At 43.7% G+C, this 71,596-nt stretch overlaps 3 protein-coding genes across 5 annotated transcripts in view; 2 read left to right on the forward strand and 1 right to left on the reverse strand.

Moving 5' to 3' along the window:
• Positions 1-6,239, reverse strand: part of MYOF (myoferlin) — a 160,004-nt gene extending 153,765 nt beyond the window's left edge. For both annotated transcript variants that reach the window (XM_032432325.1, XM_032432326.1), the window contains exon 1: positions 6,102-6,239. In XM_032432325.1, coding sequence (XP_032288216.1) covers positions 6,102-6,189 — 88 coding nt within the window. In that variant the 5' untranslated portion in view covers positions 6,190-6,239. The remainder of the gene's footprint in view (positions 1-6,101) is intronic.
• Positions 6,240-15,771: 9,532 nt separating this feature from the next.
• CEP55 (centrosomal protein 55) lies at positions 15,772-34,015 on the forward strand. Its single transcript, XM_032432571.1, has 9 exons — positions 15,772-15,832; positions 18,451-18,641; positions 20,670-20,945; positions 22,037-22,105; positions 28,348-28,498; positions 29,779-30,092; positions 31,408-31,479; positions 32,389-32,514; positions 33,795-34,015. The coding sequence occupies exons 2-9, from the start codon at positions 18,459-18,461 to the stop codon at positions 33,993-33,995; spliced, it is 1,392 nt and encodes a 463-aa protein (XP_032288462.1). The 5' UTR covers positions 15,772-15,832; positions 18,451-18,458; the 3' UTR covers positions 33,996-34,015.
• Positions 34,016-65,487: 31,472 nt separating this feature from the next.
• FFAR4 (free fatty acid receptor 4) overlaps positions 65,488-71,596 on the forward strand; it is a 20,436-nt gene continuing 14,327 nt past the window's right edge. For both annotated transcript variants that reach the window (XM_032432585.1, XM_032432584.1), the window contains exon 1: positions 65,488-66,130. In XM_032432585.1, the coding sequence (XP_032288476.1) occupies positions 65,564-66,130 (567 nt within the window). In that variant the 5' untranslated portion in view covers positions 65,488-65,563. The remainder of the gene's footprint in view (positions 66,131-71,596) is intronic.

Here is a 71,596-nt window from a genome sequence, read left to right on the forward strand (position 1 = left end):
TTCAGTCAGATTGCTTTCTCAGTATCTTTTATGTTCATTCCTTCCTTCTCATTCTAGCCCTGGGATAAACTCCCTCTGCCCTGCAAAGCATTTGCCTCAACCAGTAAACCTTCTCTTTAGTCACACTCACTAGTACTAATAACCTGTCCACAATGCTGCCTAATGTCTCCCCACTGGTTTATGAGTAAAGCACCATCCCTAACCACACTGGATTACCCTCTGTCAACCTCATCACACAAGCCCATGGCTCCCTGGCGTTTCTGTGCTGTTTCAAAGCCTGGCATGTCTTCCTTCTCATCATTTCTGTCAAATTTCCTCATCCTTTAAGACCGAATCAAGTGATACTTCCCCACAGAGATTATTCTGCTTCCGTCTGCTCTTACATTGTAATTCCATATATCTGTTCTGGTTTGTTTCTCATTCTTGTGTTCTGACTAGTTGATTTCCTAGGCCTAGAAGACCAAACCACGCTATGTATATTTTTCTAGATTTATTCCTCACATACTGTCTGGTGCTTGTAGATCTCCATAAAAGCAAATGTTATCAAATGGGGAAAGAAGTTTAGGGGTTCCCATGTGCAATTTCACATGTATATTCATTGAATCCTCAAACAACCCTGTAAGGTAGATGTTATTAAGAACACCAAAGCTGAAAATTTTAATTCATTTGCCCATGAACACATAGGAAGTAAAGGATGGGAAATGGGATTTTTATTCAGGCCTCCCTGGCTCCAAAGCCCAGGGCCTTTGCACCCTAATGCCCAATAGCTTTGCCACCAAACACCTAATGCTAAGTTAGCTGATAAAGCTTAAGGTGCCAGTTGTCCAAGCAGCTGTTTCTGCATGTTTGGAGCCACTCACAGCACAGCCCTACTCAACAGGACAGTTGTTCTATAGATATTACACCAAGGAGAGGTGACCATTGCCATGTCATGGCACATGCATTATGCATTATAGGCCACTGAACAGTTCATGTATGAATTTTCACCATAAAATCTTAACAGCTTCACATTTTCCTTGCAGCATCAAGAATGCAAAAAGTAGGGGCGCCTGGGTGGCTCAGTCGTTGGGTATCTGCCTTCGGCTCAGGTCATGGTCCCAGGGTCCTGGGATCGAGCCCCTCATCGGGCTCCCTGCTCGGCGGGAAGCCTGTTTCTCCCTCTCCCACTCCCCCTGCTTGTGTTCCCTCTCTCACTGTATCTCTCTCTGTCAAATAAATAAATAAAATCGTTAAAAAAAAAAAAAAGAATGCAAAAAGTACTACAACACCGATTTGTCCCTGGGTAACAGGTGCTAGGAATTGATTATGCTCAGTGTTCAGGAATGTGCAGGGCTGCCTGGTGGGCTCAGTTGGAAGAGCATGTGACTCTTGATCTCAGGGTCATGAGTTCGAGCCCCATGCTGGGTGTAGAGCTTACTTAAATAAATAAACTTAAAAAAAAAAAAAAAAAAGGAGTGTGTGAAGTGACCCTTTGCCAAGCTTCATCCACAAAGCACCTTCGGGAATATTAAGTTTAATTCTTCCTGAAAGAAGGGAGATTGGCAGACTTCTGATGGTCCCCTTCAGGACCAAGAATCAATGACTTTATTGCACTAAGCTGTCTCAAATCTCCTGCCAGCTCTGCTTCCATGGTCAACATCTAAAATGTATGCTCAACATCGACAATATGCTAGGGGTTGGAGAGGATATAAAAATCTCATTCCTTTTTGGCAGGGCCAAATCCCATGGGGATGGAGAAACTCACCAGTAAACCCAAACCAGCAAATACCAGCAACTTTGGGTATGCCTTGAGGGCATGCATGTATGTAAGAGATGTTGTAGAAGAGGGGAAGAAAAACAAACCACATTAATTCATTTTTAAAAGGCACCTGTGGTTTTGTAAATGACTGAGAGCCTGTAAAATGTGCCTTTGGGAAGTATACCTCTGAGAGTTCCCATGCTTCATTCAATAGAGTGGGGCCACTTTCCTTAGGTGGTGATTCTCCAAGCTCTGTACTCCCAGAAGTGAGGGAAACGACTCAGTAGATTAAACACTTCTGCTTTCTTGAGTGTTTAGTAAATGCAGGACAGTGGTTCTATGGGAGTATCAACATGGCATGATTGTTAGTTGAGCCTGTGGGAATCTTGTTGACTAGTCCAATGGTGTATCTGGATAAACCAAGTCACCATGTGGGCTGCTCCCCAGATGCCTTCACAGATGACAGTGAATGAGACCCATTGGATCTTTCCCCCATCATGCTTCATCCTTCTTAAATGGAATTCCATAGCTTTTCTGCTTATTTAAAAGGTTATTTTAAAAAATCTAACTGTAAATTTTCAAATAGCAAACTGCTTTTTTGCTTAAAATAGTCAGAAAATTCTCTATTGCATAAATCCCAGCCTTGGGATATCTCTACAGATCTACTCCCTTTCAGATAAGCCATTAAAACTCCATTTTTCAAAAGAAGAAAAAGAAAGCATTCTCAGAGAGGTCAAGTGGCTTCCTTAAGACTACAAAGTTGATAAGCTCTTTAAAAGGAGGTCCTAGAAATATCTAGGATTTCACTCCAAAAACATGCCCAAATGAAATTACAGGTATCTGGAAAAATAGGTAATAATGTGACAATTATTTGGTGACCATCTGAATAATAGCCCTTTCGCAAGTCAATGATCTACACAAGACCAGAACAGAAAATTCTGGCTAATGAAATGGACAATATCATAAGGATGGAATGAGAAAAATACTATCGTTGCAACAACTATGCACCCTAGGAGCTGGATGTTTCATATGAATGCAATGTTGTCACATTGTAAAAGCATAGCAATATTAAGGACTGCAAGAAAATTTCCTCTCCATCAATCTAATGCTAAAAGATTTGACACCAAAGCAAGAGTTGAGCCAAAGGGAAAATGGAAATCCATAGCAATAACCAGCAAAACCATCTTTAAGAGAAAAAAGAAAAAAGCCAAAAACCAAAAAACAACACAACACAAAAAGGCAACAACAACAAAAAGAATCTGTCCTTCAGAAATGCACACACTCACAAAGATATGCACTGCGAGAGCAAGTCCACTGCAGCAGGAACACGGCTAACGAGGAGCTGTTGTAACAACTTACATGTCGGAAGCAAAAAGTCAAGAAGAATCCAAATCAAACCTTTCTGACTAGTTACTCCTAGGTAGTAAGAGTGGCTTGAAAGAAAGAATAGGAGGAATGTGGTGAGGATTTTTACTTTTGAGTTGTATAATCCCTTCTGGATTGTTTGTTTTGTTCTTACATTGCATTATTTTTTTATTTAAAAATGTCTTAAATATTACTTTTAAACAAATTTTAAGCCTGATGTGTTGGAGGCATCATGACGTCTTGGACTTGAGAGAAGCTGCAGGCATCTCAGCCAGATTCAGCTTCACAGCCTGGCTGTCTGCATGGAACGCAAGAGAGAATGGCCACCTCTAGCTTGCAAGTGCTCTGGCCTTAGGAGCTCGCTTCCAGAAGCTGGTGCACCCCAGTGATGTGAAAAATCAAATAAGATTCATGGTTTTCATAATCTACTCCTGCACTGCGAAACATCCATGACGTTGTCTCAATAGGGACTCCAGTAACTCCCAAATCCTCCTGGGTCCTACCAGGTCCTAAGTTCGGTAGTCAACCTCAGGAGAGCCTGGAACACAAAAGACTGAGCTGAACTCTAAACCAGTTGGTTGGCAGTGCAGCACATTCTCTACTACAGTGTAACTACAGTCTCACGGGGCCTCGGGGTCTATATAGTCATCACCCCCAACACCCGTCACTGGGACATTCTTCCTACCATCTTGGAGTTGGAGGAGAATTGGTTTTTGCCCTGACCTTGCCATTTTATGTACTCAAAGGTTAGTATTTTACACATTTCAGTAAACATGGGGGCTTTCTTTGATCTTCTCTTAGGGCCTTTTACCTCTTACTCTCCACACTTCACCCCTCCACATCATACCGTGAAGCGCATCCAGCTCTACTCCCTGCTCCCTCGGATAGACATATCATTGTAATAAGCATCCTTAGTTCTGTCAGCACTTAATGTTACTTAATTATACACAGTGTCAAAACTGGGAGGCACACCTGGAAAGGGTCTGCCGGCACCAGTGTTTAAAACTATGAAAGAGATTGAGAGCAAGAAATAGGCCATTTCTGTTCCAGTATCTGCTCCAGTACCTGAGGCTCTGCCTTCCACATCTTGGTGAGAGCAATACATGGAACTATAAAATGATAAAATTTTGTAGCCAGAAGGAACCTCGAGGAGATCAGTTTCCTTCATTCCACAGCTCAGAAATTGGAGGCCTGGGTGGTAAATCTGGGTCATTTAGGAAATATCAGCCAGAGTCTGCGCTTTCCTACTCTGAGCTCAGAGTTGTTTCTGCTGTCAGGTTGCTTGTCAGACGAATGACTGCCTGACTTTACCACCCAGTTTGCACAACCAAAGGAGACTGGAAGAGAGACTCAAGTTTAAATGATCTAGTAAATATAATTATTTGGAGAGACTACATTTGCCCAATTTAACTGAAGTTTTCCACTTTCCACTGAGTTTTTATGTTGATAGCCTCAGGCATATTTTTAGTCATTTGAAAGTTTTGACCAATGTTGAATATACACTGAAGACAAAATATAAGTCAGATTTCAATCCAGTATTAAGTTCTAATTCCTCTATAATCTGTATGACTTGCCTCAAATAATGACATCACCAGGTTGAACCCAATATATTTTTACATGTCTTTACATGTCAATGGTGAAGGTACAAACTTTTCATGTTATGTCCCTATTATGCAATCACTTCAAGGATAAACAAAAGACTTAAAAGCAACTAATGCGTGCAAGTGAACATTGTCATAACATGACTACATGATATTCACCAACCAGATTCTCAAATCACATTGTCTTTTAAGAATTGAACTTTTGCCCTCTAATCTTTTTTCTTTTTTTAACTAAACAACCATCTGACAGCTTTGGGTTTCATTTCTTTCATTTTCTTGCTCATCCTTATAGAGAAAGTTTTGATAAGAGAAATAGATAAAATAGACAAAAGAAAGGAGAAAGGCATAGATATACCAGAAACTGGAAGGGAGTAGTTGGTTCCTGGAGGAAGAGAGAAACGTTGGAGGTGTGGTCAGAGGCGTGGTCAGGAACCCCTTGCCCATCAAGGCTCCTACTTTCTCTGTCTTCCCCTCTGGCTCTCATCCCTCCTGCCAGAAGTGAGCTGGCCATCTCCCAGTGACCTTGAACAAACAGAAAATGATAAAGCTCCTAAACTCAGATTTAGACACATCTCCCAGGCCCAAACTGGGATCACTTACAATGCCTGGGAGTAAGCCGTCACAACTAGCCACTCCTGTCCTCCACTGCAATCCAGTGTCATAAAAGAATACACTTTTGGGAATTACAGTAGGCCTTGTAAAGATGATCTAATCTAAACCCTCCTCACTGTTTTTACAGAAAAGAGAACTGACATCCGGAGAAATGAGGTCACTTGCCCAAGGTTATTCAGCAAGACCAAAGTAGATGCCCAAACCACAGACTTGCTTTGTTCGGAGCTCTTTCCTCTATGAGCAATTTAAAAGCTATGGAACACACACTCTCCAAGTTGGAGAGATGAAGAACAATTACAAAACGGCACAAAACAACATGAAAACAAACTAATCCGAAATAATAACCTCACCCCAGCTCCCAGAAATCCGATGAGGAAGCGGCAATGAGTGGGTTGTTTTATGGAGTAATGGTACCTGGAACAACGCAACTGCACTTTTCCCTCTGTCACCCATTTCTTGGAAAAGACAGACAATAAAAATGCATACAAGACTGCCGAAACTTACTTTGAACCAACACAGGCCTTTTTGAGACTTAAAACTTGGGGATCAACAAATTTTTCCCTACACGGGCTTACAGAAATCACATTATTAAAGTTAAAACTTCCGGTCATTCAATGCGTCTCAAAACCCTGGGGGAAAATGAAATGCCTTCCACGGAAATGGGTCCTCTCCCCTCACCTGCACAGGTAAAAGCCAGAGAGGCTTCGCTTTAGTGTCAAAGGTGTGACCCACGAGGCTTCACATTCCACAACAGGACCTGAGAAAAGGAAGAAAACTTTCCTTACCCTTAAAAACCACAGAAACGATGGGATCCGGTTTCCCAAATTTCGTTTTAGGGATATTGCTGGCAGATTCCACTATCACCCGAAGCATGGCTCTTCCTGGGCAGAAAACAAGTTCCAGCAAACGGAGTTGAGCCGGGTCTGCGCTGGGGCTCCGCGCGCGCCGCACCGCAGGGGGAGGGCGTGGTGGTTGCGGGGGGGGGGGGGGGGGGGGGGCGGTGAAGAAGGCAGATTTCTCCAGTCCCGAGCGCAGGGGGAAAGGCAAATGGGTGGATCTCTGACGGATCCTGTACTGAAGGCTACGTGTAAACTGACACCCCAACTCCCGAGGCCCCCGCCTGCCGCACCCGCTTATGAATTGAGAAGTGTGGAAGCGAAAAGGACCAAACCTCAACTAAAAATCATTATGTGCAACAAACGAAACCGAAGTGGGTTGGCGCTAATAAATGCGGCCAGGTCAGGAGACCACCAGGACACTGCTGCCTTTTAGCCAAAAATCGTGAAGCCGAATTGATTGGTTTTCAGCCTCCCCTTTTCATTCTTTTCTGAGCTTCATGGAGTTTTAAAACTTTAATTAGGTTTTTTTTTTTTTTTTTTTTACTTTTGCTGTTTCTTCTCTCATGCTGTTGAACACACCTACTCAGCAACCACTTATGTTTAAAAAAAAAGAAAATCAGTTCAAGGGTGCCCCCTGTTGGATGGCAGAGGAATAACTGAGTTTATTGCAAGTAAACCCAATCCAGAGGGTTTGCAAAATTGGGTGGATTGAGGGCTGATCTTTTGCCTTACAAAAGGATTCAGCATAGGATTTCTTCAAAAATCCTTAAGAGATGACAGCTGGGCACTTAGGTTTTCCTGCTCCATCAAAAGCTGCTAACAATCTTCAATGGAAATGGAGAAATGGCTCTCCACTTTTTCAGAGCTAACCCCCAGCAGTGTCTTCCCTTCCTAAGGCTTTATTCAAGGGAAGGGGACCATCGCAATAGATATAGGGACCACTGCAATGAATTTTGTAGTGGAGGAGAGAGATTGGGCTCAACTCGGAGTAGAGCATGGGCAAGTGTGAATTTATAGTCAGTGAGGGGGCCAGTGGATGCAAAGTTACTAGGAAGAAACATCAGGGGGAAAGGCGGTTTTGGTTAAACAGACCTAACAGGATTTTTGCTGAAGGTAGATCAGGATGACCAGACATCAGTTGGGTGATCGGGGAGGATGAGAAACCCCATCAGGTATCAAGAGTGATCAGATACGGAGGGTGGGGGGTTTTGGTTAAACAGACTTTTACTAGGAAGTGCACAGATGGGCCCAGGGGGAATGTTCAGAGGAGCCTGACTACAGAATCTCTGTGACCCTGAGGGTGTGTTAGGTGGTGTAGCCTGATGAGTAAGATCCCTAGAAGATGCCTGGGGTTAGTAGCCAGCCAGACCTGAGGATGGGTCCCTGCTTCACCATTTCTGAGCTATGTCACCTTACAAGTTTCTAACCACCACCCCCCCTTCTGTAGTTATCTAATCTGCAAGGTAAAGTTGTCATAAGATGAAGGTCTTAGTGTGGGGCCTACGCACAGAGCATGCACTGAGGCACACACGTACACAGCCGGACGCTCATGCTGGTATGTGATTTTGTAGCATTTCCTGTAATGCAAGTTGGCTTTAAATCAGGATCTTACTGTGTTCAGAAGAAAAGGCTAAAAACTTAGGGCAAAGGAGCACAGGGTTTCTTTCTACTTTTGAACACACACCCGAAAAGACCATTTGTAAGCAAACACTTCAAGTGCATTGAAAAAGCATGGAATTCTGTCTCCGCGAGCGCCTCAACTGCTTATATAAACAACCAGTGAACAATGCTATATACATTATTGACTGAAGAGACTATATTAGACTAAATAGTCTATATTTTGGTGGAATATAAGCAAAATTATGTTTATTTTGTTTAGCTGATTTTTATTTCTCCTTTTTTTTCTTTTTCCTTCCCCCCATTTCTCCTTTTCATTGTGAAACATATTACAGAAAAATTCATAGAACATAAATGTGACCATTTAACAAACTAACATCTAGGTCAGGATAGAGAACATTGCCAGCACTCCAGAAGCCCCTTGTTTATCCCATATGTCACATTGACCTTCTTCCCCCCGCCCCCCAGAGGTAACCACTCTCTTGATTTTTATGGTAATAATTTCTGTTCTTTATAATGTTTACCCCCTTGATTAGGACCTTTATATGATAATATGAATTATTTTATATATTACAAATTTTGTATACAAACATATACAAACCTATGTATATAATACACACATATATATATTCATACAGAATGAATTCTTTGCTATATTATGACCTTTGTAGAAATGGAATCATATAGTATGAATTGTTTTGTGTTTTGGCTTCTTTCCTACAACATTACATTTTGAGATCCATCCGTGTAACTACTTTGTTTACTCTTTGCTATCTAGCATTTCATTGTGTGAGTGTACCGCATTTTATTAATCCACTCTACTTTTGATGGACATTGGATTATCCAGAGTTAGGGGCTATTACAAAGGGCTACTGTGAACATGCTTGCGCATATTTCCTGCTACACATGTGCATGAACACATTAAGGATCTAACCTATGAGTGGAATTGTTGTATCAAAGGGAGTATGCATTTCTACAGAATTAGTGGGTAATTTAAAAATTGTTTTCCCAGGGTGCCTGGGTGGCTCAGATGGTTAAGCGTCTGCCTTCGGCTCAGGTCCTGATCCCAGGGTCCTGGGATCGAGTCCCGCATCAGGCTCCTTGCTCCTTGGGAGCCTGCTTCTCCCTCTGCCTCTCTCTCTGTCTCTCATGAATAAATAAATAAAACCTTTAAAAAAAAAAAAAATTGTTTTCCCCAGTGGTTGTACTATTTAAAGTTTCATCAGCAGTGTGTGAGAACTCCTGCTCATATAGGTGGCAGTATTAGATTTTCCCATGTTTGCCCGCCCAGTGAGCTTATAAATAGTATTCCACTGGAGTTTTAATTTGTGTTTTTCAGGTTACTCATGAGGTTGAATACCTTTTCATATTTACCTGTCCTAATTTGCGAAGTGCATGTTCAAATCTTTTGCCAATTTTCCTTTTTGAGTTCTCTGTGTTTTTCTCACAAATTTGCAGGAGTTGTTTATGTACTTAATACTACTCCTTTGTGGGTTGTAGTTTAAATAAATTGAATTTATCAATATTTCCTTTATGATTAATATATTTTTCATATTAAGAAATCCTTTCCTACCCTGGGATCATGAAGCTATTCTTCAATATTACCTGCTGGAAGCATTTTGTTTCACCTTGCACATCTATTATTTTTTTAAGATTTATTTATTTATTTTGAGATAGAGATGGGGGAAGAGGAGGGGCAGAGGGAGAGAGAGAGACTCCTTAAGCAGACTCCGCCATGAGCGCAGAGCCCAATTTCATGACCCTGAGATCACGACCTGAGCCGAAACCAAGAGTCAGACACTTAACTGACTGCACCACCCAGGCGCCCCTCATCGTGCACATTTAGATTTATATTCCACTTGTAATTGATTATGTGTCATGTTCAAGGTCAGAGGTCACATTTCATTTTTTTCAAATATGGATATTCAATTGCTCCGTACCATTTATTGAAAAGTTTGTCCTTTCTCCAAACGTGGGTCATATATGAGATGTGTAGATGTGTGTGGGTCTGTTTCTATGTTTCTGGGGGGTTGGGGGGGGTCTGTGCTGGGGCTTCAGTGGAGAATAAGCCCAAGTTCTGACCTGGTGGAGCTCTACATCTAGTGGGGACCACAAGCCAGGTCTCACGTGTCTATCATTTACTGCTTTTGGCAGAGAAAAAGAAATAGAAGAGAGGAGAGTCTTAGCGAAAAATCTAGATGTGAGGAGCAAAGTAATAGGATTGGAAAGAGGGGTTAGTGGAAGAGAAATGAAGATAAATTCATAATATCTTATTCCAATTTCAGTTTTGCAGAATCTTAGGTATTACCTAACAGCAATTTTCAAACTGGCATGCACAGAGGGTCCATTGTTAAGATCTCTTTCCTGAAATACTTCTTTAAGAAGTATTTCAGTTGATAACTAAAAGGATTTTTAGAACAAAAATACTATTTTTTGGTAGTTTAATTATAGGGTTTTGCATAGCAGTAGATGTTACTTTTAAATAACTTAATATATAGTATATTTAAATTTTGTTTCTTTAAAAAAAGCACCTGTTAGTGACTAAGTCTACATGGGGGGCAGGAGGGGACAAGGTATTTTATAACACTTGCCACCATTATATTGTCATTACAAGGCAATTGAGGAGCTAAACACAAAATAGGAATGAATCCGAACTTCTCCAACTCACTATGAACATATTCTAAAATAAACCTAGAAAAAAAAAAAAAAAGAAAGACCAGGGAAAAGTGGAATCATGTTAAGCCTTGTGCTCACTTTTATGTAAAACAACAATTTCTCATCAAAATGTTTGATAGACGAATGCTCCCAATTATCCTTCTGTAAGAGTCTTCATTCATTTATGGACATGGGCCTGTATTCAGCTAACAGCTAGTGGAAGTCTATTTGATGCCAAGCACAATGCTAACTACAAAGATGAATAAGACACATGTCCTCTCTGCAAGAAGCTCACAGTTAATTATAGCCCATTCAGGTGCATGCAGTGATAGAGGGAGACAGAGAAGACAGGTGTCTAACAGGGCAGGCGAGGGCAAGCAGGGTAGGCTCCTGGAGGAGGTGGATTGAGTGCAGAATTCCTTAACTTACAGTGAGGTTACATCTCAATAAACCCATCCTAAGTTGAAAATATTGTAAGTTGATATTTATATTTAATGCATTAAATATCATAAATGCATTTAATATACCTAACCTACCAGACATCACAGCTTACTTAGCCTAGCCCACCTTAAACATGCTTAGAACACTTACATGAGCCTATAGTTGGGCAAAATCATTTAACACAAAATGTTGGCTCTCTCATGAAATGTATTGGGTATAGTACTGGAAGTGAAAAATAGAATGGTTATATGGGAGCAGAATGGTTGTAAGTTGTATGGGTTGCTGACCCTGGTGATGGTGTGGCTGACTGGGAGCTGTGGCTTGCTACGCCTGCCCAGCATCGTGAAAGAGGATAGTACCAGACAGCACCAGCCTGGGAAAGGATCACAATTTAAAATATGGTCTTTACTGAATGTATATCGCTTTTGTACCACCGTAAGATCAAAAAATTATTAAGTTGCGGATGTGTGTATTAATGGTTGAACTGACATATGTATGATCTGAAATAGAATTAAACAAGTACACGTGGTGAGCATTAGAAACTTCAAGCCATTCAATGTTGGCGGAACATCACGTGTGAGGTGAAACGGTGGAGCAGCCAGCCTAAGCAGGCAGGCGGGCACTGCTCAGAGAGACTAGTTTGCTCTGTTAATAACAACTAACATCTAATGATTGCTCACTATGTGCCAGACGCTACCCTCAGCATTTTATTTTGTCTCATTCAATCCTTCCACTGCCCTATCCTATGGGGTAAGGACTATTTTATCATCCCCATTTTACAGATGAAGAAACTGAGGCCTAGTTTGGTTAAGCAGTGCCCAGGTTCTCACAGTGAGTGGAGCCAGGGTGTGAACACAGGCAGTCTGCCTCTGGACTCCATGTTCTTACCTCCTTATACCATGCCTCAGTGGCAGTGGGGACTTTACTAGAGATGCATTCTTCAGCAGGGAAACAAAATGATTGAATTACATACCAATACTCTGGATATAAATGAAACATTTTAATAACCCCACAGACTGAAAATTAATTTAAAAGGATCTAAAACAGGCTGAGCAGTCAGTGCCCAAGGAGCTGCTCTCTTCAAACAGAATGCACCATGAACTGAGAACCAACTCTTCTAAATGAAATTAGTCAGCAGGACAATCTGCCCAACCTGGCCCGGAAATGGCTTTCAAACGTGTTACTTACTGATAGGGCTGCTTTGATCTCAGCTAAATGCTAAGGGTGTCTCCCTATTTACTGATTTAGAATGCAGCCCTTCCTGGCTGACCATGCATGAACTCTTCTAACCCAGGAAAGAGCAGTGGGTTGACCCTGAGAAGGTGCTGGGCTCTAAAATGATGCTTTTTGTGCCTGTTAATAAATATTGATTACAAAAAGGAGGAGAGTAAAGAATTTGTCTATTTCTCCACAGTAGTGTAGGGCAGAGGACGTCCAGATCAGTTTGTTCATTTGTTCATTGGGCAAATACTTATTAACTTCCTAATTTGTTCAAGCACTGTGATGTTAAGTGCTGAGGACATACTGGTGAGCAAAATCAGACAAATTCCTCAAGGAGTTGCAGTCTAGTGAAGGAAAAGGACACTAATCAAAGAATCACTAACAGGGGCGCCTGGGTGGCTCAGTTGGTTAAGCAGCTGCCTTCAGCTCAGGACATGATCCCAGAGTCCTGGGATCAAGCCCCACATCTGGCCCTCTGCTCAGTGGGGAGCCTGCTTCTCCCTCCCTCTGCCTGCTTGTGCTCTCTCTCTCTCTGTCAAATAAATAAATAAAATCTTTAATAAAAATAAATAAAAATTCCTTAAAGAAAAAGAATCACTAAGAACGTGCAATTATAACTATAGTGAATGCTTTGAAGAAGCAGGCTGTAAAGAGAGGAAATCCCCTTCTCTAGGAGGCAGGAAAGCCTTCCCTGAGGCAGTGAGGATTGAGCAGAGATCTGAAAGGGAAAAGAGATAATAGTGGGAGCATAAAGATTGGGGGACAGCCTGTGAAAAGGCCCTGAGGCAGGAAGAAGGCTGCTAGGTCAAGGAATCAAAGGTGTCCAGTGTGGCTGGTTTGAGACCAGGCAGGGGAGGTCAGTCTAGCTCTGCTAAGCCTGAAAGAACAAATTGGGGATTTGCTGTTTTATGCCAAGAACAAAGGTGGGTCAATAAAATGTTGTCAGTGTTTGTGTTGGGGAATGTGTGACATGATTAGATCTGCATTATTCCAAAAAAAATCCCTACTGAAGGGAAATTGGATTGGAAGGAGGCAAGAGTTTACTTGGTCCTTCTCTTCCTGCATTTAAAGAACATTTATTGTGTGCATACTGACGCTGTCCAATAGGAATGTAACAGAAGCCACATTTATCATTTTGAATTTTCTAAAAGTCATAGTAAAGAAAGTAAAAAAAGTCATAGTGAGATTAATTTTAATATATTTTATTTTTCCCAATATATCTATAATATTACCATCTCAGCATGTAATAATATAAAAAAAGTACTAGTGAAGTATTTTGAGTTCTTTTTTTCATACTTAGTCTTTGAAATCTGCTATGTATTTCACACAGCTCAATTTAGAAACAAAATTTTCATTAGAAATACATCTGTATTTAGATTTCATAAAACTTACACTTGAAAAAATAGGTTTGTGAAGCCAAGTTGTTCCAAACATATTTAAAGGTTTTCCAATAACTGAATCCATGACCAGTTTTTAAATTAAAATTAAGCAATATGAAACATTCAGTTCCTCGGTCAGAGTCGTCACATTTCAAGCACTCGACAGCCGTATGTGGCTACATATTGGACAGAGCGGAAGGAGCTTTTCCATCACTGCAGAAAGTTGTATTGGAAAACAGAGATGTCTCTGCTGGTGAGGCCCTGGGCATTCATCAGCATCCTTTTGGAAGACCTAATCTTTCAAAGTTGTTGATCATATTCATCTAGAACAGCCCCACTATTTCCTTTTATGAAGGCAGCCTTTTGGTACTGTTTTGGTTTCTCAAGAAGATTTTCCTACTGGGAGGACAATGAGCTAACCTGCTGAAATAAAGATCCAGTCGGCTTGGCTGTTACATTTTTGTTTGAACCCTTGCCCTAGGATCCCTCAGAGTAAGCTGTCAACATCAAAGTACTAGCACTTTTGTGAGGCCTTATGCAAACTACAACCCCTCACACTTCATGCCTGGCAGCACATATCTGCGAAGAGCAAACATTGATTTTTCAGGTCTAATAATGACAATTACAAAATTCAACAAGCCACAGGACCAATGAGCCTCCTGCCGGCTCTTCTTCCTCAGGGGTCCCCAGTCACAGAGGGAGTTCCCACCAGAAAAGAGGGACCTGGGAGCAGATGTGTAATCAAGGTGTCGGGGCCCAGGAGGCCCAGGCACCAGGCCCTCAGCTGCCAGTATGGTCTGCTGGGTACCAGTCCTCTTCACAGAGTCCCCTCCAGCTCCCTCCCTTCTTTACTCCCCATTTGGCTCAAAACTAAGCAGGGTGATTTCTTTCTCTGTCACTAAGAATTTTTGCAAATTTCTACGGAAACTAATTTTGCCCTTGCTCTCAACTGTGGGCAATGCATAACATTCACACCCTCCCTTGTCTTTTGCCATGACTTCCTCCCACCCCAATCCCATCTGATACTTTAACGTAACAGATGTGAAAGAGACCAGTTCTATTCACTTTTCCATCAGAAATGTGAGCCCCTTGGAAGGAGGGACCAAACGTTATCTTCCTGTGTTTTAAAAAAAAATTCTTTAAAATTCTCTACACAGCTTCTCATCCATTTTATGCAGTTAGTGGGTGTTTGTTGCTTCTTACGTAATAATGGCTAATGTCAGCTGAGCATTTACTAAATGGCAAGCACTTTACACAGATTCTCCCATTTAATTCTTATATCCATTCTATAGGGTAGATATTATTTGCACTGTTTTAACATATTAGGAAGCCCAGGCTCAGGGAGGTTAAATAACTTATTTAAGATCACACATCCAGTAAGAGGCAGTCAGGAGCTAAAAGCAGTCCTAATCTAGAGTTAACTGCTATGTGACACTGCTTTCCTCGGATGTTTTGCAACTGTATCCTTTTATTAAGTCTCTGGTGAGTTTACACTTGGTCTAAGAGAGAAAGTTTAGGCTGTCAAACACTCTTTGTGCCTCTTCGTTTTAGCAATAAAGCCCCTAAAGTGGCTAAGCATGACCCAGACTTGACCTATAGACATCAAGCCAGAGGGCAGCAATCTGGAGCAAACGCCTGCCTAGTCTCCTCTAGGGCTCATAATCTACGGGTTCAGTCTTGGCGTGCCTATCAATTCCCCCACCTGCTACACTCCCCAGTACTCCACCCCTGACTTTTGGCAAGAGAAGGTTCAGCCCAGTCGGAAGACAGGCTGTCCTCCCTTAGGGAATGCAGTTCTCCCATCCTATAACGCGCAAATCTGCTACCTAGAAGGGCAAATTATACTCAAGGATACAGAACGAGTTAGTCCCAGTTCAGTTACTGGGTTTAGCTCACTGAACACAGTAATGTGCTTCAGCCCCAAAGCAGACAAACACAAATCAGCTCCTTACAGGGAAACACCGAGCCTGAGGTCTGAGTCTTCAGAAAAGCCCAGGGAAAGCCCCAGAATAGGACTAAGGACCCAGACACAAGAGTTCCGTCCTGGGTCGCGCCTCTGCCCCCGCCCCCTCAGACGCACCTCCGTCTCGCCTCGCGTCCAGGTTCTAGGCCCCGCCCCCTTGGGGGCCGCAGCCAATCGGGGAGCCGCGAACCCGCCGCACGTACCGCGCCCCCCTTCCTACCGGCCGCGCCCCCGCCGGCAGTGACGTGCCCCGCCCCGCAGCCGCGGGATTCAAACTCCCGGAAGCGGCGCCCGTGCCGCAGGGTGTGCCTGGGCCGACGCGTACGCCGGGCTTCGCCTCAGGTGCCGGCTGGTGGTGGCAAGGGCGGCCAGGGCCCGCAGCCCCGAGGCCAGATCGGAAGGTGAGGGAGGCGGGATCGGCGGGCCGACAAAGTCGGCTTGGACTCAATCTCTGCCCGCCCTGATATATGTCCCTTTTCCCTGGCGCTTACTTCGTGCCTGGCACCGGGTTGGGAGCCTCACGATCGTCGGCGTGTCGATCCTTCCTTTCAGCTTTGCGGTGGGTATTATCATCCTCCTCCTTCCCTTTTTTTTGGCGCGGAGAGGCCAAGTGACTTGGCCAGGGTCTTTCGTGAGAACATCATTTTGCCCAAGCACGTTCATGTCTATTCTACAAACATCTTCATTTTAGAGGTGGGGAAAAAAAAGTGTCTCATTTTGCAGATTTTCTTTGCCTCCCTGTTTGCCCACACAGCTCCTATGTCAGGGTTTTTGTAAGATTTTTTAAAAAGATTTATTTATTTTGAGAGAAAGAGCCTACGCACAAGAGGGCGAAAGAGAGAGACTCTTAAGCAGCCGTGCCAGCATGGAGCGGACTTGGGGCTCCGTCTCAGGACCCTGAAATCACCACCTGAGCTGAAACCACCCACTGTGCCACCCAGGCGCCCGTTTTTGTAAGATTTGCGTCCACTTGGGAACGATGTGGCCTGTAATCCATGCCTTGTGCGGGTTGTTGGATCGCAGTTTGTTTGGTCACCCCTTGTCCAGCATGTCTAAGATCACTTCAGCCAATCAGTAAATACATATTGAGCAGCCGCTGTTAGGTGCTGTGAGGGATAAAAATAATTCAAGTTTCGGCCCCTGAAACAACTGTTGAACAGATTTAAAAAGCGGATGTAGGGTGGGGTAAACAGTTGTGTCCTATGGCATATTAGCTTATACAGAGGGAAGGCTTCCTGAAGAAGATGCAGTGGGTCAAAGTTTGAACAGTGTGAACCCTGTGAGAATCAGCCTGACTGGAATAGAAAAAACAGGGAAAGGTGGTTGCTGGGACTAAGTGGTGGGGAGCTGGAAGATCCCAGCAGGGTCTAGTCCAGAAGCTAGAAACAAAAGAGTCATTCATTGCAAGAGTTCTGTCCAGAGGCCAGGAAGAAATGTCCATGGGTTCCTTTCAGTTCTACTGACCTATATAGTTCCACCATTCTGAGTTTCAGTGATTTGGTTGAAAAGCCGTTTTCTGTCTTATCAACCCATTATACCAAGTCAATAATGTGTTAGTAACAGAACCATATAGAGAAGAACTTCTGTGGCAGCAGGTTCTCAAGATACCATAACCTTGCATTAGCCTTAATTGATTGACTAGTTATCTTAGTCCGTCACCTTGAATAGGCGGAAATCCAGGACTAACCTTTTGCTAGATGGTCTGTTCAACTCAGTTTACACAGCTCTAGTGTTTTCAGGCTCTCTGATTTCATACAGGATGATCCTAAAAGTTACTTTTACAGGAGGCCTAGGTCTCCTCAATTTTTACTGGAATCACTTCTCACTACTTTTCATTTTCTATATAGTGTTAACTTTACAACTTGAGAACCTTTACAACTTAAGAATTTGTGTCTTTGTTATTTCTTGCCTCCTTTACTAGACTGGAAGTTCCATTATGTAAGGGAACATTTCTCTTTCTTTTGTTTCTTTCTCTCTCTCTCTCTTTCTTTCTTTTTTTTTTTTTTTTTGCCCGTTTATACCCAGCATCTGTTATTCTGCCTGGTAAATTAGATTTTCCAATATTTTTTGAATGCATGAATGGTCTCATATTCCTCTAAATTTCTCAGTCACCACCATTATTTTATCTTGGGATCCATAAGGTGGAAAAATGCTTTTTAATCTCCCTAATTAAAGCTACTTTTATTATATACGCAGTATGTTTCACTACAGATTTTGCTCCTGGAGTTAATATACATTTCTTCTAAACTGTTAACTAATACTGTTAGCAGGTTCTAAGCTTCTTGTTACTTAATTTGGCCTCTTATTCTTAATTCTTGAGTATTGTGCCTCTTTTTCCTGATCTTGGATTCTCCTCACTTTTGCTTACTGTACTCTCAGCTGACTATTTACATAGATTTGAACTAGATCTATCTTCTAATACAGGACATATCATTATGTCAGGTAATGACATTTCAGTGCCTATGTTCTCAGAATTATATATCATTTACCACTAGCTTTTTATTCCTGGGTAAAATATGTCTTTGTGATCTTTCATTCAGCCTCCATTTAATGATTTAATCATTGATCCCTCTTTTTAAATGAAACTTTTTCATTGAAGTGTGATACACATACAGAATCCTGCACAAAACATAAGCATCCCAGTTGACATATTTTAAAAAATTTTTATTTTAGTACCAGGATGGTTAACATATGGTGTTATATTAGTTTCAGGTGTATAATATAGTGATTCAACAATTCTGTACATTACTCAGTGTGCGTCAAGATAAGTTGACATATTTTTAAAAGGTGAATTCTCCCCATGTATCTATCACCCAGATTAAAAAATAGATATTGATACCAGCAAGCCAGAAGCCTTTCCCAGTCCCTCTCCCATATCCCACTGGTTTGGCTATATCACTTCTATTGAGAGAGAAATGTTCTTCTATTTAGCAAATAGGTTATTAGACCTTTTCAAGCCTGAGACTTGACCTTTTAAACTTAGACTAATTAAGTATAATTGTATTTTTATTTTTTACAGTTTCAGAGATGTCTTCCAGAAGTCCCAAAGGTTTAATTAAAGGTAAATGGGGATCAAAGCCTAGTAACTCCAAATCAGAAACTGCATTAGAAAAATTTAGGGGTGAAATTGAAGCCTTAAAAACATCAGTGGATGAAATCACAAGCGGAAAAGGAAAGTTGACTGATAAAGACAGACACAGGCTTTTGGAGGTGAGTGACCTTAAAAACCTTTTTAAATTGTAATAAGCTGTACTGTAGGAGATGAGAAAGTATTTTCCCAATAGTAATATAATTTAGTTTTTCTGCTCATTCACTAAATTTAAAAAATCAAAATTAATTTCAAAGTGTTCAGTAGAGTTCAGATTTTAATGTGAGTGCTTAAAAATGCATTTTATCATATATATTGGCTGCTTTCCAAGTAATCTTTGTTTTCAGATTTTTTGAGGTAAAATCATTACATATATTGGCATTTTGCATTCTATTAAACTATATTTCAGATTCTCTGATTTACAATTTGTTATGGCATAGTCAATAAAGCAGTTAGGAACTTATTAGATTTAAAAATTTAATCATTAGGGGCGCCTGGGTGGCTCAGTCATTAAGCGTCTGCCTTCAGCTCAGGTCATGATCCCAGGGTCCTGGGATCGAGCCCTGCATCGGGCTCCCTGCTCAGCGGGGAGCCTGCTTCTCCCTTGCCGCTCCCCCTGCTTGTGCTTTCTCTTTCTTTCTCTCTGTCAAATAAATAAATTAAATCTTCAAAAAAAAAGTAATCATTAATTTAATTTAATTTATTTTGTAAAAGTTCTTTTATTGCTCATAGTTGGAAAATAAATGACATGTATTGAATAGTATCAATGGATTCCTTTAAATTTTATTTTATAAGCACACTATAAAACTGAAAGATTTATTATTTTTTTAACAACACATATTGAGTTAAATACTTATTCAAGCATTGAGAAATGATCTATCACCAATTCTTAGACATAAAGATTATTTTGCAATCTGGTGATGGAATCTAATAGTTTCCCTGAGAGACCGCTTTCCAGTTCTTTCCACTTTTGACAAGCACTGGTTGTCAAAACTTTGTCTGCTTATAATCAATTAAAATTAAATTCCTCTAACTTCTACCCATCTGTTCTAACTGTACCTATTACAGCTGCATAGAATAAGTCTATTTTTTATCCATATGACAACTTTTCAGATATTTGAGGAAATCTTGCTTTCTCTTACTTTTCTGTAGACCAACCCCATACTCTTCAGCGTTTCTAGCTTCTTATCATCCTGGTTACTTTCCCAAACGCTTTGTGATGGGTTCATATTCCTTCTGAATTATGCACCCAATATTGTGCACAGTGGCAAACACGGGTTGAAATGGCACTATTATTTCCAGTAATCTGGATGCTGTACTTTCCAAAAGCCTAAAATTATATGGGCCTTTTTTTTTTTTAACTGTATCATACTACCACCTTATCTTAGGCTTGAGGCAACTAAAATCCCCTCATCATTTTCACAGGGTCATCTAACTCAGTCTCCCCATTTTATGTTTGAACAACTGCTTCTCCCTTCCACCCCCAAGCAAGTTTGTAGTTTTATGTTGTTTTTACCAGGTTAGCATGTAAAGTCATTCTGTTAACTTTTTATTGGCTCTCCAGAGGTGCTTTCTCCTTTATGTCAGCAGCAGCTTAACAAGCATGCCTTCTTTATGTTTTAAATCCTTGAAAATGTGAACACTCCTTTGAAGATCATCTTTTACATTTGATACCAAATCATTTATTAACAAAACAAGTTAATGAAGGCATTTTTATCCAGCTGTAACGTTCTGTAATTTTTAAGTTCTATTGCTTCAAGTTCATTAATGAGCATGTATCTCTTGTATGACTACTTTTAGCCTTTAAGATGATTAAAACTGGTATGATGGAAGGATGATTATCAGATACTCGTGTGAGAGCCAGCTTTTCTTTAGCTTTCTCTTACCACTCCTGACAGAGTTGGTTTCTCCTTTCTGTGTCTGTCTCCCATTCATTTCAGATATCCCTTACCATATTGCGTTAATGTATTGGTTTACCTCTCAATGAGGTCTCTGAGCATAGGACCTTGGCTTCATTTTCTTTTTGGCCCTGGTGTTTAGTATAATGCTGACTTGATATATAATAGACCCTTCATAAATACTTGTTGTATGTTGTTTATTTTCATGTTTGACCTGGCTTTGTTCTAAGATTTTTCTTAGTTTATATCTAGAAAATTCGAGTCCTGGAAGCTGAGAGGGAAAAGAATGCTTATCACCTCACAGAGAAAGACAAAGAAATACAGCGACTCCGAGAGCAGCTGAAAGCCAAGTACAGCAATACTGCATTGCTTGAACAGCTGGAGGAGAAAACAAAGGAAGGCGAAAGGAGGGAACAGCTGTTGAAATCCTTGTCTGAAGAGACAGATGTATTGAGAAAACAGTTGTCTGCTACAACTGCAAGACTTGCTGAACTTGAAAGCAAAGCCAGTACACTTCGCTTATCACAGGTACTCATCATTTTTTTAAACCCAGATTTTTTTCCTTTTGCTGTAACAAACAACCTCCGAATCTCATGGTCTTACACAACAGATGTTCATTTTTCCCTCATGTCACAGTCTAGTGCACGTGGGAGGCTTTGCTCTGCAGAGTCACTCAGATCCAGGTTCCTCCCTTTTAGTGGCTCCCTTGTCCTGGCACCAGATCCTCTGTGTACAGCTGTAAGCTAGAAGGGAGTGTGTGGAGCATGAGGGGAGGGTCTGGGGGCCAGGCCTGGCATTGGCATATTTCACTTCTACCCATATTCCATTGGACAGAATTCAGTCTCATGGTCTCACTAACCTTAGCAGGGAAGGCTGGGAAATACTATCCACAGCGTGCCCAGGGGAAATGGAAGGGGAAGTTTGGTGAACTGCCTCTGTCCTAGTTTTTACCAAGAGGACTAAATCAAGAGGGAGAAAGGGCTATGAGGTGAGCATCTAGAGTACCTTTGGAGAAAAATATTTTGTGATTTGTTGCCAGTGTTCACACAAGTCTGTTTCCTTAAAGCTGTTAGAAGACCGAAATATAGCTTGTTGTGAGTTTTGTTGATTAGTCTGGATACCTAACCATCCAACCATCCAACCTCTCTTTCTTTCCTCTATGTGAAAATCAAAAAAAAAAAGAGAGAGAGAAATTATGTTTTGAGTTCTATATAATCTGTATGAACTAATACTAATTAATACTCTTAATACAAATATAATTCTAGAAAACAACTTTTATCTTTTGTTTGACAATTTAATATTTTCCAGATTTCACTTAAATGGCCCGACTGTTTTGTTTTGTCTCATTTTGGTGAAAACCACTGGGCAATTCTTATGCACTGAGGTATTCTAATGATCCAGAGAACCTCAAATTAGGTATGAAATCTCAGGGCTTCCAATCTGCTGAGGGAGTTTCCAGGAGATCTTCATTCTCCTCTGGTACCCATCACCTGGCATGATGGGTCATCAGCATCTACAAGATTTCTTTGTGAAGTATACTCTGTTATTATAGAACTAGATATAATGAGGAAACTTCTCTTGTTAAATTTATGATATTAACTAATATTGGTTTATTTTAGACAGTGGCTACAAGCTGCTTCAACTCATCAATGAGTAATATTCATGAAATGGAAATACAGCTGAAAGATGTAAGTTCATTTTCTTTTTATTTTTTTAAAGATTTTATTTATTTGAGAGAGAGTGAGAGTACGAGGAGGAACAGAGGGAGAGGGACAAGCAGACTCCACACTCAGCGTGGAGCTCGATGTGGGGCTTGATTTCATGACCCTGCGATCATTACCTGAGCCACCCAGGTGCCCCTCATTTTCCTTTTATTATGTTATGGGAAGAGAGGATTAATTCATTCATTCTTAAATTTCATGGAAATTGATAGAGTTGATGCTGTGACTTGAAAACAGTCTGTTGAGGAGATGGAGAACTGAATGGTTTGAGATCATCTCCCTAGGTTACTACCTATAAGTCTCTTTCTAGACATTCAAGAGGGCCAGTTCCTCTAGTCCTGGTCTCATTAGGTGAGAAAGCCGTAGAAATCATCCAAATAGCTCAGTAACGTTCCTTCTTCACCTAAATCTAATTTGCCCAATTATTATATTATTATGGTGTAATTTATAATTTCTTCTCTTTTTGTTTATCCATGCAAGATGTACTCATTCATTTGAAATTCTTCCCTTGGAACCAGGATATGCTTTCATAGTTTGAAAAGGAAATACATTCTTTGTATACTCAGTACTTCTTTTCTATAGAATCTGTTATGAGGCTATTCTAGATATTTGGTAAGGCTATATTATTTCAAACTTATGTCTTAAATAGATTGATGTGTTTCATTGAGAATTGAATAAATTGAGGACATAGGACTATTATTCACGGTGTATTTTTTCAAGTTTTAATATCAGGTACACAAAGTATAAAATTCTTGAGTTAATTATTAGGCCAGTAGATAGGTATTTTGATTCCAGAAATATTACTGGCAAGTCTACCCTGCTCTAAGTTGCTCTTAAGATTCCTGTTTTATTTCATCTAGCCAGTGTACCTAGAGGTCTATTTGATCTTCAAAAGAACTTAAATCCGTTGAGTGTCTGTATCGTGATGTACCGCAGTAGGCTTTTCACCTATAGGTAACTAAGATAAAGAAGAAACATAATTTTTAAAGATCTTTCAAAATGAGTTCTTTGTGTTGTATGTTACACTGACCTTTATCATTCTGTATCAGTACCTACCAGATGCACGTAGCTATGAATAATTTATCTACACACCTGCTTTCCCCCTTATTTACTCCAGCCGTGCTGGCTTTCTAGCTATTCCTTCAATACACTGCCTTTTCTTTCTGTTCCCTCTGCTGGTTCCCTGTCCCCCCAGATATCTTCATGACCCGCTTCCTTACTTCATCATATAATATTCAGTTGTCACTCTCTTGGGTGGGAGGGGTGGGGGTAGTGGGGCCAGGGCCAGAGTGTTACCTAGCCACCTTTTCTAAAATTATAGCTCCCAGACAATTCCTATTACCTTTTCCTGCTTTTGTAACTTTTCCCCTCATCACATATTACTGTTAAACTTACAATATATTTTGCTCATTTACTTTGTTACATGAGTCTTACATTGGTATATGTTTAATGAGGGAAGGATTTCTGTGTTTTTTTTTCACTGCTATATGCCCAGTGTCTAGAACATTTGAATTTTATTAGTACCTGAAAATATATGCTCTATATATAATTTTTAGGCTTCTCAGCATCCACTGCCTCAAATATCAGCTAAAGTTATTTTTAGATAATGACAATTCTTTGTATGAAGGTCACTTGGAAATGTTATCCATGTGTACCCAATCTTTTTGTTCTGTTTTATCTGCCAGGCTTACTTAAGGATCACATTGTGCTCCTCTGCTCTGCTTACTTTAGAAAGGCTTTTAGATAAGTGGAGTAAAATTTAACCCAACTCACCTTCACATGGTCTAGACTGAACAAGGCCTCCCTGACTCTCACATGCATATGAGCCTAGGGGATCTTCATCAAATGCAGATTCTGATTTCATTGGTTGGGATAGGGCCTGAGATTCTGCATTTCCAATAAGCTCCCTGCTGCTGCTGCATTCACTTACATGTTTGAGGAGCAGGGGATGGTTTAGCTCTGGTTGTCTGTGAGCCCGGGAGGAGACTAGGGAGCAGGGAAAGCAACCTGTCACTCCTCTGAGCACAGGCGCTGCTGCATTATCCTGCTTTGAGAGCTTAGCAGTTCCAGTCCCCCACCCTTCCTCCAAGCTCCCACAAAGCTTCCTGGAGCACTTTGCCCACCTATTTTAAGAATCAGTATTTACTCTGCTAAAATAATCCCTAAAAACCCATGTTTACCTTTCTTAAGGCCTAGCTGTATCATTCCTTAGCTACCATTTAGGTCGGGCTGACATTTTGAAATAATTACATGGAGTTCGTACTGTAAACACTGTACAGTGTCATTAACTTGCAAACCAGATAGGCTAAGAGGCAGTTGAAATAGGCATTTCCTGCTCTTAATTTTAAAAATCTAATTTTTAAAACAGAATTTAGGGAAGATAAATAATTATTAATTTTTTATTTGGAAAAAAATCAAATTTACAGAAAAGTTATAAGAATGAAAATGGTGCATAGAGCACCCATATACTCTTTACTAAAATTCAAACATCGTTAACATTTTGCTCCATTTCACACCTCTCTTTCAGTCCCTACCCTGCCCCTCACACACACATAATATTTTTTTTTCTGAACCGTTTGAGAGTGAGTTGCATATATTACGACCCTTTAAACCCATATGCTTCAGTATATATTCCTCAGAATGAGATGTTCTCTTACATGACTACAGTACAGATAGCAACTTTATTTTTTTTTAAGACTTTATTTAATTATTTGAGAGAGAGGGGGAGAGAGAGAGCATGATTGGGGGTAGGAGCAGAGGGAGAAGCACAGGGGAGGGAGCCTGACAGGGGGCTTGATCCTGAGATCGCGACCTGAGCCGAAGGCAGACGCTTAACCGACTGAGCCACCCGGGTGCCCCCAGATAGCAACTCTAATAAATTTAACATGGACGCTATACTTCTATGTAATCTACCATCCATATTCCAGTTTCGTCAATTGACCTACATTTTTTATTCCTCCAGTATAGGCTAACATTTTAACCTGTGTTACAGTTTTTGCCCAAGAAACAGAAAATGGATCCCTGTGAAGCCAGGAGGAAGAGCTTTAGTGGCATTTCATAGGACTTCACCTTTGCCCACTTCTGTTCCATACTTTTATCGATAACTTGAGTGGAAATGTTAAATGCATGCTTAACAGATGTGTAAAGGACACAAAGCTGCAAGAGATAATAATACAATGATGACTCTAAAGATGCAAAACTAATAATCAGCATTATTGATGGCCATCAAATCCATTTATTATTGATACTATTTAGAGAAGAAAGCAAATGCAGAAGTCAGTGAGAAGAGGCCTGGAGGAAAGAAATGTTGACTACTTTACTGAAGTAACATCGCCATCACCTGGCCTTTCAGAATATTGCCCCTCAAATCTTCACCCATCCCACAGTTCGGTTTTTCATACTTAAGTAATGTATGGACAGGTTCATTTAAAAGAAGAAAATTTCATTACCATCCAATGTTGACTTGAATTATTTATATTGAATTGTTTCTTAAAGATGGACAAATTTAAAATTCGATATAAAATTAGATATCTTTAGCATCTAACACATATGACTTAACGAATATTTAGATATGTGCATGCTCTTTGAGTCCTACAACACTACCTCTTTTGGCAACTGAATTTGAGTATATAATACAGAGCAGATGTACATTATCTCCACTTTACAAATGAATGCTTAAGCTCTGCGAGGAGAACTCATGTTATAACTGCCTGACGGGTGCAGAGAGAAAAGTGTGTGGCCAAGTGACTGGAGGGCCCTGGACTGAGTCTTTGATTCCAGAGGCTGCCTCTGTCTCTCTAATCCATTTCTTAGTTCTACAGAAAACAGACACGGAAAATTCTTTAAGCCCCATGCCTAGATGCTCATGAGTTTGTACGATGCTCATGGAAAGAGCCTACCAAAGGTTAGAGGAACTCTCTAGACTTAAGAGCTTTTGTATAGACAGATCTTTTCAGATTTGAAGCTCAGCCGTTTAGATCTTTAACGGATAGAAATTCTTACCCTGAAAGAAGATGCCTTGATATGGAACCGAAAATGTCTAGTATGTTCCTTACCACTTTTCCCATCTCACCCCTACGATGAGATGCCAGCCTGTGGGGAGGGGAGCCTCTCCTTTTTCAGTATATTTACAACAAATGCAGGGTGATTCAAAAAGAATTGAGCACTTTTGAAAATATATTCCAGTATGTGTTTTACTTCAGTCCGCTTTGACCAGGCAACTTTTTGTCAAGAACTTTATGTTTGTACCATCCTTTTTTTTTTGGCCACCCCCGAGTGATATGAAATTATACGTCCTGGCTGCCCCTTCAACCATTGATGATAATAGATTCCAACAGGTCTGGGATGAATTATGACACAAGGGTACATATTATGCACTTGTGAAAATCATAGAAATAGCTATGATAGTTCTGTTACAAAGGGGTTTGAAATTCATTTTCATATATTCCTTAGTTCATGAGTGATAGCTTTTTGAGAGTGTTTGATTCTTTTTGAATCATTCTAAATGGATTGTTCTACTGTGTATAAGGAACTTCTAGATTCTTTCATGCCGTTTCCTCCCTTCCCAAATACTCTCAAACTTCAGTTTGGGGCTAAAGACCTGCGTGGGTGCTTGCTGATTCTGGCAACCATGCTTTCTCCACTCTGTGTCGTCACCGTCGTTCACGTTTATCAAGCAGCTACTTGCTATGGAAACATCGAACACATGAATGGAACCATACAAAATCTAAACAAGCCTGGGCCCAGCTGTCCAGGGGCTTGTGATCTAGTTCATATAAGAACTATCATCAGGACGCAATCAAGGTCATGAGTGTAAGATGCCAAATAGATTGAATGGACATTAAAATCTCTGTTGGCTTACAAAGGAGAGGGAGCTTCGTGAGGGCACTTAGGGTGAGGAGGCTTGAAAGACAAGCTTGGATGCATTGGAACTTGATGAAGAGGTGGGATTTAAGTGGGCAGATGATATAGGGAGGAGTTGTAGGGCATTCTGGGCACAGAGGGTGTGTATAGTTGTGTGGACAGCAAGGTGGCAGTGGAGGCCAGAAATGGCCAGGCTGTCACCTGAAGAGATGGGAAGGGACAGACTGCGGACCATTTGAATGTTAGCCTAAGGGAACATAGCTTCAGTTTTAGCAAGTGCTGTCATGAAGCTTTCAAAAATTCTGTTACTAATATAATTAAAACGATGTAGCACTTTGGGGGAACAAGGGAGAGGTTGAACTGAACTTATTAAGAGTAGTTATTTTTCCCTCCAAAATAGAGTGGTCATTGTATTAATTAACTGGAAGCTTTTGGTGATAGCCTGTGTCTCCCCTTACTCTCATAATGGGAAAATCTCCTTCCAAACAGGATTTACCGAGATCCAGCAGTGAATCATTGCTCAACTAGGCATTCCCGTGGAGGCAGACAGGTCATAGCATGGGTTCCGGGGCCAAGGACTCAAATGAGTCCTGTGAGCTCAAATGAGCTCCCCTACAAATGAGCTTGGCTATCATGAAGGGGTGTTCATGTCACTATGTGGGCCTCCTTCTAGGATGCTTCGTCCATAACCTTTTACACGTGTGACATCAGGTTTAGATGTACATGGCCTCTCTACACAAATGGTCATTGAGACTTACTTCCCCAGCCTATCAAGAACAAAGAACGAGAAAGGGACAGTCCCATCCCCTTAGACTGAACTTCCAGGTTAGAAAGGAGAGAAGAGTTATAATCTCATTGCCAAGGTGATGCTGTATAAGAATTTCTAGGCTTTTCTCCCCAGCACCACCAGACAGTTGTCTTTTTTGCTAGCTTTTAACCTGAATCTGTGCCCCACTTTCAGTAACAAACTAAGGTAGGGGGCGGGGGGGAAGGTAGTATGCGATTGCTGGAGATACTGTCTGCATGGGGAGCTCCTGAGCAGAGTTGTGTGTAGGGTGGAAATCTCTGTTTGGAGCAGTGCACGTCCAGCTCTGCCACAGAGGCGTTCTAGTTTACAGAGTATGACATGGACAGACGCAAACCATGGTGTTAGTTGCTCTGAAGGAGCCTGAAGTCAGAAAGGATCTCCGGGTGAGTTGTGAGCCATGCAGTGGTGGTTTACAGTTCTGTAAGACCCACGAGAATTTCTTTGTACTGGGAAAGGCTACATCACTGGAGCTCCCTTATCCATTTTAAGATTTTAGTTTTTTATTTTATTAATGATTTGCTTTCATTTTCGTTTTAAGGCTCTGGAGAAAAATCAGCAGTGGCTTGTGTATGATCAGCAGCGGGAGGCCTATGTAAAAGGACTTTTAGCCAAGATCTTCGAGTTGGAACAGAAATCAGAAACAGCTGCTCATTCACTCCCACAGCAGACAAAAAAGGCTGAATCAGAAGGTACTGGTATGAAAATGTTCTTTTGGGCTAGGCCTGCCTGACATTTTCCAAAAGGAGAGATTGATCAAATTTAGATTTTTATAAATGTGTTAGAAAGTGAATTAAGCAAGTCCTATAACTGAAGTAAGAAAGACCATGTTAGCAAGTCTGTCTTCTCATTGTTTTCTGAAAAAAGCGGATAGAGGCACAGGGTAACGGATCTCTGGCAGTTCTGAAGGCACATTAAATTTTCTCCTTCGTGCATGTCCTTCCCCACCTTCAAAGATCTTCTCTAACTTCCTTGCTCTTAGAGCTGGCCTTGTCACTGATTATCTTTTTACCCTGTTTCCTTTCACGCATTCATATCACTCCCAGGAGAAAGAATACATCTTATAGATGATTCTTCAGTCTTTTGAATCTCCCACAGAATTGAAATGAAGGCTCCTAGAGAAGATGCAATCTTTTTGCTAAATGCTTTGCAGCTTCCCTGGCACTGAGTTTCACAAGAACCCTAAGAGGTAGGGCAAGAGGAGTCATTATTCTCCTTTGACAGATGGGGAAATAGGTTCAGCAGTTCTAGGTGATGAGCTAAGAAAAGAAGAGAACCCCCATGCAAAGCACTTTTTAAAAGACTGACAGCCCTAACAGGACTGAAGCTTTTAATTTTGAGAAAGGCAGGCAAGGCTCATAATCTTGGAGCTTCACGTTTGAATATTTAAAATGAAGCTAATGCTAAAAAAGAAAATATAAAAAGAATTGGGGACAACATTCCTTTACTGTAATGCCTTTATAAGAATATTACGCATTAAAGTAAGATTTTAGTGGTGGGCTAAGTCTAATTTCTTTCTTTGGCAATAGTGTTCTTTCTGTGTGTGTATGTGTTTTATCAAAGTAATACAAGCTCTTGTTAAAGTAATTTAATAGTATAAAAGGTCCTGCCCCTCCTTTCCCAACCTCTCTTTCCCCCTCCCATCAGGGCAGCTGCTTTTAACATTTTTTTTTTAATTTTGGTTATTATATATATAAATAATGAGCTTATGTCTCCATTTTTGATTTATCTTCTTTAGACATTAGTTACCTTCCCTTCCCATTGAATAGCTATATTACTGTTTCCAGTTCTTCTATTTATTAGTTTAACTTCAAATAATGTACCTGAACTCCTTTTTCTTGTTCCATCAAATATCAACTCTATCTCTTGACTCTTCATTTTGTAAGATCTTATTTATAGAAATGTGTTTAGTTTTAGCTTCTCAGGAATATTATTATATAAAGTGTGTTGTGCCCTGATGTGTTTGTCATAGGTTATCTTCAAGAAGAAAAGCAAAAATATTACAACCATCTTTTGGCGAATGCAAAAAAAGATCTTGAGGTTGAACGACAGACCATAACTCAGTTGAGTTTTGAACTTAGTGAATTTCGAAGAAAATATGAAGAAACCCAAAAAGAAGTTCAAGATTTAAATCAACTGTTGTGTTCCCAAAGAAAGGCAGATGTACAACATCTGGAAGATGATAGGCATAAAACAGAGAAAATACAAAGGCTCAAGGAAGAGAATGATATTGCTAGGGAAAAACTTGAAGAAGAGAAGAAGAGATCTGAAGAGCTCTTATCTCAGGTGAGCCTAACCAGTAAGACTTTCCATGATTCCGAATTCGAAATTGTCATGGTACTTAGCAGTGTCAGGGGCTATTTTAACTACTAGGGAACCAGCAAGGAACAAAACCAGTTCCTGCCCTGCCATGGGATTCTTCTTTAGAATGGAAACAGACCATAAGCAAGTACCTAAATAACCAAGTAAATTCAAGAAAATAAAGCAGGGCAACACGACACGGAGAAATTGGGGGCCAGGGACGGTACTTGGACAAAGGCCTTTTGGCAAGAAGGAACCAGTGAGGTGAGCAACTGGGAATTCCCTCCCGTGGAGAAGCTCATGTACATGCAGGCTTTCCGTGAGAAGGAGGCAGGTGTGTGTGAGAAGCCAGAAGGTATGACACAAAGAGGGGAATCAGTGCTGGCTCCCAGGCTGGCACCTTGATCGTGATGATAGTGTGCTCATGTGAATTCACGCAGTACCTTCCGTGCTCTCATTATACTCACCACCTTCTGCAGGCTGTCTGTGTCAGTGACAGTGGAGTTACTAAGTTAGGATGCTTAGAATTGCATACTACCTCAGCAGAAACCGTTAATTTAAATCTTTCTGGGCAGCATGGAATATTGGAAAAAACATTATTTGGGATCCATACCTGGTGTGTAGTTCAGGATATGTGGCCTTAGGAAAATCAGCTACCTTCTCTGACTTGCAGGTCACTGATGTGTCAAATTAGTAACCATGATCTTTTTGCTTCCTGGGGCTTTTGTGAAGGTCATCTGGGAGAATGTGAAAGTGCTTTGTAAAGTCAAGGGCTGGGTAGATGTCAGTCATTGCTACTATTAAAATAGGAAGTAATTTTTAAACATCATCCAAAAGTTGAGAGAGGGATTAAAAAACAGTCTATAACATTTGCCTTCTTAGTCTTTACCACCCTGGCTTCTGCCTATAAGCGCGAACAGTGATATTTACAAAAGATGAAGCAGAAATGGTCGGGAGTTTTATTCCACCTCTGCGGGCAAGGACGGCAAGGCACTGCCAGCTTTGTTATCCTACTCAGAAATATTAGTGGATGTCAGAACTCCCAGGGAACTGGGTATGTGCATTGCAGAGTTGGGTGCTGTTCATCGAAGTGCAGTCTGTGCCCCAGGGAACTCTCAGCCAGGGTGGGACTGCCCAGCGGCTTGAATAGATAGCCATTAAACAAGATGCTGCAGTGACTCAGCCCAGCGAGCAGGTGTGGTCCCGGATAGGGATGTGAGATTTGTGAGCCTCTCCTGCGTCCCAGCTCACGCAATAAAAGATCGGATATGACAGTGTTGGCTCTGTTTACATCTGACAGGTCCAGTTTCTTTACACGTCTCTGCTAAAGCATCAAGAGGAACAAACAAGGGTAGCTCTGCTGGAACAACAGGTACTTATTGCGGTTGCTGCTATATTCAACTGAACTTGTTAGGAAATGGAATGTTTCCTCATGTTTACACTATTCTGTGAAGAACCATTTGAAAATCATGAAATTTTTTTTTTTTTTTAGAGTGTAACCAATTGAGCCAGGGGATCGGGGGTAGGGGCAAAGGGAGAGGGAGAGAGAGAATCTTAAGCAGGCTCCATGCCCATGAGCCATGTGGGGCTGAATCTCACAAACCTGAGATCATGACCTGAGCCAAAGTCAAGAGTTGGACGTTTAACCAACTGAGCCAGCCAGGTGCCCCTGAAAGATGTTTTTTAACAAACTTTAACAAAAACAAAAAATTAAGTGACTGTCTGTCTGATAGTCATATATTCCTGTCTTTAAGCTAAGCCAGATTCTCTGAGCTGGGATGGCAATTGTTTTGATAGGGTGTTGTTGGCCTTAGCAAATTTTATTCTTCCCCGCATGGCTTCTGTAGTCCCTACTCTAGCCTAGTAGGATCTCCCCCAGAGGGCTACCTTATAACTTCAAGTAGAACTCAGAGAGATACCATTTATTCTCAGAATAGAAACCAGAGGTTTTCGGTGTATTCCAAACCAGGGAACAGCCATCTCTTTCCCTTCTTCCCCTTCCCCACAAAGAGAGGGATGGGGAGGAGAAATTCCAACCAGCAACTTCTTAAGCGCCTCCTCACTCACCTATACTTCAAGCATTGGCTTTGCTCCTCTGACAAACCAAAGCCTCAACTGTAGCTTCTTCATTTATCAACATCTCATTGTACTCAGATGAATTCTGGCTGTGAAGGCACAAATGCTTGCCTCTTGTGCTAATAAAAACGTTCAAGCATCTAGTCAAGAGAACGGGACAGGATATATTAACCCGTAATTGTCTTGTCCTGGGCATTTGTTCCAGATGCATGCATGTACATTAGACTTTGAAAATGAAAAACTTGACCGTCAAAATATGCGGCACCAACTGCATGTAATTCTTAAGGAGCTCCGAAAAGCAAGAAATCAAATAACACAATTGGAATCCTTGGTGAGTCTGGAATGGTTAAACTAAAACTTATTTTCTTCTTTCTCTTGCTGCCATTTTCCCATTGATTTATCAAACCAGTTCCCAAACTAGGAGGAAACAGCTTAAGAATGGCTGTTTCTCAAATCAGGCAGAACCCCTGCTTCATCTGAAGCAGCTGCCTTTTGAGCATCAGTTCAGAGCACTGGAAAGAGGAACATTATGTGCCTCTGCATCATGCCAGCCTTAGTGGTACCTGGATCGTCTCTCCCCGCCCCAGCATGGGGATTCTAGAGGCACGACACAGGGCCTGCCCTGGGGCGGCAGGGGGGGGAGGGAGTGCAGTTGTAAATCCTGAACTGAAGCTATGTTTTTCTATTTAAAAAGAAAGAAAGAAATGCCATTTTTAGTCATAATGGATTGTTCCTGTTAAGACACTGTTTTAGGCATATTGAGCTAAACACATTTTATGGGTTACCTTGAACACATAATCTTTTAAAACATAAACCTTTTAAATACGATTTTTTCTATGAGGATTTTTGACTTACTACTTTCATCTTACTAATAAGCCTTTGGGCCAAACCTCCTGGGATCCGTGTGTGTGTGTGTGTGTGTGTGTGTGTGTGTGTGTCGCATTAGCACATATCTTATACATGATCCTAGTACTGCAGAATATTTGCAGATGGTGAAATGTTACAAATAGAATTCCTGTTTTGAAAGAGAAAAAAAAAACAATTGTTAAAAAAGTCATTTGTAGCTTCTTTATGAATAAAAGACAAAATATATTTTGACTCTGTTCTTTAGTACGTCATTGATTTTGACCATTTATAATATTTTGAAATTGAAATTTTCATTTCTGTTACTCTTTTTCAAAGTATAGGAAACTAGAGGGTATACAAAAGAATCCATAATTTTTCTGTACTTTTCTTTGTGTCCCTGCTGTCTATCATCTTTAGAGTATGCTCTAAAATATTTATTTTTAAGCTTTATCGACATATTCTAATTTCCTCAGGAAAAAAAAAATGATAAAGGAAAGTCATTAAGATATTATACAATATTTTCATCATTTCTGTGTGTAACCTGTTTGATCTGCTAAAAATTTTTGCTACTCTTAATTCTATGTTATTTTTTTTTATTGCTGAACTTGCCCCTTTTTTACAAAACTAACAAATTTTGTCAGCCTTGTACATAGGTCTACCTTTACGTTTGGCTCTAAGTATTTTAATAAAATCTATCCATGTAGACACCCAATCCTAGTACTTCTTGGGTAATTTATAACCACCTCCTACACATTTATTTTTCAGAAGCAGCTTCGTGAGCTTGCCTTCACAGAGCCACTAGTCACTTTCCAAGGAGAGTCTGAAAACAGAGTAAAAGTTGCATCACCAAAAAGTCCCACTGCTGCACTAAATGAAAGCCTGGTGGAGTGTCCCAAGTGCAATATACAGTATCCAGCCACTGAACACCGGGATCTCCTCGTCCACGTTGAATACTGTTCCAAATAGCAATATAATTATTCTTTGTTTTTGTGTCAAAGGGTTCAGTACTGTATCTTATGTCAGCTTGTGGACATTTTGAATTACTTATTTCACCTCTTCTATAAGAAACTGCCTCTCTCCCTTTGAGACTCTGGCATAGGAGTGAATCATTGTATTTTGGGGGCTGCTTTGCATTTTCCTTGGCAGCAGCGATACCTCCCTGAGATGGTTCATCTTCAGGCTTCAGTGATCGAATGTGTGAGCTGAGACAGCTGACATTTTGCACTGTTAAAATACTTGATGAGGAAAAGATAGTTCAGGTGATTGCTCGTGGGTTAAATCTGTTGTACCAGCAAGCAAATATTTTATGTTTTGTAGATTTTTAAAAATCAAAGTTAACTAACCAAGGATCTTACTGTGTTGGCTTTCGTTATCCAAGCTTTGTAAACCTACAATTCCGATTTTCATGGCCATTGTTATAAGGTGGTAATACTTTCTATATTTTTCCCTTTCTTTTATAGGGCGGTTTTTAGAAAAGTTGGAAGTTTTCTTGATCTTTTTTGCTGCTTACTGTTGAAACCGAGCTGTGTTCTAAGCACGAAGCAGATTCTGCTTAAGGAATACTCAGTGGCCACACAATGTTCTCTTTCATACTAACCGGCTATAACTTTAACTTGAGTTTCATTAGCACATGTTGGTCAGTTAAAGATGTTAAAATGAATTTTAGCAAAACCATCTAGCCCTCTCATTTGATTAGCAGGTATTTTATTTATTTATTTTTGGCACTCTTAAAGTTGGGCAGTGTAATGAGCAGATATTTGCTTATCTGAATATATATTTTTATACATGTGTGTATAAACCCCCAATTTTTTTATTTCTTCAGGTTTTCTAAAATGCTGAACACTGGGCTACTGTTAGTAATATAAAGGAGAAAAGAATAAAATTATTTAATAAGTTTTAATATGTCTAGTGTATATCTGCGTAGATAGGTATTCTCAGATTTCTATCCTGAGTTGTGCCCATGTAAGGACTCACTTACAGTGTAAAATGATAAGGTAAAGAGCCATTGGAAGCAAAAAGTACATGAGGCTCAGAAAGGTTAAGCAAAATCCCCACAATCATTTAAAAAAGAAACATACACATTCTTGGGTTTCAAACTCCTAAGTCAGCTCCAAAGCCAGTCTTCTCTCTACCCTGCCAGAAAACCCTTGTGAATTCTCCAAACTCATATACTTAGGTGATATTATAACCAGAGTAGTGGAATGTTCCTTAAGTCAGAGAGGACAACAACAGAACACACCGATTGATCCCTTCCGTCCCTCTGGTCTGCGAAGTTCTGCCTCATCAAGCCGCTCCTCCACCTGGATCCTTCCATGCATCCCCGCTATGCTAGTTCTCCAACATCTCTAATCTCATTCTCCAAATACTTGTTAAATGCCAACTACGTGCAAGTCCCTGGGCTAGGTATGAGTGACACAGTGATAATGAAATGCAGCCCCATCTTCATCCTCTAGTAGAAAGGCCAATATCTAACAGATAAGTATAACACATTTTAGGAGGTGCTATAATCAAGGTATATGGAGGGTACAGAAAGTGCCTTATTCTAATGAAGACTAAAGGTCTTACTCTCGAAAGATGCAAACCTTATACTAAGATAAAAGTAGGAAATAGAGTAAAACAAGACTAAGAAGTAAAATGGAGCTACTCCTAAGGGTAGCCCCCCAAGGCAGGCCATGGAGTGCTTCTGAGAGGTGAGCCTGGTGCTGAGCGCAGGGAAACAGTCCTGCACTCCGTTCACATGGTTCACACATACAGCTCACCTTCAAGGGAAACACCACTACAGCCATCCTGGGGCTGAGGCTGTGAAGAGATTTCTCCGTGTGCCTTCACGGAGAAGAAACCATAGAATGGAGAGGTCCAGAGCCTCAGCATAGCCTTACCGTGAGCACAGCAGTCGGGTCCACTCTGCTGGTTTCTCACCACGTTCTTCCACGGGGGGGAATAATGTCCCGTCCAGAGGCGAGTCCAGAATCCGCGAGGGCAGGCAATGTCATACTCTCGCAATACGTAGCTTGCTGCTGCCCTTGCTTATCCCAGAGCAAATTTTAGAGTCAGGGGAGCCAACTCAAAGGCTCCCTCAGACCGGAGCTGGCTGGCGGGAGGCCGCTGGCCAGCTGGACACCATGGAGGCTGGAAAATGGTGCCTTTACCTAAAGGAGGTGCAGCGGCTCGGCCCCAGCCGGGGTCCTATGCCTGCGAGTCACGTGCAGCCGATCTGTCAGATTTTCCAAGAGAAATCTCGAATATTTAAATGTGAAATCCTCCAATTTTTAAATGTTGGAAAATTAAAAACAATACTGCGTGGGCCACGCTTCCCAGCTGTAACCTTTGTTAGAGCATCCGAATGGGGCAACAGCTGCGGAGGCCAGCTCAGCCTGAGGCCAGCAGTGAGCTAAGGCAGGCTCTCGGTCCTGCCTGCTTTCTTGGGACTGAGGTCCCCCCGAGTCCAGCTCAATCACACAGGCACTGTCCAAGGGACACAGTGAATGTGGCCCTCCCTGACCCGTCCCTTCCACCTGCCATCTGGCTTTCTTTTTGTGGCTACACTTCCCAAACAGAACCGGCTGGCTGCCAGCATGTCATTGCTACCCTCTGCTTCCCAAACCTGACAACGGAGGGAATCTGCAGGCTGGAAGGGAACTATGAGATCATCTACTTGAGCAGTTTCTGGTCCAGGAAATCACCTCCACCCTTGGAGCATGTTGAAAATGTTGATTTCTTGGCGTCCCCTAAATCTCCTAAATCAGAATGTCTGGGGGTGGGGAGCATGGGATGTGCATTATCAACAAGCTCTGCAGGGCAATCTGGTGTTTCACTCTAGGCTGAGAACTGCTCATCTAGTCAAACCTTGACTTTCTGATGAAACAGAGTCCCAGAGAGGGGGGGTGACTTAGTGGGTTGGCAAGAAACGGAGACCCAGGCTTTCAAAGGCAGTGGTCGTGAGAGCCCCTACCACTTTGGCTCGTGTGCCATGATTCCAGAGAAATTACCCTTGCCAAGATCCTCAATGCTCCATCTTCCTAAGGCAAATCCAGTGGTTTGTTGGCCTGGGTGTCTTTATTTCTCCTTATCCTCTGTGCTGTGCTCTCTGCCTTGAATCTAATGATACACTGGCTTTGGACAGTTAAGTGGGAAATACTAGCAAGACATGCAAGTGGACCACAGTGGTGGCATCCAAACAAAGGTGAAAGGCCAGGAATTTGCATAAAATCAGAAGAGATGAAGAAAGGATCAAAGACAGCCCTGGAGAGCATCCTGCGGTCCAGAAGTAGGCAGGAGCGCTCAGAGAGAATCTAATTAACGTTGCATCTTCCAGACCAAGCAACCAGTGGAAGAACAGCATGCCCCCTAGAGAATGAGTTAGCATCTGACAATAACCTTCACCTTCTTGCCTACCAGACTCAGTGTATTGATTTAACCCCAGGATTGGCACACCTTCCACTACAATGATTTAACAGGTATTTACAGGTAAGTCTCCTGAAGAAATCTTCCTCATTTCAGAGGACGTACCAGGCACTGACCTCCTAATTTGATTCAGGAAACATTTAGCCCGTCTGCAACGGGTGAGGTGCCGTGCAAGACACTAGAGGTAGAGAGAAGAGCATGGTAGGGCCCACGGTTAGCAGAGCCAAGGTGATCGACGCAGATCAGTGACAGCACAGTAAGGTCAGTCACCGCACCACTGAGCGAGGAGAGGCTTTCTGAAGGAGGTGATGACTGAGCTAGGTTTAAGAAAACAAATAAGATTCAAGTTTTAATGGTGTTTGTTCCCGGACTGATGTCAAAAGTGAATCATTAAGCAGAACTTAAAGCAGAACTTAAACAGTTCTCTTAAATGGCCTGTGTTATATGGGTCACTTTCTGATGACAAAGGGTGCGGGTGTAGAGGAAGGGCAGGAGCGTGGATCCAGATCCTGACACAGTGAAAGGCGTTCCTTCGTATCCTCCTAACTAGCTTGTAGCCGCAAAGATACAGAGAGCAGACTGTTTTGAATGCTAAAATACCAAAGGAGATATAATAAATAGAGGTTTATTTTATTTATTTTGAAGATTTTATTTATTTATTTATCAGAGAGAGAGAGAGAGAGCACAAGCAGGGGGAGTGGCAGGCAGAGGAGAAACAGGCTCCCTGCTGAGCAAAGAGCCCGATGCGGGACTCGATCCCAGGACCCCAGGATCACGACCCGAGCTGAAGGCAGATGCTTAACCGACTGAGCCACCCGGGTGTCCCTAAATGGAGGTTTTAATGAAGGAGAAGAAAAAGGCTTAGAAAAATGTCAGCTTTGCTGGTTTGATTCACAGCTACTGCAGACAGCAGCCATGCCACCTTGCATAGCCCATGAAGGTGTGCGTTTCACTTGATTTTTATAAGGTGGAAGTAAGTGGAGGGGGAGCTGATACTGGAGAATGAAGAAAAGCTTCCAGAGTATATTATTTTCAATATAAATTTAACAATTGCTCACATTCGCACATATGCGATAGTAAAAATACCCTCCTCTTGAAAGAGTGAATTTTATGGAAATGATTCTGTTAACTGGAGATCAGAAATGAAGCATCTCAAAATTTAAATTTTATTTTGTTTTACTTTCTTGGCAATGTCAAGGAAGTGTGTTACTCTGGAAAGAGCCCTGAAATGGGAACTACCAGACCTGGATGAAAATCTGGCTCTGACTTGGAGCAAGTCCTTAAGCCCCCTCAGCCTGAGCCTCCTGCACACTTCGTTAGGAATCTCAGCGCCTGCCCCAGCTCTCTTCCTAGGATGTCATCGAAACCAAAGGCCAATTTATTTTGGAATCCTGTGTATTAAGCATATTTAGTGTCCCTAGCAATATGTTAAAAACTTCATATGCGTCCTGTCATTTTGTCCTCACGGTAACACTATATATGTGGGAGTTTCTATAATCGCTTCATTATATAGATGGGGAAGCTATGGTTTAGGGAGCTTAAGTCACTTGTCCAAGGTCACACAGCAATGAGAGTGGCAGGGCCAGTACTTGAACCCTATAATAGGGTTCTTACCCCCCTACATAATGCTGCCACTCCTCTATCATCTTAAAGCCAGAAAATGTATGTGAAAGCACATCACAGATGGAAAAATACTGTCCAGGATTATTTTTCTTTTTCAGCAATGATTCTAGTGTGGACAGGGATGAAGAAAGTGACATTCCCTACCCACACCCCCTCCTCCCCCAGAGCCTCCATTCCTTTTACTCCTCCATTATAACCAACTCCTCATCTTCATTTGCCACTCACATCAGTGCAGATGCTTTTGGATGCAAATACAGGTTTCCCCCACTATCCAAGAGTAGAGCGGTCCTATGAAACCTTTCCTAAGCCAAAATGGTGTAAAGTGAAGAAGCAATTACCATTAATTTATATGGAAAAAATTTTTGAGCATTCTTAGACCCAAGAAATAATCTTTCTTAGACGTTTCTGATACCTTAGGACACATCTTGCTAATGGTGCACAAAATAAATTGAGACAAAGCACAGTTGTTCCCAGACACAAAAGTTTGACACGCTGATGCTGAGATGCTGAATGTAGTTTCAGAGAAAGGAGCTTGGCAGTGACACTCTCGCTGCCCAGGGGGCGCATTGCCTCTATAATGGCTTTCTTTCAGTCACCAAAAAACAGGTACTAATGCTGGTCTTTCGTGAAAGCAAAGTGGCTGTAACATGAACTTTCAAAAAGCAGGGGATATTTCTAACAGAAGGCTGACACCATTGGGACATTTGTTGTTTGTTTAAAAAGAAGTATGGACTCAGACAATCCCAGTTTCACAATATTAAGGCTCTGGCCTGTCATCCTGATAATTCCTTTGGTCTCATCCTCATGCTCACAAAATGGCTGCTGCAGTTCCAAACACCGCAGTCTAATGAGTCATTTTTTCAAAAACCAAGAAGCAGATAGATAGCCTGGGTAATGAATGAGTACTCCTATATGCCTATCACCTTTTTCCAATAAAAGGAGGTGTATTAGAAAGGAAAATATTCATCCAGAAACTGCACAGGACACTTTCCTACCTCCCATTAACTAGCACGGGATTACGTAGTGTATTAGAATGGGTTGGGCTAAACTTTGGTATTTGTTAAATAGACCCTGAAGAAATCTCAGTGGCTTAACACAATACAGGTTTATTTCTTGTTCTCCTCACAATTTTTGTGAGCTGGTGGCCCTCCTTTATCTTGTAGCTATACCCCTGGGGCCATGAGACCACTAAGGTCACCGTAGCAGGGAAAGAGGGAGAAAGGTGAGGGCACTGGCTCTTGATTGCATAAAACTGTGACAGACTCTGTTCACATCCCTGTTGGTTGCACTCAGTCTGGTGGCCCACCTCCTGCAAGGTGGCTGGGAAGGACAATCAGCCCCACAGAGGAAACCATGTGAAGAACACACAGCACTGCGTTCCACTGAAGTCCACCCCAGATGTCAGAGAAGGAGGGGCTTGGGAACAGCTGCTGGGTGGGAATCTGCCACCAGGTTTCATGTCCATCTGTTCCCTCCCCAGGCCGGGAGGTCTGATTAAAGACACAACAGGGAATGTTCTTTGGGCTTCCATGATTCTTATGACCTCTCTCTTTCATTGCTTTTTCTCTTGGTATCATGATAATCTTTTACTTGGCCTGTTACTCTCTCCCTCTATCCACTCCACCCCCAACCAACTGTAAGCTTCTTAAGGTCAGAGGTTGGGTTGTCTTCCCTTCCCATCGCTCATGCCCAGACTAGGGTCTGGCACATAGTAGGTACTGAATAGATGTTTTTAGAACAAGTCCATCAGGGTCTTTAGAAACAATGATATAAACCATTTGACTGTCTTTAAGAAATACCTGGCTTATACCTAAGTACCTAAGCTTTAGAATTTCCAGGAGAATCACTGAGGAACGAGAAGTATGATTCAGCCCTTAAACAAACATGGGTGCGAAAGAGATTGCACAGCAGACTTCAAGAATGTAGCCATAAATCAAGTAAATATTTGATCAATGACTTCAACAAAGGTAAAACATTTCTTTAAGGAAACTGACTTTTGGAAACCCACTTAGAATACCTTCAGTCTAGCCTTGGCACTTTAACCCTAACTACAACTCCAAGGTGGGAAGTGTTGAAAATCCCTTGAATGCCCAGAGAAGATGTCACAGGGATGGTGGTCGAGGTGGGGGCTAAAAATATAAGGTAGTTTGATATAAACAATTTAAGAAACTTAATTAAGGAAGCCAGATAAGTGAGGCACTTCATCAGCAGGGATTATCACCACCATTATGGTTGAAATATATGAGGACTATGTGCCAGATATTGGGCTAAGGACTTTATGTGCATTATCTGATCCAATCATCTCAACAGTGCCATGAAGCAGGTACTGTAATCATGCCCATTTTACTGACTGGTAGAGTAAGGCTGAGAGAGTTTAATAATTTGCCTGAGCTGATATAGCTGCAGAGAGACTGGTGGCAAAAATTGAGAACCAGGCTGTCTGGTTCCAAAGACAACACCTTTTAACCGTTAAGCTTTAGACTTGCTCCAGATTCAAGGTACTGGAAGAAAATTTGGCAGGTGTTTTGCTCATCCATTATTGTGTGACAACAGAGCCCCAAACCTAGTGGCTTAAAACAAAAATGTATTACTACCTCTTCTGGTTTTGTGGATTGACAGGGCCAACTGGGTTGTTCTCTCTTGGAGTCTCTTTTATAATTTCAGGTAATCTTGTGGTCAGCTTCAGAAATCACACCGTATCACTTCTAGTGCATCTGTGACTTAGAAATGGGACATAGGACCAGCCTAGACTCAAGGGGAAAGGCCTACCCACCAGGGAATGAGGGCCAAGAAGCATCCTTCACTGGGGCCATCTGGTAGACCGACTGCTATGGTGGACAAAGGCGCAAATGTGAAGCATCCTGGGTAGCTGTGCGGGAGCTGAATTCTCAGAAAGGACTTTCACATCTACTTCTTGTATGATGATCTTTCACAGCCTATGAGGCAAGCAGGCCAGGGGCAGGACTAGATCTCTATCTCATAGACATGGACACTGTCGCTTAGTGAAATTAAGTAACTTACCAGAAGTCACACAGCTTCTAAATGTGGATGTGAACTTTGGTCTTCTGAGGCGCCACCAGCAGAAAGTAATCAAGGTGAAGTGATCATGGATCTAAATTCAAAACGAAAAAGGTTTATCAAAGTTGTAAGATTTTTAAAAAATATTTTATTTATTTATTTGAAAGAGAGAGAGAGAGAGCACAAGCAGGGGGAGGGGCAGAGGGAGAAGCAGACTCCCTGCTGAGCAGGGAACCCCAACTCAGGGCTGGATCCCAGGACCCTGGGATCATGACCTGAGCCAAAGGCAGATGCTTAACAGACTGAGCCACCCAGGTGCCCCTCAAAGTTCTAAGAGCTTTAAAACATGACAACACCTACTATAATAGCTGATGCAGGAATGGACGCATATTTCCTATTCACGGGAGTATAATTTGGCGCAATGTTTCTGGATATGCAATAGATACTGAAAGCCTTAGAACGTTGCAAAATCTTTGACCGAGAAATTCCCCGTCTAGAAAATTTTCTTAGGAAATAGTCATGAATATGGACAAGTAGTTATTAGGATGTGTCCTATAGTATTTTTGTTAATAGGGAACAATTAGAAATAATCCAAATGTCTAATAAGAGGGGTTTTGTTAAACAGTGGAAGACCTTCTGCCATTAAACTGATGTTGTAGGAAAATATCTAATGCCACATAAAATGTGTGCAACATTATTTATGGGAAAAAGCAGATTTTAAAAGAGTATTATGCCACTTTTATTTTAATAAAACATACATGTGTCCATACACACAGAAAAAAAAGATATAATACCAAAATATTCATAGTAGTTATTTAACAACAGTAGGATTATAAATCATTTTTCCTCTATTTTATTTTTTTCTTCTCTGTATTTTAAAACAGCTTGTGGTATATGTTATTTTTGTAATGAGTTTTAAAAAAGGAAAATAAAAAAGGGAGTTAGGAAAATATAGAGGGTTTTAAGCTCATTTGCAACAAACCAATTAGAATATATACACAGGAATAATATGATGCCTCCTACTTAGCTCTTCAAAGTGCTTTTCAATTCAAGGTCTAACTTGATATCTACACTAACTCAGCGAGGGAAGTTGGAGATGTATTATTACTTTTATTTGCAAATGGGAAAAGTGAGGCTCTAAATGGCGAAGTCTTAAGGTAACCCAGCTAGTTAGTGATAAAAGCACGAGTAGAGTCCAGCTCTCTCAGGCCCGTTCATGAACTTCATGATGTCATAGCAGATGCCTGCTCACACTGTCCCCTGCTGCGGACCCCTGTTTTTCACCTGTCCAGCATCCTTTCCCCCATCTTTGGTCTCAGCTCTCTGACTCTTTGTGGAGCCTGCCCTCCCTCAGTCTCAGTCCAGATCCCAGGGACGGGCATGCGACCCCAAGCCAGCCCATGACAGCCGTCCTTGGGGATTCCACCAAAAGTTCTAGAAAAGAATTTGCTGAGTCGGTAGGAAGTAGGAAGGGCTGCTGGGGCCTCTGTGCTCCTGCTTGGGGACCGACTGGCTTCCAGAAACAAAACCAATAAAAAAAACAGTCAGGAGGCACAGATGCCCAAACACGTCTATTGGGTCCCTGGATTCTGGTGTGCCTAAGGCTAGATCTACCTACTGGACTTTTGCTTACCTGAGCCAGGACATTTCTTTTTTTTTTAGGATGCAAAAGATCTTTCTTTTCTTTTTTTTATTATGTTATGTTAATCACCATACATTACATCATTAGTTTTTGATGTGGTGTTCCATGATTCATTGTTTGAGAATAACACCCAGTGCTCCATGCAGTACGTGCCCTCTTTAATACCCATCACCAGGCTAACCCATCCCCCTACCACCCTCCCCTCTAGAACCCTCAGTTCATTTCTCAGAGTCCATATTCTCTCATGTTTCATTTCCCCATCCGATTTCCCCCCCTTCATTCTTCCCTTCCTGCTATCTTCTTCTTCTTCTTCTTTTTTTTTTTAACATATAATGTATTATTTGTTTCAGAGGTACAGGTCTGTGATTCAACAGTCTTACAATTCACAGCACTCACCATAGCACGTACCCTCCCCAATGTCTATCACCCAGCCACCCCATCCCTCCCACTCCCCACCACTCCAGCAACCCTCAGTTTGTTTCCTGAGATTAAGAATTCCTCATATCAGTGAGGTCATATGATACATGTGTTTCTCTGATTGATTTATTTCGCTCAGCATAACACCCTCCAGTTCCATCCACATCATTGCAAATAGCAAGATTTCATTCCTTTTGATGGCTGCATAATATTCCATTGTGTGTGTGTGTGTGTGTGTGTGTGTGTGTGTGTATACACATCACATCTTCTTTATCCATTCATCTGTCAATGGACATCTTGGCTCTTTCCATAGTTTGGCTATTGTGGACATTGCTGCTATAAACACTGGGGTGCACGTACCCCTTCGGATCCCTACATTTGTATCTTTGGGGTAAATACCCAGTAGTGCAATTGCTGGGTCACAGGGTAGCTCTATTTTCAACTTTTTGAGGAACCTCCATACTGTTTTCCAGAGTGGCTGCACCAGCTTGCATTCCCACCAACAGTATAGGAGGGTTCCCCTTTCTCTGCATCCCCGCCAACATCTGTTGTTTCCTGACTTGTTAATTTTAGTCATTCTGACTGGTGTGAGGTGGTATCTCATTGAGGTTTTGATTTGGATTTCCCTGATGCCAAGTGATGTTGAGCACTTTTTCATGTGTCTGTTGGCCATTTGGATGTCTTCTTTGGAAAAATGTCTGTTCATGTCTTCTGCCCATTTCTTGATTGGATCATTTGTTCTTTGGGTGTGGAGTTTAATAAGTTCTTTATAGATTTTGGATACCAGCCCTTTATCTGATATGTCATTTGCAAATATCTTCTCCCATTCTTTCGGTTGTCTTTTGGTTTTGTTGACTGTTTCTTTTGCTGTGCAAAAGCTTTTTATCTTGATGAGGTCCCAGTAGTTCATTTTTGCCCTTGCTTCCCTTGCCTTTGGTGATGTTTCTAGGAAGAAGTTGCTGCGGCTGAGGTTGAAGAGGTTGCTGCCTGTGTTCTCCTTTAGGATTTTGATGGACTCCTGTCTCACATTTAGGTCTTTCAACCATTTTGAGTCTATTTGTGTGTGTGGTGTAAGGAAATGGTCCAGTTTCATTCTTCTGCATGTGGCTGTCCAGTTTTCCCAACACCATTTGTTGAAGAGACTGTCTTTTTGCCATTGGATATTCTTTCCTGCTTTGCCGAAGATTAGTTGACCATAGAGTTGAGGGTCTATTTCTGGGCTCTCTATTCTGTTCCATTGATCTATGTGTCTGTTTTTGTGCCAGTACCATACTGTCTTGATGATGACAGCTTTGTAATAGAGCTGGAAGTCCGGAATTGTGATGCCACCAGCTTTGCTTTTCTTTTTCAACATTCCTCTGGCTATTCGAGGTCTTTTCTTGTTCCATACAAATTTTAGGATTATTTGTTCCATTTCTTTGAAAAAAGTTGATGATATTTTGATAGGGATTGCACTGAATGTGTAGATTGCTCTAAGTAGCGTTGACATCTTCACAATATTTGTTCTCCCAATCCATGAGCATGGAACGTTTTTCCATTTCTTTGTGTCTTCCTCAATTTCTTTCATGAGTATTTTATAGTTTTCTGAGTACAGATTCTTTGCCTCTTTGGTTAGATTTATTCCTAGGTATCTTAATGGTTTTGGGTGCAATTGTAAATGGGATCGACTCCCTAATTTCTCTTTCTTCTGTCTTGGTGGTGGTGTACTGGAATGCCACTGATTTCTGTGCATTGATTTTATATCCTGCCACTTTACTGAATTCCTGTATGAGTTCTAGCAGTTTTGGGGTGGAGTCTTTTGGGTTTTCCACATAAAGTATCATATCATCTGCAAAGAGTGAGTTTGACTTCTTCTTTGCCAATTTGGATGCCTTTTATTGCTTTTTGTTTGATTGCTGTGGCTAGGACTTCTAATACTATGTTGAATAGCAGTGGTGATAGTGGACATCCCTGCCGTGTTCCTGACCTTAGGGGGAAAGCTCTCAGTTTTTCCCCATTGAGAATGATATTCGCTGTGAGTTTTTCATAGATGGCTTTTATGATATTGATATATCCCTTTTATGATATTGATATATTGGTATATACCCTCTATCCCTATACTCTGAAGAGTTTTGATCAAGAAAGGATGCTGTACTTTGTCAAATGCTTTTTCTGCATCTATTGAGAGGATCATATGGTTCTTGTTCTTTCTTTTATTGTATTGCATTGATTGATTTGCGGATGTTGAACCAACCTTGCAGCCCAGGGATAAATCCCACTTGGTCGTGGTGAAAAATCCTTTTAATGTACTGTTGGATTCTATTGGCTAGTATTTTGGTGGGAATTTTTGCATCCATGTTCATCAAGGATATTGGTCTGTAATTCTCCTTTTTGATGGGGTCTTTGTCTGGTTTGGGGATCAAGGCAATGGTGGCCTCATAAAACGAGTTTGGAAGTTTTCCTTCCATTTCTATTTTTTGGAACAGTTTCAGAAGAATAGGTATTAATTCTTCTTGAAATGTTTGGTAGAATTCCCCTGGGAAGCCATCTGGCCCTGGGCTTTTGTTTGTTGGGAGATTTTTGATTACTGCTTCAATTTCCTTAGTGGTTATAGGTCTGTTCAGGTTTTCTATTTCTTCCTGGTTCAGTTTTGATAGTTGATACATCTCTAGGAATGCCTCCATTTCTTCCAGATTATCTAATTTGCTAGCATATAGTTGCTCATAATATGTTCTTAAAATTGTTTGTATTTCTTTGGTGTTGGTTGTGATCTCTCCTCTTTCATTCATGATTTTGTTGATTTGGGTCATTTCTCTTTTCTTTTTGATAAGTCTGGCCAGGGGTTTATCAATCTTGTGAATTCTTTCAAAGAACCAGCTCCTAGTTTTGTTGATCTGTTCTACTGTTCTTTTGGTTTCTATTTCATTGATTTCTGCTCTGATCATTATTTCTCTTCTCCTGCTGGGTTTAGGCTTTATTTGCTGTTCTTTCTCCAGCTCCTTTAGGTGTAGGGTTAGGTTGTGTATTTGAGACCTTTCTTGTTTCTTGAGAAAGGCTTGTATTGCTATATACTTTCCTCTTAGGACTGCCTTTGCTGCATCCCAAAGATTTTGAACAGTTGTGTTTTCATTTTCATTGGTTTCCATGAATTTTTTTAATTCTTCTTTAATTTCCTGGTTGACCCATTCATTCTTTAGTAGGATGTTCTTCTGCCTCCATGTATTTGAGTTCTTTCTTACTTTCCTCTTGTGACTGAGTTCTAGTTTCAAAGCAGTGTGGTCTGAAAATAGGCAGGGAATGATCCCAATCTTTTGGTACCGGTTGAGACCTGATTTGTGACCCAGTATGTGATCGATTCTGGACAGTGTTCCATGTGCACTTGAGAAGAATGTGTATTCTGTTGCTTCGGGATGGAATGTTCTGAATATATCTGTGAAGTCCATTTGGTCCAGTGTGTCATTTAAAGTCTTTATTTCCTTGTTGATCTTTTGCTTAGATGATCTGTCCATTTCAGTGAGGGGGGTGTTAAAGTGCCCCACTATTATTGTATTGTTGTCAATGTGTTTCTTTGCTTTTGTTATTAATTGCCTTATATAATTGGCTGCTCCCATGTTAGGGGCATAGATATTTACAATTGTTAGATCTTCTTGTTGGATAGACTTTAAGTAGGATATAGTGTCCTTCCTCATCTCTTATTACAGTCTTTGGTTTAAAATCTAATTTGTCTGACATAAGGATTGTCACCCCAGCTTTCTTTTGGAGTCCATTAGCATGGTAAGTGGTTTTCCACCCCCTCACTTTCAATCTGGGGGTGTCTTTGGGTCTAAAATGAGTCTCTTGCAGACAGCATATTGATGGGTCTTGTCTTTTTATCCAATCTGATACCCTGTGTCTTTTGATTGGGGCATTTAACCCATTTACATTCAGAGTAACTATTGAAAGATATGAATTTAGTGCCATTGTATTGCCTGTAAGGTGACTGTTACTGTATATTGTCTGTGTTCCTTTCTGGTCTCTGCTTTTAGGCTCTGTCTTTGCTTAGAGGACCCCTTTCAATATTTCTTGTAGGGCTGGTTTCGTGTTTGCAAATTTCTTTAGTTTTTGTTTGTCCTGGAAGCTTTTTATCTCTCCTTCTATTTTCAATGACAGCCTAGCTGGAAATAGTATTCTTGGCTGCATATTTTTCTCATTTAGTGCTCTGAATATATCATGCCAGTCCCTTCTGGCCTGCCAGGTCTCTGTGGGTAGGTCTGTTGCCAATCTAATGTTTCTACCATTGTGGGTTACAGATCTCTTGTCCCGACCTGCTTTCAGGATTTTCTCTTTGTCTGTGAGACTTGTAAATTTTACTATTAGATGTCGGGGTGTTGACCTATTTTTATTGATTTTGAGGGGGGTTCTCTGTGCCTCCTGGATTTTGATGCCTGTTTCCTTCCCCAAATTAGGGAAGTTCTCTGCTATAATTTGCTCCAATATACCTTCTGCCCCTCTCACTCTTTCTTCTTCTGGGATCCCAATTATTCTAATATTGTTTCGTCTTATGGTATCGCTTATCTCTCGAATTCTGCCCTCATGATCCAGTACTTGTTTGTCTCTCTTTTTCTCAGCTTCTTTATTTTCCATCATTTGGTCTTCTGTATCACTAATTCTTTCTTCTGCCTCATTTATCCTAGCAGTTAGAGCCTCCATTTTTTTTTATCACCCCTTTATTTTTTATTTATTTTTTTTGTTTTCTATTTTTTTTTTAATTTTTTTATTGTTATGTTAATCCCCCTACATTACATCATTAGTTTTAGATATAGTGTTCCATGATTCATGTTTGTGCATAACACCCAGTGCTCCATGCAGAACGTGCCCTCCTCAATACCCATCACCAGGCTAACCCATCCTCCCACCGCCCTCCCCTCTAGAACCCTCAGTTTGTTTTTCAGAGTCCATTGTCTCTCATGGTTCTTCTCCCCCTCCGATTTCCCCCCTTCATTCTTCCCCTCCTGCTACATTCTTCTTCTTCTTTTTTTCTTTCTTAACATATATTGCATTATTTGTTTCAAAGGTACAGATCTGAGATTCAACAGTCTTGCACAATTCACAGCGCTTACCAGAACACATACCCTCCCCAGTGTCCATCACCCAGTCACCCCATCCCTCCCACCCCACCCCCCGCTCCAGCAACCCTCAGTTTGTTTCCTGAGATTAAGAATTCCTCATATCAGTGAGGTCATATGATACATGTCTTTCTCTGTTTGACTTATTTCGTAGAGCCTCCATTTTTGATTGCACCTCATTAATAGCTTTTTTTTATTTCGACTTGGTTAGATTTTATTTCTTTTATTTCTCCAGAAAGGGTTTCTCTAATATCTTCCATGCTTTTTTCAAGGCCAGCTAGTATCTTTAAAATCATCATTCTGAACTCTAGTTCCAACATCTGACTAATGTCCGTATTGATTAGGTCCCTGGCAGTCGGTACTGCCTCTTGTTCTTTTTTTTGAGGTGATTTTTTCTGTCTTGTCATTTTGTCCAGAGGAGAATAGATGAATTAGAGAACAAAATGCTAACAGGATAACAACGTCCCCAGAAAATATACACTAAACAAATCAGAAGAGACCTGAAACTGGGGAAAAGAAAGGGAAAGAAAGAAAAAAAGAAAAAGAAAAAGATAAAAACAAACAAACAAAAACAAAAACAAGGGGCGCCTGGGTGGCTCAGTCGTTATGCGTCTGCCTTCGGCTCAGGTCATGATCCCAGGGTCCTGGGATCAAGCCCCACATCGGGCTCCCTGCTCAGCAGGAAGCCTGCTTCTGCTTCTCCCTCTCCCACTCCCCCTGCTTGTGATCCCTCTCTCGTTGTCTCTCTCTCTGTCAAATAAATAAATAAAATCTTAAAACAAAAACAAAAACAAAAGCAGAATATGATCAAATATGATCAAGCTGGTGCATAGATCAGTGCCACACACTAGATTTTGGGTGTATTTTGGTCTGTTAGAAGAAAGTGCCTCCCAAAATTTTAAGGAAAGAAAAATTTATGTATGTACAAAAATAAGGGTTAATACGATGAAGGGATGGAATATGACTGTAAAGATGAAAATTATAAAAGATTTTATAAAAGGAATTGATAAGAAGTTGGTTGAAAAAAGAAAGAAGAGGATTTAAAAAAAAAAAGGGAGAGAATGTGTTCATGCAGGAGACCAGAACAAAGCCATACACTAGAGCTTTAGGGTATATTTTGGTCTGTTAGAAAAAACTGTATCCTAAAATTTTAAAGAGAGAACAACATATATATATATATATATATATATATATATATATATATATATATATATACCAAAAATAAGGTTAACTACTATGAAGGGATAGAATATGACTCTAAAAATGAAAAATAAAAAAGATTTTTTTTTTAAAAAGGGATTGATGTTGGTTGAAAAAGGGAAAAAGAAAAATTTAAAAAAAAAAGTTAAAAAAAATTAACTTTGAAAGACTAAAGAATCATGGTAAAAAAGCCATGAATTCTATGTGCTATATTCCCCTAGCCCTGGAGTTCTGCCGTTCTCATTGATCTGTAAACTTGGTCTTGGCTGGAGGTTCTCACTGATCTTCTGGGGGCGGGGCCTGTTGCCGTGGTTCCCAAATGTCTTTGCCGGAGGCGGAATTGCCCTGCCCTTGCCCGGTCCTGGCTAAGTAATCTGCTCGGGTTTGCTCTCCGGAGCTTTTGTTCCCTGCAAGCTTTCCGTACAGCTTTGGAGGCGGAGAGTGAAAATGGCGGCCTCCCAGTCTCCGCCCCGGCGGAGCCGAGAACTCGGGGTCCCGCTCCTCAGCGAGCCCCCAGAGAAAAGCAGTCAATCACTCCCATCTCCCCGGTCTCCTGCCGCACTCTGTGCTCACCCGGCCTGTGACCGCGCCTTTCTATCTGGCACCCGACCCCGGGTGGAGTCTCCAAACCCAGCAGATCCCCGCGGTGCGCTCCCGCGCCGCTCCTCCCGGGGGAGGAAGGGGAGTCTCCCCGGATCTGCCGCTTGTTGGGTCCCCGCTGGAGGAGCAGTGGCCCGACTGTGCCGCGGATCACGGTTTATAGCAGCCCCGAGCTGAGAGCCCGCGCCTGGGCTCCGTCTCTGCAGCCGGCTTCCCCGCTCCGATACCTGGGAGCTCTGCCGCACTCAGGCACCCCCGGTCTTTCTGTGACCCTGAGGGTCCTGAGACCACACTGTCCCACGAGGGTTCCACCCCCCACTTAGCCACCGGAGTGACATCCCTCAGCGGAGCAGACTTCTAAAAGTTCCGAGTTTGTGCTCCGTTGCTCTGTCACTTGACAGAAGCGGCCGACGGAGGCCCCTCCCCCGCCGTCTACCCTCCCGAATATCGCCTCGGATTCACTTCTCCGCACGTCCTACCTTCCAGAAAGTGGTCGCTTTTCTGTTCAGAGAGTTGCTGCTATTCTTTTCTTCGATCTCCTGTTGAGTTCGTAGGTGTTCAGAATGGTTTGATCCCTATCCAGCTGAATTCCTGAGACCAGACGAAATCCAGGTCTCCTACTCCTCCGCCATCTTGCTCCTCTCGATCCAGGACATTTCTTTTTCCTCCCTTTCTTTCCCTCCTCCTCTTCCCTCTTCTCCCCTCCCCCCACCTCCTCCTTACCCTTCTTCTTTTTGTTCAAGTTGAGTTGAATTCCTCAATTCAAGTTTTAGTTGTAACCAAAAGACTCCTGACAAGTATGCTCTCCCATCTCCGTTTCCTCACCTGTAAAATGAAGACACGAATGGTACCGATCACCTGCTACACAGGATTGTTGTGAGATTTACACCAGTGGGTGCCCATAAGCTCTCACGCTCACATAGTGAGCGTCAGTAAATGCTACCTATTGTCTTTAAGGAGTTAGAAAAAAACTGAATCCAGAAAAATCTCATCCCCCATCCCAAAAAAAAAGAAAGAGAACAAGACTGCCCCACACGTAAATCTATAGAGAAAACAAGTTGAGAAAAGAGAAAGCGCCGCGTCAGCAACTTCCTCCAGGGAGACGCTCTTTCCTCACTTCTGGTCAGGCGGAGGCTGGGCCAGCAGCGGGGCCTGACCCAATCTCCTTGGGTGGGAACCAGCGACCCCACCTTCCTCACACGCTCCCTCCCACACTCTCTCCTTCCCACAGGTCCCCTCGTCAATGCCAGGTGATGCTGGGCCCCATTCTGTTGGCAACTGCTAGAAATAGCAAGGTTGCCCGGGAGGAGGAGAAAGGCGAGGTGAAGTGGTTGGCAAGACAGAAGTGGCTGATTTTGCAATGCAGTTTGGAGAGAGAGAAAGTAAACTGGGAGAAAGTTAGCCAGGCCTCCTAGCCTCATTCCTGCATTGGTTGTAGGAAGAAAGGGCACTGTGCCTGCACTCAGAAAATGCTTGGTTCAGGCTGCTTTTTTTCCCCAGGCAGCTGGGACTCTGATGAAGCCAAGCCAGAGGGCTCTGGGGCTGAGCAAAGTGTTAGCACGAGAGGAGCGACATTCCCACACGAACCCAGGTTGCTGGATTAATCAGCAAAGGTATTATGCAGCTTGCAGGGTCTCGGAGGGGAGGAGCAGAGAACAGGTGTCAGAGACTTCCAGTCCAGAACAACGCCCTCACGGTGGGGGCTACCCCAGGGCACAGCCACCATGCATGGCTCACACTGTGGGTAATGGCCCCTGGATGCTAGGAACCCCACAACTGTGCCCTAAACCCTTATCCCAAAATGGAGTCCATGCAGCTCAAGTTGCTCGTGTCCTCTTCGGGAGGCCAAGTCTGTCATGGGTGTCCGAATGGCTAAGCCTCGGCTTTATGCCTTGTTGCAAGGGGGTTAGGAAAGCCAGCATTAGCCTTTGACCTTGGGAAAGTGGGACTCATAATGTGGGAAATTTCCCAATCACAGGATGGGGTTTGAAAGGACAACCGTTAGGGATGTGTACGTGGTCCCGCAGCATTTCTACAGGTGTGTGGGTGTGCCGATGATGCGTCTCCACCTCCTCTTTCCAGCGTGCTTTCATCCTTAAAAATGCATTCAAGCCCCCACCGGCAACAGGGGCCCAGACTGCTCATTTGTGTTCACTCAGCACCTCCGAGTTCCAAATGCAGCTCCAAGTACCATCTGGTCACCCCTTCTTCTTGTGGCTCTGCTCCTTCAAGTCATCGGACCCAGGCCTCTTTCTACCCCTACCCTCCGATATGGAGAGCTGAAACATTTCTCAGAGACATACCAGGCCCTTGGGGAAGACACTTCCCCTAATGCGACAGAGCAGTTGGCTCTGACTTCTCACATCCTCCCCCCTGAGGACTCACCTCTGGTTTTCCCTCTGCAGAAATAAAGGCCTTGGAAAATGGCCTCAGAAATGAATTCGGCAACCAAACCTAAAATGCAGGGACAGAAGTAATGTTTTTTAAATCCTGGGTTTTGGTTTGTCCCAAATGAAACCCCATTTTGGGGGACAGAGTTGAAAAATTGCTTTAATAGATTTCTCCTTTAGAAAAGCCTAGAAAGCAGATTAAGGGCGATGCACCAGAGTGGTCCCCGCCTCCCACTTCCAGGTGCTCGTGCCTGTCAGGAGCCCCACAGGCCCGACAAGGGGAGGCAAAACTATGGGTGGAGAATGATTCCCGGGTCTGCTCTTGACCTGGTGATGTTCCTGTGCTGCCTGTGTTTGCACTTGCCTTGCCCCCTCCCCCCCTCCCGGGGCACTTCTGCCTGTCACTCCGGGCTTCTGTGTTGAACCAACCAGTAACCCTGTGAATTCTGCTTGAGCCCCCAGGAGGGGCAGCTACTAAACCCAGCTATCTCCCACAACATTCTGTCTAAGAACCCTGTGACTTACTCAGTGGTTTTATATTTATCCGTGTTTGTGAGTTTCCTTTTAGGACAAAGACAATATATCATTTGTTGTGGGGTCCCCAGAAACTGGTAGAGGTTTTTGAGTGGAAAGAAGGAAAAATGGATGGGTGGATGGATGGATGGATGGAATGATGGACGGATGGGCCGACAGACGGAGGGTCCGACCGACACCTGAGCTTTGAGAACAATGGTTGCTGGAGCCAAGCGCCACGAGGGGGCAGTGTGGAGCAGCTTTTCAAGTTCTCCCCGGACTTCCACCAGACCCTGGCTGGCGAGGTTTCTAGAGCTTATTCGGTTCAACATTTTCATTTGCGAGAGAAGGAGTTGAGGCCTGAGAGGGTGAAGGCGGCGCCCAGGGACACACAGCTCCTGAGCTGGCCTCGTGAGTGGGTCCAGCATCTTTCCGTCCTGTAAGCCCGGGCGCCCCGTCCCTGGGCTCGGAGGGCCCCGATGTTGCCAGGCCTCCGGCAGGCAGCTCCACCGTTCCTGCAGCCCTTGCCCGAACTGCCCGTCGGCCGGCCGCTGGTGGGGACCCGGCGTCGCTCGGCGGACACGGACCACTGAGTGCGCCATTCACGGAGGGCCTACCGTGTCCTCCGGCCCCTCAGCGCGGCCCCCACTAAACTCCCTCTTTCCTTGACATGTCTCTTCCGTCCTTTTGGACCTACATCGCCTGGGCTTATATTTCCCAAGAAAGGAAGGCCCCGTGCTCAGAACATGTCCTACACCATGCTTCTCCCCAAATGTACTTCTTCTGTGTACCCTGTCCTCTAGCCCTGCGGTTTAATTTCCTCTATCTCGGGGTGGGGGGGCCGTGTTGGGAGGAATGCTAGTATGGTGATAAAGCTCTCTCCCTCCCCTCCTGGCCGTCCACACATTGTCACAGCAGGTTATGAGGTCTGAGCCTTAGATGGCAGAGGGAGATATCCAGAGTGCCCACAAAACCTCAGCATTTCCTTTCCATTCATTCGTTCATTCATCTATTTAATTATTCAATTGTTAAAAATATTTTTAAGCATCCACTATGTGTCGGGTGCTGAAAAGAAATTCAATCTTACATTTATTACGCCCTTGGGCACTTCTGTGCCAGGCACTGTGCGAAAGGCCTGACATTCACTATCTTTACACAAGCCTGTGAGGGAGATGATTATTATTCCCATTTGACAGATGAGGAAACAGAGCTCTAGAGAAATGATGTCACTTGCCCAAGTGAGCTACAGAACCAGGAGTCAAGCCTTGGAGGCTGCCACCCAAAGGGTCAGGCATTTCCGTTGAAGTTCACTGTTGGGCTTGTGGTTGCTCATGCCCAGGACGCTCCCAGAGTCTGCACCTCCACAGGCAGCTGTGGAGTGGTTAAGCACGTAGCCCCAAGGGATGAGCGAGAGCTGCAGAGAACCCCCCCCACCCTGCCCGCCCCCAGGGCTGGGTCTCTGTTCACTTAAGTATATTGTAGCTTTCTGGCTCCTAGAGTGGAATTCCAGAATGTTCCAACAAGTTCAATTCTGCAACTGTATATTAATACTCTGTGTGGGACCTAGGATCACCTCAGAGCTGTGGTTCAGAGAAAGGCCCCTCCAGGGTCACTGGATGGGAGTCAGAAACCCGGGTCTGCTTGACCGGGGCCTAACAAGCCATGTGAGCTGGACCCTAGCTCCTGTTGCCACCCTGAGCCCTTCTCCTGCTTCCTCTGTAAACTGGGAGATGTACTACCCCAAGCAAACTATACCATGTACCCCAGACAGCTGTCCTCAAGATGAGATAAGCGTATGTGTGCGAAAGGAGGTCTTTTCTTGTATAGTCCGCGTGTCCTCATGTCACCTCGAGCTGGACTGCGGCTCTTTGACTGGGTCCCCCAGAAGCCTAGAGCAGTCGTTCCTGGCCTTGGGGACTGCACGGGTCAGGATATTGTTTTGTTATAAATCTCCATGAGTTTCTTTTTAAAAATGACTGCCACAAACACTCTGTTCTAAAATAAAAAGAAGTTGGACAAAAAAGTAGGCAGGAAATAACCTCCAATAAAAAGTGGATATATTTAGCCTCGCAAAAGAAACTACATGGTCTCTACTTTTCTCATTTAGCTTTAGATCAGTGGAAACTGAAGCAAGGACTGGCCCCTGAGAGCCATTGCCGGAGAGTGTGCGTGGTTTATAGGGGTGTCCTTCGACCTCGCAGCCGAGCCTTCCCTGGGCAGCGAGAGGCGCACTGACGTCATGGGGCAGTCATGTGCGTTGGGGAACTGAAGGACGGAATAGAAAAATAATGTTCCAGGGAATGTTTTTAATGCATAGTACAAAATAGCATGTGCAGCAGGACCCCCAATCTGTAAAGTACCTGAATGCCTGCCCACAGCCTCAAATGCACAGAAAAAAAACAAACCACCAGACGGCTGTACAGCAGAATCCCACGGGGTTGTCTCTGCATGGAAGAACGATGGCTGGGTTTATTTTCTCTTGAGTGATTTCTTACATTTTCCAAATCTTACTGTTTTGTAATCAGAAACATAGAACGAATAAAGTAGCCAAAGGGGGAAAAGTGGTGCAAGACGAATTATGCCACATGCTGTGTGAGACGCTGGCCTCCTCGGGACCTGGAGAGTTTCAGTGAAGCCACATCCCCGACTGTAGGAGGCTCTTCTGGGCTTGCCCTGGCACCACTCACCTCCTGTCTTTGCTTCTCTTGGGTTGGGCCTGGAGTCTGGCTTGTGGTAGGTGCCCCTTCTGTGTGAGCTGACCGCTTTCCTTACCCGGCTGGCCGGCGTGGCTCTTGGCCAAGGGGGCCACAGAGAAAAGCCACCACCTAAGTGGAGATGGGCCTTTCCTAAACTGCTTTCCTTTCTGAGTTCAAACATTGGTGTTTGAAGCCTTTGATGGTATCTCTCCTCAGAAGGCTGGAGCAAGGTAACCACCAACATTCCTTTTAGGAGTGTAAGCTCCTGTCTTACAGGCAATCTGGCTGCCATTAAAATAAAGACAGGGTTTGGGGAGGATGGGTCTCTTCCCCTTGATTAGGCTTCTTGCTGACGAGTGACAGGAGTTACTTCTGGCTAATTTAAGCAAGCAAGAAATGCATTGGAAAGGCTTCTGGTAACTCCCAGTTTGGACAGGAAGACGAGAGCCCACTGATAAAATAGGCAGGACCCAGGCGCCTGGGTGGCTCAGTCGTTTAGCGTCTGCCTTCGGCTCAGGTTATGATCCCAGGGTCCTGGGATTGAGCCCCGCATCGGGCTCTCTGCTCTGCAGGAAGTCTGCTTCTCCCTCTCCCACTCCCCCTGCTTGTGTTCCTGCTCTCACTATCACTCTCTCTCTGTCAAATAAATAAATAAAATCTTAAAAAACAAAACAAAACACAAAAAAGGCAGGACCCAAGCCATCAGGACCACTGCTGAGGCCCCTGAGCCCTGTCTCTTAGGCCTCAGTCTTCTTACGATTCTGAGTCTGGACATGTTCACTGAGGGGGCTCAGAGCACGGGCCCTGGAGCCAGACTGCCTGCTCTCAGGTCACGTTTACCAGGACCTAAAGCAAATTCCATGACTTTTCTATGCTTCTGTTTCCACATCTGTAAAATAGAGATGATAAAAGAACCACCTGGCATTCGTTATCTTTTGCTGTGAAACAAATTACCCCCAAACCTAGTGGCTTATAACAACAATAAACATTTATTGCCTCAGTTTCTATGAGTCAGGTATTCAAGAGCGGCCTAGCTGGGTGACTCTGTCACGAACTCACATGAGGTTCAGTCGCATGTAGGTTGGGGCTATCGTATCCGAAGGCTCAGCTGGGGCCGGAAGATCTGTTTCCAAGGGGGCTCACTCATGCGGCTGGCAAGTTGGTGTTAGCTGTTGGCAGGAGGCTTTACTTTCTCCCGAACTGGACAGCTTGAGGATCCTCACAACACGGTGGGCGCCTCCCCCCAGAGCAAGGGACACTGGAGAGAGCCGGACAGAAGGTATGTCCTCTGTACAACCTCACCCGCGGTCACATCACATCACTTCTGCTCTAGTCACTCATTAGAAGAAAGTAAGTCCAGCCAGTGTGTGAGGGGAAGAAAAGTAGGCCCCACCTTTTGAAGGGAAGTGTATGAAAAAATTTGTAGCCGTATTTTATAACCACCACAGTACCCCATAGGATTGTTATAAAGGTGAAATGAGTTAGTACTAGTAAGTGTTTAAAATAGTACCAGGAATATGGTAACTACCACATAGGTGTTTGATTGCTACGACTACTACGAGTAGTAGTAGTATTGTTAGTATTCTCCCCTACCCACCCTGCCAGTCTGCCTCTTCCTCATGGTCCTCCTTCAAAGTTACCTCAGAGGTGGAGGCAATCCTCCTTGCCTTATTGGCTCCCAAGTTCCCCTCAGGGAAGCAGGGTCTGCTTTAGGACTGGTCCTACCCTCTTCATCTGCCTCAGGAAGCAGTCACCCTGGGACTCCAACAACAGTGGTCCAGCCTAGCTGGTCAGCACAGCTGCTACAAGACCAATCCTCGCTTTCAGCTCTTCAGGTCCTCAGAGGAGACACCGCAACAAGGGGCTTGAGGAAATTCCCCAGGCAAATGATCGGCTCGGTGAGACACACACAGGGGGCCTTGTCCAGTTGGTGACAGGGAAGGGGGTGGCCTTCGAGGGCTTGGACAGAAACCATCAACAAGTGGGCAGGAAGGGCCAGCGAGAAGGATCCTTGCTGCCACAAAGCCCACAGACGATGAGGCAGAGCCACAGGGAATTCACGTGCAGGTCGTTCCCTGCAAAGGATGCTCACTGGAGGGGCGCGTGCGAGGGCGCGGCTTGCCAAGCCCAGGCCCTGCCTGCCAGGCCAGAGCTGCGGCTGCATCGACCCTGGGGAAGGGGTGCCTTTTCCTAACTGTATGCTCAGAGCAGGCACTTTGTCTACTTTACGTGAAGCACTGTGTGTGCTAGCTGTGGTCAGGCCCCCAGATCTTGTTGAAAGATCCCTGCCCTGGGCTCTAGTTCATGCAGACTCCACCACCTGGGGCCAAGGATTTGTCCTTCTTCAGTTCAGTGTTTTCACTTTCCAGTCTCTACTTGGACTTCCTTCTTTTGTCGATAGGTACAGTACGGACTGTGGAGAGGCGCACAAAAGCACGCGCCCTTTCCCAGGTGTGGCCTGCTGTCGGCCGCCTCCCCCTGTGCGTAGTGCCTTGTCTCCCTGGGAACTCTTGGGCTTCCTGGACAAAGGAGCAGGAAGAGCCTTTCTCAGAGCATGAGGTGGCCTTCCCTCCTGCCCCCTCCCACCCCGGCCCCCGCCCCAGCCTGGCTGAGGCTATTACTCAGCTGTGAATGTTCAGAGCAATTGGGTCTGGGGGGTGGTGGGGACCCTCCTTGGCAGGATGGGGACAACAGAGGCAGGAGGAAGACTTACAACCTTTACACAGGGACAAGTGCCCTTTGCATTCTGCTCCGGAGTAGATCCTAATTTTGCAGGAGATACCCTGAGCCCTACAAGGACTTACATCTCACACTGGATAGATATAGACAGGTAAACAGGCAGGTGACAGATGGTGGGTAGACTACTCACAGGGAGGTTTGCAGAGGAAGCCATGGGCCAGTAAGCATTTTTAGACAAACTTTATAAAATTTTTCCAAAGGAAAATTTAAAAAACCACATGCAGAAAAAGTCCTCTCCTCCTGTCTGGTTAAAAATATAAAATAAACAGGCACAGAAGTCATCCCTCAATGCGGTCTTCCCTTTAGCTCAAAAACTAGACTGTCCATATTTATACTTGGTGGATCCTTGTCTCCCCTTCTATCATTTTATCTAAAGTGGAAGAAGCAAAGGAGCATGATAATAATAGGTTTTTTTTTAGTCTAATACTCATTTTATTTTTTTATTAAAATAACATTGACTTATAACGTGATATTTGTTTCAGGTGTCCAACATAATGATTTTGGTATTTGCGTACTTGGCCAAATGATCACCACTGTAAGTCTAGTTAACATCCATCACCACACAGTTATAATCTTTTTCTTTTTTCTGGTGAGAACTTTCAAGCTCTGCTCTCTTAGCAACTTTCAAATATGCAATACAATATTGATGACTCTAGTCATCAATGTTGTACATGATATCCCTATGACTTACTTATTTTATAACTGGAAGTTTGTACCTCTTGATTGCCTTCACTCATTACCCACTCCCCAAACCCCCTCCCCTCTGGCAACCACCAATCTGTTCTCTGTGAGTTTTGTTTTGTTTTGCTCATTTGTTTTGTTTTTTAGCTTCCACATATAAGTGAACTTATATGGTATTTGTCTTTCTCTGTCTGACTAATTTCACTTAGCATAATACCCTCAAGGTCCATCCATGTTGTTGCAAATGGTAAGATTTCATTCTTTATGGCTGAGTACTCCATTGTGTGTGTGTGCATGTGTGTGTGTGTATGTATGTGTGTGTGTGTATGTGTGTGTGTGTGTGTGTACGTCACATCTTCCTCATCAATTCATCCATTAATGGACACTTTGGTTGTTTTCATATCTTGGCTATTGTAAATGATGCTGCAATGAACGTAAGGGTGCATATATCTTTTAAAATTAGCGTTTTAATTTTCTTCAGATAAATACCCAGAAGTGGAATTGCCAGATTACATGGTAGCTAGACTCACTAAGAAAAAAAGAGAGAGGGCTCAAATAAATAAAATCAGAAATGAAAGAGAAGTTACAACTGATATCAAAAAAATACAAAGGATCATAGGAGACTGCTATAAACAATTATATGTCAATGTATTGGACAACCTAGAAGAAATAGATACATTCCTAGAAATATACACTTGTCTAAGACTGAATCATGAAGGAGTAGAAAATCTGAATGGACCAATTATTAGTAAGGAGATTGAATCAGTAATCAAAAACCACCTAACAAACAAAAGTCCAGTAGCAGAAAGCTTCACCAGTGAATTCTACCAAATATTCAAAGATTTAATACCCATCCTTCTCAAACTCTTCCAAAAATTGAAGAGGGGCGAAAGCTTCCAAACTCATTTTACAAGGCCAGCATTATCCTGACACCAAAACCAAAGAAGGACACCACAAAAAAAGAAAATTGCAGGACATTATTCCTGATGAACATAGACGCAAAAATCCTCAATAAAATATTAGCAAACCAAACTCAACAATAAATTAAAAGGATCATTCACCATGATTAAGTGGGATTTATTCTAGGGATGCAAGGATGGGTCAACATCCATAAATCAATCAATATGATATACCACATTAACAAAGCAAAGTATAAAAACACATGATCATCTCAATAGATGCAGAAAAAGCACTTGACAAAATTCAACATTCATTTATGATAACAAACTGTCAACAAAGCAGGTATAGAGGGAATGTACCTCAACATAATAAAGGTCATATATGCCAAGCCCACAGCTAACATCATCCTCAATGATGAAGAGCTGAAAGCTTTTCCTGTAACATCAGGAACAAGACAAGGATGCTCTCTCTTGCCACTTTTTTTTTTTTTTGAAAGATTTTATTTATTTAATCATTAGAGACAGAGAGAGAGAGGCAGAGGGAGAAGCAGGCTCCCAAGGAGCAGGAAGCCCGATGCGGGACTCGATCCCAGGACCCCGAGATCATGACCTGAGCCGAAGGCAGATGCTCAACCATCTGAGCCACCCAGGCGTCCTCTCTTGCCACTTTTATTCAACATAGTATTGGAAGCCCTAGCCAGAAAAAAAGAAATAAAAGGCATCCAAATTGAAAAGGAAGAAGTAAAACTGTCACTACTTGCAGATGACATTATTTTATACATAGAAAACCCTAAAGTCTTCACCAAAAATAACTGATAGAACTAATAAACAAATTCAATAAAGTTGCAGGATACAAAATCAGTACAAAATAATCCCTTGTGTTTTTATGTACTAACAATGAACTATCAGAAAGAGAAATTAAGAAAACAATCCCATTAACAATTACATCAAAAAGAATAAAATAATCTAGAAATAAACTTAACCAAGGAGGTGAAAAGCCTATATACACTGAAAACTATAAGATCTTCATGAAGTAAAATGAAGAAGACAGAAATAAATGGAAAGATATTCCATGCTCATGGATTGGAAGAATTAATATTGTTAAAATGCCCATAATTACTCAAAGCAATCTACAGATTCAATATAATCTCTATCAAAATTCCCATGGCACATTTCAGAGAAATAGAACAAACAATCCTAAAATTTGTATGGAACCACAAAAGATCCAAATAGCTAAAGCAATCTTGAGAAAAAAGAACAAAACTGGAGTCATCAAGATTTCAAACTATATTGCAAAGTTATAGTAATAATAGTACTTAACAACTCTGAGCAATAAGTACCACTCTTGTAATGAGGGCTCAGCCTGCAGTTGCCGGCTGTCTTGATTCCGAGGAACTTGTGAGGTCAATCCACCCTGATGACTTCACATCCTGTCCCGTGGACCACGGACATTTTATAGCTGTGCCCACCTGGGGCCAGAGCAGCAAGCTGAGTCTCACCTGTGGTTTGGTTAAAGGGATTACAGAGTCTTCCGTGAAATGCCTACGGGGGCCAATAATACCATTTCTGGCTTTTGCCACTAGGTGGGACTTTACAACAGGCACCAACAGTAAGAGGTATAGCCTGGTGAGACAACCACCTCTGCTACAGGGATCTTCAACCTCAACACGATTGGCATTTTGCGGCCGGACGATCCTTTGTCGTGGGGACTGTCCTGTGCATTGTACAGTGTCCAGCAGCAGTCCTGGCCTCTCCCCGACCCACTGAATGCCAGTGGCAACCCCCAAGTTGTGACGACCAAAAACGTCTCCCTATGTCTTGGCAGCTGTGTGTGTGTGTGTGTGTGTGTGTGTGTGTGTGTGTGTGTGTGTGTGTTGGTGGTTAAGAGCAGGGGCCCTGGGGTCAGACCACTTAAATTTAACTCCCAGTGCCTGTGGCGACTTGATAAGCACCCCATGAATTTAATAATTCATGTGAGCACGCCACAGAATTTATCCTCCAAACCAGGGCAGTTTGAGAGGGAAAGAGGGTTCTAATAATAATTTCATAGCTGGAGACTGTCTCAGCAAACAGGGATGTGTGGTCAGTCCTTTAGTCCATAAACAGTGTTGAGCGCTGGACGACTAGTGTGCTAAGTGCTTTACGTGTAGGAACTTCATTTAATCCCCTTAAGACCCTAAGAGATCAGTACTCTTAGTATACCCTTTTTATATATGGGAAGACTGAGACTCTAGTGAGTTATATAGTCAGTATTCTTTTTTTTTTTAAGATTTTATTTATTTATTTATTTGGGAGAGAGAGAACGAGCAGGGGGAGGGGGAAGGGCAGAGGGAGAGGGAGAAGCCAACACCCTGCTGAGCTGGGAGCCAGACCCCAGGACCCCTGGGATCAGGGCTTGAGCCGAAGGCAAACACTAAACCGACTGAGTCACCCCAGTGCCTCAGGATTCTGATCTTGGCAGGCGAGTTTCCAAGCCTGTGTTCTTAGCCATGTGCCCACGTGTGCTTGGGTGCCCAGGGAAACACAGGACTACTCAACATCCACTGGACTCCCCATGAACTACTAGCCTTAGGTCATTCACAGTTTCAACCTGAAGCCCACTTAAAAAATTCCGTTTTCAGGGGTTATTGTGATAAAAAGCAGACACACGAAAACCACTGCGGAGCAGGAAATGAGAGTAGCAGTGTCCAGTCTGATTCCCAGTTTTGCAGAGCTCAACAGGTGCACCCTCCCATTAGGAAGTCACTATGTCTATTTAAGAATGAAACAAAACATTATTTTTTCATTCACCTTTATTGTTTTCCCAGATGGCTACTAAGCTCTTAGGACATAAAGTCTTAGTAAGTCATTTGGACACAGCTGCTTAATAAATGAAACTGTCAGGTATTTCTTTTGGCCTGGGGGTGCCACGAAGGGAATGTAAAAGTAAAAAATTCAGGAAACTTTGCACTCACTGTTTTGCCATTGGAAGAACCTGGAGGGTAATGATGGAGAAGACCTTCTCGCCCTGCCACCCCACGTTGGTTGCTCACTCTGGGGAAACCTATCCTGTCCCCATGGCACACGAGTCTGTGCTAATGGAATCCACCCCCCTACCTCCACCAACCCTGTCTCTCTCCCTCCCCCACACACAGCTCTCTTTTCCCTCACGCAAAGAACGAATATACCCTGACCCCAGACAGTTGCCAAATCCCATATGAGTTCCCTTTCTTTCAACCTCTTGCCCCTTTTCAACAGTGTCAGGAAGCACTCTTGAAGCACCTACAACTTGGATTTCCTCAAGTTTCCGGTTGAACATCTTTCACGGACATGCAATCTGCTCCTCAGGTCAGAGGTCACGCTGTCAACACATGACACAGTGATAAGCAGACTGCATCCCTTCCATAGACAGCACCTCAGGCTGGTGTGCCAAATCCTGAATAAATACACAGACAGAATGCGGCCCTGGGAGAGGCCTGGGAGTATGGCAAAGGGGAGAGGGGCAGTGGGGGAGGGGCCGGCCAGGGAAGTAGTCACTGGGTCTAGGGTCACAAGCACATTTTTCATTCTCGAACTGCCTAATTGACTGTAACAGAAAACTAGACACTGTGGGGGTGGTGGAAAGACATGGGGCAGGGGACCCAGCTCTTATTACTAACCAGGGGCCACCTTGAACAAGTCACTTCTCACTATGCCTCAGTTTCCTTATATATAAAGGGGACTGGATTGCCCAGTGCTTCTCAAATTGGGGTGTTTGAGATACATTCACAGCCTGTGTGTCCGCCTGAAAATCGTGGAGTGTCTGTCTTTCTGGGGTGCCAAGCTTATTCAAGATTTTTGGGACCCCACTCTTTTTACATGAAAGCATTTTTGTATCCTTGCTTGTTGCTCAAAATGCAAAATGTACATACATTTTTATTATAGAAACTAATAACTGATGACATTTCAGGAGCAATTACTATGTGCCAAGTGTTCATCTCTTTATATGATCCTCACAATTACCCAATGAGATATTTTAGTCCCATTTTATAGACGAAAAGAACCCTGGGGAACGGAGAAATAAAATAATCTAGCCAAGGTCACATGTTACTAAGCAATGATAAAACAAACGATTCCCTCTCCCCGCCCCCCCAAAAAGGTCTGGGCCCATTGCAGAGTGCTTTGGAATCTACCCCCAGACCCGCAGGGCTTCTCTGATAAGCCTGAACAACATAGATCTCCAAAATGATCTCCAAAGCCCAGCTCTGACACTCCTAAATCAATTTTACTTAAATCGATGGATTAGGGGTTTCACACACAGGATGCCCCTGGAGGATGACAGGAGCTGGGGAGGGCCTGTAGGGGTTCCAGGAGGTTCTCTAGGTGGGCTTTCCCGGCCTCTCAGGCGCTCCCCCAGAGTCCGAGGGCGTGAGGCCCGGGCACCGGCCGCCGCCTAGCCCGGGTGTCTGCAGCCCTGTGTCGCCTGGCACTTCCTCGTTCCCGCGCGCCCCGGGCTCAGCGCGCAACGCCCAGCGCCGGCGCTCCTGCGGCGGGAGGGGGCCAGAGGGGAGATGTCGCAACCGCCTCCCTCCCTCTTTCCCCGCCTTGGCGCTCAGTCGCCTCCCAGATGAGCGCGCTCGCAGACGGCTGCGGGCCGCGGGGCGCCCGGCATGTCCCCTGAGTGCGCGCAGGCGGCGGGCACAGGGTCCCCGCGCAGCCTGGAGCGGGCCAACCGCACCCGCTTCCCATTCTTCTCCGACGTCAAGGGCGACCACCGGCTGGTGCTGACCGCTGTGGAGACGGTCGTGCTGGCGCTCATCTTTGCGGTGTCGCTGGTAGGCAACGTGTGCGCCTTGGTGCTGGTGGCGCGGCGTCGGCGCCGCGGCAACACCGCCTGCCTGGTGCTCAACCTGTTCTGCGCGGACCTGCTCTTCACCAGCGCCATCCCGCCCGTGCTGGCCGTGCGATGGACCGAGGCCTGGCTGCTGGGCCCGGTCGCCTGCCACCTGCTCTTCTACGTGATGAGCTTGAGCGGCAGCGTCACCATCCTCACCCTGGCGGCCGTCAGCCTGGAGCGCATGGTGTGCATCGTTCGCCTGCAGCGGGGCATGCGGGGCCTGGGGCGGCGGGCGAGGGCCGCGCTGCTGGCGCTCATCTGGGGCTACTCGGCGCTGGCCGCGCTACCCCTCTGCGTCTTCTTCCGCGTCGTCCCCCAGCGGCCCTCCGGCCGGGACCAGGTGAGCGCCGGGCTGTGCGCGCCAGGCAGGTGTCTGGGGCGGGCTGGCAGCCGGGGATCCCACGGAAACGATGACCTGGGATAATGAGTAACAAAAACAACAGAACAGTAAGAGGCGATTTGTTGCATTTAATCGTTGTGTCACTGTACCGGGTGCTCTGAAGTTTTAGCTCTAAAATTTCACTGCAGCGACGTAGGTCCCGTAAACGCCCTCCAAAACCTTGTAAGTGGAGTCCCCCAAACGCTTGCAAAGTGCACTCTTTATATTGAGGTTAGTGAAATAGCGGGGAGTTTAGGAGCCAGCCAGATGGAACTTCGAGGATCCGGAATGGCTAATCGCATTCGTGTATACCGAAATCTGCTTTCTCGCAGGGTGCTACGGGACTCTTACTAGCACATCCACTTTACATATGAGGAAGCTGAGGCACACAGAGGAATGACTTGCTCAGGGCATCTCGTCCTTAGTGCGAGGAGGAGCCGAGATCGTGCTCAGCAGATTCAGCGCGGGCTGGGTAAGGGTCCTGCTTTGAGAACCAGAGGGTAGAGTCAGGGAGAAAGGGCATCGGAGACCCAGAGACCCCAGACCCAATACTGCCACTAGGGGTGTTGTGATCCTTTCCCGGGGCCTCAGTTTTTCCAAGTGCAAGACGGAAGGATTAGACTAGACCACAGGATCTCTCCCCGGGGAGCCTGGCATGATGGGTGGCTTCAGAGTATCCTGGGCGCCCGAATGTTCAGCAGATTCCGGACGCTGGCAGATGAGCTTTATTCTGAGCAGTATGCTCAGAGCTGTCATTAGGATCTTTGTGGAGGTCCATGACCTAAAAAAACAAAAACAAAAACAAAAAAAAGGTTCTGCAGACAGTTCATGACATTGGCTCGGGTCCACTCCAGTTCGGCAGTCCAGAATCACGGTCCAGAATCGCGGTCCACATCTGTTCCTGTTGCTGCCCCGCAGCGCTGTTGAAGTTTGTGCGCCGAGATTCAGTCCAGGGCGCGGCACCTGCAGGCCCGCCGGGTGGAGGACAGTGGCCAGCGGTTCTGGTTGTCATCTGAGCGTACTAGGTTTTCTGCGCCTCATGGGGAGGGACAGAGAGAGGACATAAGTCTGTACGCCCTTTATAAAGGAAAGCAGGAGTCCTGCTCTGGGCTCAGCCTCTCCGAGGGTCTGCCCTAAGCTGGTTTTCCCCCGCCCCCTCCCTTTCTCTACAACTCACTGGTTTTCTGGCCTGAGCAAAACCGTCACAAACCACAGTCCCAAAGAGAGGCCTACCCAGTGACCAGAAGGGAGTTAGAAGGTAGGCAGGCATGGGAATGAGATGTGACCTGGGGGAAGGCTTCCTGCGACAGAGATGGACACAGTCTGAGCAGAGGATGCCCTCCTGGGTGGGTGCTCTGGAGCGTGGACACAGATGTGGGTTTCTCTGGGGGTCTCCCCAGACCAGTCCCTCACACAGGCCTTTTAATGGCTTGTGGGGAGAAGTCTGCATCCTGTGTAAGCAGTCTCTCTCTCTCTCTTTTTTTCTTTTTAACACAAATCAGACCTCCTAATAGTTTATTTTTTGCATGGAACATTGTGGGGTTTTTGTTTGATTGTTTTGTTTTGTTTTAAGGCCTTGAATGACTAATAGACAGGAACCATGTCAGGCCTGTGGCACTTGATCAAAGAGCATGGAAGCCTGTGGCCATGTCCCCTCAAGTGGGGGCCAGGATGGCTGGGCTCAGCTGAGCTAGTGGGGTGCCATCAGCATAGCGGACCAAGGACCCTAACCTAGTGGGCAGGCCTGTCCTCCTCAGCCCAGATGTACTGGAGAACCAAAGTGGGTCACTTAGATGCTTCTAAAATAAGTGAAAGACCAGGCCTCACCCCAGACCGGTTGGATCAGCTGGAGGCTAGGTTTTGCCACTGGCCTTTTGATTTTTTTTAAGTTATTCTCTCACGGAATAACAGTGTTTCTGTATTTTTCACAGACCTTGAGGGACTTTTCCCTGTTTTTTTTTTTCTTACAGAAAACAATGACAGTCAGGAAATTAAAGATCAAATAGACTATATCTTCAGGGTATCTTATGTTCCCAGACATGTACCTTGTGCCCTTCCCTTTTACAACTGTTTTAGGTACACTTAGACTTAATTGGCAAATAACGCTAAAAAAAAAGTGAGGCTCTTGTCTCTTCCCAGACTAAAACTGCTTGCTTACATGGACACAGGTGGTTGTTTGAGCAAGAAGGCCTTCTCTCAGATGGGGGAGCTTCCCTGTTTTGTCACTCTGTATTTTACCTCTGGTAGGGTGTCTGTGTGGTCGGAGCCTTCGAAAGCACTTCTGGGATGACCAGAGCTGAACTGTGAGGGGCTTCCATGGAGACTTGTGTTGTGGTGGCTTTCCCTCAGTTTCCCTTGGGGCGGGCATGCAGACCTCTCCTTTATAAACGCAGAAACACCTCCTTGGTCATAGAGCCTTTGGAGAGGGATTGGGCAAAGCCACTGGGAGAGCACCTCAGAAGCACCTCAGAAGGTTGAGGGCTAGGTGAGTTGGTCGCAGGAGCCCTCCTCCCTGAAATTAGGAGAGGGGGGGCAAGGGAGCTTGTAATAGAAAAAAACCAGATGGTCCTTTTGAACTCCCCATCCTCTTTGTCTTTTCCCCACCACGTGCACCTGCCAATAAGCCAAGGAACAGAAAAACTCCCCTGTTCCTCAAGGGCTGTGACCTGAGCATTTAGGAAACAACTCATTTTATAGGTGAGCAAACTGAGGCTCAGGGATGGAAGAAATAAGTTGAAAGAATGAGAAACGGGGAAAAAAAAAAGAGTGTGGCCATTTAAAAAAAGAGACAGCAAAGGATCTAGGCTAGACGGAATGGAGTCTCACATTTAAAATTAGCAAAAGCTTGTTTTCTTAATCCTCTGTTCCCAGCTTCCTGTCTGTAGAGATTCTGCCCGCCCCTTCCTACTTGGACACTAAATACGGAGGTTTTGGATGGGGGACACTTTCCTACCCACACCACTGGCTGAGGGAACTCACTAACCCCAAACACACACTGGCCGCCTCCTCTTGAGGAGGGCTAGCCAGGGCCACAGCGCCTCTCAGAGCTTTCTGCCAATCCGAGTGCCCCCCAGCTCCCCAGAACAGCAACATGAGTACCTTTGTCCATTTGGGCAGTGGTGCCCCGCAGTCCAGGGTGACCAGCCTCCCTCAAACTTCTCTGTGGGGAGGATGAAATGATAGACACGCTAAGAATGATAGATAATTTGTTATTCGGAGTGTGGGCTCTGGAGTCCAGTGTTCCGAGTCTGAATCCCATCTCTGTCATTTAGGGGCTGTGTGACAGAGGCGAGGGGTCCCCACCTCTATACCTTCCTTTCCTCATTTGTAGAACTGGTGTGATGAGAGTAGAGCCTTATAGGATTGCCATGGGGACTAGTGTTCAGTGAGCGAGCCAACACCTGGTACATACACAGTTAAGCACTCAAGAATTGCCAGCTATTATTAGTTTCCTTATCTTTGGTTATAAATATTTCAAACATTCTTTAAATAGTGTAATTCTTCTGATTGCTGTAAAACAATAGACTGCCATATTTTTTTTTAAAAGATTTTATTAATTTGACAGAGAGAGACACAGCGAGAGAGGGAACACAAGCAGGGGGAGTGAGAGAGGGAGAAGCAGGCTTCCTGCTGAGCAGAGAGCCCCATGCGGGGCTCGATCCCAGGACCCTGAGATCGTGACCTGAGCCGAAGGCAGATGCTTAACAACTGAGCCACCCAGGCGCCCCAGTAGACTGCCATTTTAAGAGGGTGGACACATTCTAGCAACAGAGACATCTCAGCCAGGTCCACTCAGCCTGTTCCAACAGGATTCCTGCCTGTGTGTGCTGTGGCTCTGGCAGGCACTGACCCCCTTTGGCAGGTTGGGGGGACTGTCCACCCCGGCCAGAATGTGCTGCCTATTCATTGCACAAACATTTACCGAGCACCCGCCCCCTCGCCCCACTGCCCTCACCACGAGTCACATGACCACGACGGCGTCCTGATCAAGGAGGTGCACGTATTGACAATGCAGATGGTCTCAGACCCTGGCCCAGTTTGGTTCTCGCAGAAACCCTATAAATAGGTGTTCGTATGTTCATTTTCCGAAGGGGGAAATGCTAAAGTCACAGAGCAGACAAGGGATGGAACCAGAATTTAGCCCTGGTCTGTGCTTCTCCCCGCGCCTTTTCCCGCGAGTTCACGCTTCCTTAGGAGCCCTCTGTCTTACTGCTCTGCCTGCCCCAATCTCATAGCAGGCCGGAAGGCCGTCGTGTCTCCGCTGAGTGTGAACTGGCTGAGGCGATAAACACACTTGGCTGGCCTCTGTTACTATTAGAGGATACCTTTAAGATATAAGTGCATCTCTTGCCTTGATATGTTCTTTCTCTTCTGTTGGGAAGCTGGTAGACAAGGGGATATCCACTAGAATTCCCACTTCCTTAAAGTGCTCTCGAAGTCTTCCATTTTGTTTGAAGAAGTGGAAGAGGGAGAATGGTTTACAAAGAGACCCTCAGGGCTACTCGGAGAAGCATCACTAGAGGAGTTGACAAGAAATAGCTGGAATCAGGTGGCATTTGCAAATAAGTCAGCCAGGGTGGAGAAGGGTCCACATTGAGCAGTGCCTATAGATAGATGCCCCCATCCACAGGGGAGCCTTCTCAGAAGAGAATGAGTGGTATCTCAGCTGTGGTGAAGATGAAAGGCAGTTAGCCAGACATGGATGTGGGGGACTGGAGGGACATTACAGGCAGAGGAAATAGCCCATGTGTTGGCAAGACATGGTGCTGGAAGGAGTGGCAGGGGTCAGCTGGAGAAGGGCCAGGTGTGCCCATGGAGGGAGTTTGGACTTACGAGGTGAGAGATGGCGTGGCCTGGGAGGGGTGAGCCAGCGAGACTGAGATACGGGGATGCGGGGGGGGGAGGGTTGGATAGCTATTAAGGCAGAGCTTAATGTTTCCCTCTGAGTGGGGGGGGAGGAGGGAGACGGCAGAAAGCCCATACTCTGGTTGCTGGCAGTGTAGGGAACGGCGACTCCATGCCCTGAGTCAGGGATGGCAGGAGGTGCAGCCTTCTGGGGTGGGACATCGGAGCCTGACATGCCTGTGAGGCAGCCTTCAGAGATGTCCTCAGGGCACAGGGGCCAGTCTGGGATTCAGGAGAAGACAGGGCTGGAAAAAGCATCGGCGTCTTGGAAAAGAAACCATGGAAGTGGATGAGATTGCCCAGGAGAGGTAGAGGTTGGGATGGGGATACAAGTCACACTTAACCACACTTAACACCCTTGTAGGTGGCCTCCTGCCTTCATCCCTTCTGGTCCCGACACTGAGCTCCAGCCTCCCCATTCTCCTGACTGAAGCCCCATCCCTCCAGGCACAGTGGACTCAGCCCTCCCCCCTGCCCCCAGGATGCCGCTCTCCTCTGGGACTGCGCTTGCCTGTCCCCAGT

This window comes from Phoca vitulina, unplaced genomic scaffold (assembly GCF_004348235.1).
Source record: "Phoca vitulina isolate PV1807 unplaced genomic scaffold, GSC_HSeal_1.0 scaffold48, whole genome shotgun sequence".
Classification (NCBI taxonomy): Eukaryota; Metazoa; Chordata; class Mammalia; order Carnivora; family Phocidae; genus Phoca; species Phoca vitulina.

Coding starts and splice junctions, on each gene's coding strand:
- CEP55 (XM_032432571.1), top strand. CDS start 18,459: ATGTCTTCCAGAAGTCCCAAAGGTTTAATTAAAGGTAAATGGGGATCA. Junction 20,946..22,036: donor GTACACTTCGCTTATCACAG/GTACTCATCATT, acceptor GGTTTATTTTAG/ACAGTGGCTACAAGCTGCTT. Junction 32,515..33,794: donor TAACACAATTGGAATCCTTG/GTGAGTCTGGAA, acceptor TTTATTTTTCAG/AAGCAGCTTCGTGAGCTTGC.